The sequence below is a fragment of the Schistocerca nitens genome, chromosome 2, assembly GCF_023898315.1.
Source record: "Schistocerca nitens isolate TAMUIC-IGC-003100 chromosome 2, iqSchNite1.1, whole genome shotgun sequence".
Taxonomy (NCBI): Eukaryota; Metazoa; Arthropoda; class Insecta; order Orthoptera; family Acrididae; genus Schistocerca; species Schistocerca nitens.
The window spans coordinates 348,899,477-348,969,696 of NC_064615.1; the positions used below are offsets into that span (position 1 = coordinate 348,899,477).

General features: G+C 39.3%; 1 protein-coding gene across 1 annotated transcript; it reads left to right on the forward strand.

Moving 5' to 3' along the window:
• Nucleotides 1–19,700: 19,700 nt before the first annotated feature.
• Nucleotides 19,701–60,125, forward strand: LOC126236164 (F-actin-capping protein subunit beta). The gene is made up of 5 exons (XM_049945252.1): nucleotides 19,701–19,989; nucleotides 20,352–20,563; nucleotides 22,793–22,965; nucleotides 43,515–43,708; nucleotides 56,751–60,125. Exons 1-5 carry the CDS (start codon nucleotides 19,987–19,989, stop codon nucleotides 56,991–56,993), a joined length of 825 nt encoding a protein of 274 aa, XP_049801209.1. The 5' UTR covers nucleotides 19,701–19,986; the 3' UTR covers nucleotides 56,994–60,125.
• Nucleotides 60,126–70,220: the final 10,095 nt, after the last annotated feature.

The window sequence follows — 70,220 nt, forward strand, 5'->3', positions numbered from 1 at the left end:
TTTGTACTACTGTCGTAGGCGTGGGCTTCGTGTCTATCTTGGCCACAACATTGCGTTTGCTGTGCTGTTTGTAGTACTTTACCCACACTCCTATTTTTTTTATTTATTATTAAACCTACTCCTGCATTACCCCTATTTGATTTTGTATTTATAACCCTGTAATCACCTGACCAAAAGTCTTGTTCCTCCTGCCACTGAACTTCATTAATTCCCACTATATCTAACTTTAACCTATCCATTTCTCTTTTTAAATTTTCTAAGCTACCTGCCTGATTAAGGGATCTGACATTCCACACTCTGATCCATAGAACGCCAGTTTCTTTCTCCTGATAACGACGTCCTCTTGAGTAGTCCCCGCCCAGAGATCCGAATGGGGGACTATTTTACCTTTGGAATATATTACCCAAGAGGACGCTATCATCATTTAACCATACAGTAAAGCTGCATGCCCTCGGGAAAAATTACAGCTGTAGTGTCCCTTGCTTTTAGCCATTCACAGTACCAACACAGCAAGGCCCTTTTGGTTAGTGTTACAAGGCCATATCAGTCAATCATCCAGGCTGTTGCCCCTGCAACTACTGAAAAGGCGGCTGCGCCTCTTCAGAAACCACACATTTGTCTGGCCTCTCAACAGATACCCCTCCGTTGTGGTTGCTCCTACGGTACGGCTATCTATATCACTGAGGCATGCAAGCCTCTCCACCAATGGCCAGGTCTATGGTTCAGGGATACACCACAAATACTGTTCATTTTGAATGAGCAGCTGGTACCTCCTGCATAGCTGGGTGTTAATAATCCACCTAGACAGAGTTTGTGTTGTTTGTTACTCTGGTCAGTTTAGCCAGAGTTGCCATACATCCAGTCTGTTTAGAGACAGGCAAATGGTGCTTGCACGTAGCTTACACGACATCCATTGTGTGTGCTCATATAATGTCTGACGTGTCACACATACAAGGAGGCTACAGTTCATCACTTGGTAAAAGATGGATGGCAAAACAGAGTTCTCAGCAGGCACAATTTAAGTCTGTATTGGCTCTGAGCACTATGGGACTCAACATCTTAGGTCATAAGTCCCCTAGAACTTAGAACTACTTAAACCTAACTAACCTAAGGACATCACACACACCCATGCCCGAGGCAGGATTCGAACCTGCGACCGTAGCAGTCCCGCGGTTCCGGACTGCAGCGCCAGAACCACTAGACCACCGCGGCCGGCTAAGTCTGTATTCTTCAGATCATCTGCATGGGCTGAAGCATTGCTTTCACTGGAATGAACTTTCACTTATACATAGAAATTGTTCATAGGGCAACAATTTTGTTGTCATTGGGCTTTAAAACTGCAGCCTGGGTTCTAGTACCTAATGACATTACTGATAACTGTGCGATAAACAAATAACACTACAGGGAGAATAAGATGAAACTGATGCCATTGCTTATTTCCATACTAGTTATCAGTGCTTGCATTTATGCTCAAAACAGAGCCAAGTATTAATATCAAAGAATAGGTAAAAAATAAATAAAGTTAGAAGTCTTTCAGTGGAAAAATCTATCCTACAGATGAGATATCCTTTACACAAATGAATGGTGTCAAACCTCATAATAAAACATTCTATTATCATTAAGTCTCAGAACACAAACTGTAGAAATTTAAAGGGAAAATGCAATCGAATAAGACAGTATCATAGTAACATCATGTAACTTCGTTATTAAGTACATTATTTAACTATTTGCATTGTCTTTGGAACATTATGCTATCCTCTAAATACAGAAATATACTTCTGTCAATGAAACCTAAAAGACTAAAACTGCAGAGCAGAGACACATTGTAAGGACAGTTTTCTCTAATGAAAAATTTGATATACATATGAACACACAAAAAATCCTTTCATTTATTTCATACTCTTTGAATAATGTGAAATGTCTTGTAACACTAATATTTGTCAACCAGTACTCATACGAAATGTCTTCCAGCAAAAATTTAATTACACAGCCCAAATTATCTAACATATGCTCTTTTGTAATATGTCTTTGACTATCAATTGCACCCACAGTTTTTGTAGGCTATTTCAATATAGTCAAAAGTTAAGCAGGTAAACTCATTTACTATAATTAACATCTGTACAGATTCTTATATACAAGATTTTACTGGAAGATAACAATGGTTATTCCACACAACATATACCATATAAAACGCAGGAATCCTTATCATCTAAACATGTATTTCACTGAAAAATAGATCTTTATGAATTGTGAGGATGTAGCCCTCGGATTTTATGTGTTTTTGGATAGGCCAACAAATAGGTTCCGGAATATGAAACTCTGACGATTTCAGAAGGTTGTAAACACATAACTTGCCACTTTTTATTTTTATTTGAAAGGAGACATGAGCTATGTGACTTCCCAGAGATGTTTTTTTCCAACTCAAAGCTATTGAATGTTAGACAGCCTTTTATCATAGTATTTCTTTCTCAGATTAGCTTTATCCGTTAATGTGATAAGTGCCCGAATCAATTTCTCATCCCACGACATGTGTCCTGAAAACTAAGAAAGTGCATCAGTCACCTCACTCCTTCCCAATCTCCTAAACATTAACTTGTTGGTAGGTAAATTCATTGAAGTGTGGGGCAAATTACTTACCACCTCTTCAAATGGTGTCAGTAAATTAATCATGTTTATTTGTTTATGCAGACAATAAGTTCAGGTAAACCTAATGAACTCCCTGAAGGTCCTAACAATGGGTTACTTACTGGGTGTACCATGTGTTTAATATTTTGATTCTATAAGAAAGTTTGCCACCATCTGCTAGTGAAATTGGTGGTATATCAAATAATATGGAATTTTGTTTTACGAACCTTGGTATTTTATCTTCTTCAAGTCCCAGATGATAAGAGTGCTAATTAAACTTTTCATAGTGTACAGGTTAACAAGTTTGGAAAACAGACTGTATAGTGGTGCTATATACTTCCACCCCTATGAGCGCACTGTAATGAGCCTTGACATCAACTGACATATTCTGTAAATGTTCATTCAGCAAAATCTGGTGTAGTTTTATGTGCCAGCATCTGTTGGCTCTTTAGCTTTCTGACAAATAGTACAAGTTTTTAACAAGCGCTACACTTTCTTTGATCTTATGAACATATTTTTAAGCTCCAAAGTGGCCCCAAGAATGATGGGGATACCATATTAAATTATTTTCATAATTAGGTGAAATGCAAACACACTAATGATTTGACAATGGGTTACATCTGTAAAATAAAAGATTATTGTAAATCTTATAATGTTTCACTAGCTGGGGTGGAGGCTTGTGCGGTAACTGCTGTTTGTCATTGTTTCACATGGGGTCAGCACTCTGCAATGATTCCGTGCATTTGCACCTATCTAAGTCGTACTTCTTATGAGTGGTGTCTTTCATAATCAGAAACCCAAAAATCTATATGTTATTCTACCACATTTGATAAGCCTTCCAGTAGCTGTGGAAGTGAATCAGCCACTGCATTACTCTCTCCCTTGATATGAATGACCTAGTAGTCATACTGCTAAAGGAATAAAGACCATATGATTAACGAAACACTTAATAGCTTACAGCTTAGATGAAATCTTAACGCTTGGAGGTCCTAGTAGACTTTTGTATGTCTGCGAGAGAGGTAAAACTGAAACTTTTTTAAATCCCATGTAGCTGCCAACGGTCGTAAGGGAAAATTCCCACTTCTTCGCTACCTCCGAGATGCTGTGTCCCATCGCTTGTGTCTATCATAATGATAATTGGTATATTCGCTGTTTTTGTGTTCATATGTGATTGCTATCGAGTGCACTGATTTAGTTCTGAACACACCTTTTCCCTGATGTCTATTCCATCATTATGTCTTAGTGCATGCAACTGTGGGTTACAGTGAACATCCCCAATCCATTCTGCAGCCATCGTCATTGGTGAGACATGACCACTTTTAGTTTTACAAACATGGTACAGCTGGGAAGTGTGATACTGGATGCTGTTCTCAGCAGTTCATATTATTTTGTCTTATTAGCTCTCGGTTCTGAGTTTATCAGTGGTGGTTTGTATTTGCATGCCACCAGTTTCCTGGACCATTGTACATGTGGTTATCATGATTATGTGTCTACTGGTCACCAGGACCATTGTTCCAATGGTTATTATGGTTATTTTGCCATTGGTTGCCACATTATTAGTCTGGTAACTGGGACTGAATCTCCTATCTAGCCTCTTCCTTTTATTTCGTGCTACACCATTCATTTCTTTGTCCCCACGTGATTTGCTTGTCTGAGCGGCTTGTGTGGATAAAAAATTCACATGTGATTCATTCCTACCATTGGGACACATCAAGTACTATAGGTGGGCCAATGGGCCTGCAACACTAACATCTTTTGCTTTTGCCCCCTTATCTCTGAGGTCAACTGAATCAAGTACAGTCAGTTAATCGTCAAGGTCTCTCTACGGCACCTGGAATGGTTTTCGTGAATTTCTGTAGGCTACATGGCTTTAAGATTGGCAACGTGTCTCTGTGGGATATGGTGCCATCCCTATAACTGATTTTATGTAAGTTCTTCTCAATGTACTTGCGATGGCTTCCTTGCTGTACACTAAAAGGCCCCAGACAAAATACTTTCTTACAAAATCTTTCCTGTATCTGTGCAGAATTTTTCATTAAGTTTGACAATATTCAATGGTTTCCATCGCCCACAGAGCGGCTTCACCCTGGATAAAACCTTCCTTAAAACGGATTTCCTCATGTCCATCCAGGTATGTCGTTGTTTTCTTGTTTTATAAATGGTCTGATGATGTCTCAAAAGGGCAAAAAGCATTGTTGATAGTAAATAAATTAGCAGCCAAGACTGCTTTTATTCTGAAATAATTACAAAAGGCTTATGTACCACCCTGCTTAAATGGAACAGAAAAACGTTTGTTTAAAAGTCATATCCAGCAGCTGTTTATGAGCCAAGTAGGGACGATGTAACATACCAGAGCACCTCGCACCAGTCAAGCTGGCATTTTGAAAACCAGCATCACGCACTTCTTCATCGAGAAAGGGTCCTATCACGATTGATGTGGTAAATTCAGGCCATAACAAGACTTACTCATAATGCAATGGGGTTTCCAAGACAGTCCTAGGGTTTTCGGTAGCCAATATTCTACAGCTATGGGTGTCAACAGACCCTTTGATTGTGAAATGGACTTCGTCGGTGCAACGCATTAGACAACCATTCGTCATATTCCCCCAGTTTTTGAAGTGCCCATGGAGCAAATGCTCTCCATGTCACATATCGGTGCCTAACACTTAATGATGATGCTGCATTTTGTACGGATGCCGCTGGAGGACACACCTTGGTGCTCACAAAATAGTAGTGCATGGAATGCTGATGCGACATGTGGCTTCATGAGCACTGACTTCATCAAGTGGAGATGAATCCGCTAAAGTCTCCATTTCTTCCTGAACTGTCCGAGTAGCAGTAGCACCTGTATCTAGTCGCCCACTACTGGGCCAGTCGCGTAAACAACATATTGCTTTGAACTTTGTGATCATTTTCCCCACAGTGACTCCTGTCACAAGACCGTTAACTGTTCAGATACCATTCTTATGGCGACAGGAGCGTAAAGCTCCAGTTGCAGATTCTCCATTCTGATAGTAAAGCTTTACTAACAGTACCGTTTTTGATAACGTCAACATGCCGCGATTCCTGGCGCATCTGACTCTCTTTCTCACTACTCATCATTTTATACACGATTTTCAAGTGGGGTCACTCATTCATTGCTTCCAGCCTCATTTGTTGGCCAGTTTTTGCACTAGTTGTTGGTTTCGATAAAACCTCACGTCATTTCAGCCGTGTGTGTCAATTTTTACCTGTCTGCTTACGTTATCCCATGAAGAAGTGCATTTTCAAGTGTACTTTTGGGTCACCCTATAGGTATTTCATTCATGTATTACCTGAGGCTGTTAATATAGGTAAGCATTATTTATGTAGATAATTAGATTTTATTGGCATTGACTGATTACATGGGCAACATCACAAAATTAAAGCAAGTCATACTTGAATTTAAAACAGATTTAGTAGTAGAGCAGCAACACTGCTTGGAGTCCAGTGGATCAGTTCTCCAAAGAGCTTGATAGGCTGTAGTGCAGTATTGACTTGTGGCACATTGTGAGCAGCATAGCTGGGATCTGCTCATGCCTCACTGTCTCGGCCTTCTTATGCCATCCTAGAGACTACTTGTTGGTGCCTTGTGAGTCTATGTTTAGTTATGGCGTGTATCCCCAGCCTGGAACTACATTCTCAGTATAGGCCAGAGTCCCATTGGTGGTGCTATCTGGCAAAATTCGTAGTCTGCTATTGAATTCGTTGGCACATACAAAAAAGCTCTTTTACTACCAGTAGGAGGTGTTAAGTGAAAAATAGAAAAGTAACAAACCATGTGCCATACACGGGAGTTGTCTTACTCACATGCTGAAGCAAGTATTCGGATTCACACAAAACAGCAAATGACAACAGACGTGATGAGGAAGTTTGCATCATGTTAATAAGCCACTTTCTCTTTTTTAAATGAAATCGACATATTGTTCCAACAGATAATATTCTCCAGACTATTTTGTAACACGTTCTCCTCTTTCACAAACAGTAAAACGAAGTGTTACTGTGTTTTGTGTGTAGAGTCACTTGTCAAATGAAGCATATGAAGTATAATTGTAACAAATGAAGAAGCTTATTGACTATCACCTTTATTACCAATTTTACGTCATTTACCAGCCATGGCTAGAAAGTCAGCGTCTAGTTTACCGTAATATTTCCACAACAAAATGAATACAATATTGAAATTTCAACTACATTAATAAAACAGATCCTGGCGGACTGCCTATTGAATTCTATAAACGATTTTGGACCCTAATAGGGGAAACGTTCACCAGAATTGTCAATGAAGTCTTGCTCAAATAACAAGAACTTTCGCAGGGTTGCAGAGTTCAAACAATGCAAAATTGCTTTGAACCTGAGGAACAGAGGCTGCAGAAAGCAAATAACCTAACCCAATCTCACTTTTAAATTCGGATTATAAAATTACAGCTCGAGTAATTAATAAGCATTTTATACCATGCGCTGCTGACCTCATAGGCCAACAGCACACGTGTGCTTTTAGAAGGACAATTTTTAAAAAAAACTGTAGTTTCGTACTGCAATGGCACTGCGCTAATAAAGACAAAATGTGGACTACTTTTCATAGACTTCCATAAGGCATTTCATCAAATTAATCACAAGTACCCGATAGGGACAATGAGCCGAATGAACTTCCTTCCAAAAACCACTGACATCATCAAGAACATGGCAATGGGTGTTACCGCACAAATCTCCATTAATTGCCAACTGACAACTGACAAAATAAATCGAAATAAAAAGAGGTGTTACTCAAGGGAGCCCCTTATCGATGCTTCTGTTCCTTAGATCACTGAAACCTCTCCTGAGAAAGCTACAGTATAGACTGACAGGCATTACCGTTCAAGGAACAAAGACTGTGGTAGGTGCCTACGTGGACAATGTAGATGTAATCATCAGAGACCACGCAGATGTGTTAAGACTAGAGATGGCACTTGCAAAATATTGTTCCGCATCAGGTGCGAGGATAAATGAAAACAAAAGTAAATTTCTGAATATAAAGGGGCTTGCTATCTTCCGCATTGAGAGGGCAAACCATGTCAATGAACACAAGGCTGACAACTTCCCTTTTAAAAATGATAGAAGTAAATCGGCGGGAGGAGGCAAGGAAAATCAAGGAAGCTTTGATTGAAAACCGCCAACACAGCATAGGCCAATTCCAGAGAATACAGTTTATCAGTGTGTATATTTTATCCAAGGTCTGCTACATAGCACTGGTTCTCCCCATTCCATAGTTGGTGGCGAAGATGTTCATGTACACCTTAGCAAAGTTCTTATGCAAAGGGAAATTGTTTCGAGTGACAGTGAAGACAGGAGTGTTGGATCCAAGCACAAGGAGAATGGGTCTTACTGACATCAAGTCTAAGGCGATGGCGTTATGTGTCAAACGAACATTGAGCATAATGTGTAAGAATCCAGGATGCATTACAGCAAAACCATATGACATTTGCCAGGCCAGAAAGCGTAGAACTGCCGATCGATGTACAAAAAATAAGTTTTAAACTAAAACACAGTAGGGAGTTTTATCTTGAACGAAGCTACCTCAGCAAAAAGCCTTTAAAATCCTAAAACATTACAGCATTCTTCAGACAAGAAGAAAGTTACTACCCTCAGGCAAAAAATAATGCAGTGATTTGGTTAATGGGTAAATATACAAGTTACATTTTTAACAATATTGGGAGTGACGAACATATTGAATTCAAGATATACTTGGAAACTGAATTAGAAAAACACTTAAGTATCCGAACCACAATAAGAAATACGGCAACATGCTCCGAATTGTCTTCAACAGAATGAGTATATGTTAGGGACACATGGATTCCTCTTGGAGAGGGGATGGGTTGGGCCACGAAGCACTAACAGTGTCACAGAGGGTCCCCGCTACTTCTGTGGCACGTTCCCAACCATAACCTCCCCCACAAGTCACACACGAAAAATAAATCAGTAGTACAGCAGATACAAGAATATGACGGCAAAAATCTGGTGTCTGTTACAAAGGAAGATTTTAAACTCCATAAGGATGCAGTTAGGAGGCTGAAACTGACAAAAATAATAATTCAGTGAAGGAGTTTGCGATGTTGCTGTTCGGGACTGCTCTTCTGTCCACATAATTTACCCTGGAGGGGACTTTGGATCATATATCAAGAGGAACTCAGGCTGCAGAACTGCCACCAGTTGAAGGTGACAGTGAATATGCTAAGTGTGCGCTACTGTTAAAGACTGAACATCATTCCTCATTTTATGAATGCTGTAAATTATTACTGCAATTAACTGCCACCTTATTTATGTCATTTCATTATAAACTAGTCGCTTTTGATGCTGTTTTTGTGAAATAAAAAGAAGACTGCTTATTCAGAAAAAAATTGGTAGAGCGTTCGCTTTGCATGTGAAAGGCCCTGCCTTCGATCCCCAGCACCTCCAAAAAATTTTTACTTTACGAAATAATATGCGATTTATTGTATCACTGATTTCTTTCAATATCCATGTCTATTTACGCATTTTTGTAAATAATTTTGTATATTTCTAATGGTAATCGAAGCAGAGGAATATCCAAAAATAAAAAAATAAAAAAATGTCGGGCATGAAGCGGCCGAGCTGGGTCCATAACGCCTTCGTGCCATTTATTTATTTTTTTCGCAACTTTCTGAACTGTCCATCCAGTCACTGAAATGTTTATTCTCTTTCAGTAGTTTTGGCGGTTTTCGCACTACGCATTGATTGTACAATATAAATCATGTGGTAAGGAGGCATTACCGTCGCAAGTAAATGTGGTGAATAGTGAAAGCACGCGAGACACCCCATACACGTCTCACATAAATGAAAACAACAAATAAACGGATGTGAACTATGTTACAACAAAGAAAATCAGAATGAAAACTTCCAAAACGGAACACAACTTCAAAAACGTTATAAAAGTGTGTTTTGACAGAGCACGGAGAAACTGTATGAGTGTGAAACTGTTAATTACTTATAATTAAAAACAGAATATATGAACAGTTTATGGCCCACAGAACACAGGTAGAGAATTAGGTACATACAGTTTTCATAAAGGAACACACAAACAGGCTAGTGACAGGGATGAGCCGCATATCAGCATACAATCCAAAGTAGCGTCAGCCAGCAAGTTGGTGTCAGTAAATGAAAGTCACAACATTGTTTTAGCAATCGTGAGTAAAAGACAGTCAGAAAAGTGAGTTAGATGCTTCAGCTTCATAGACAGTAGATCTTTGTCTGCTATCGATGGATTCAGTTAATAGACGATTGGAACTTTTGTTGGAGTATCATCATGGAAACATCAGTTATGTCTCTTGGTATTTAAAGTAGACTTCACTTTAAAATCAAAGGAACTGTATTCAATGATGACCAGACAGCAAATTAAATTGACAGGAGGAGTAACCAAACAACAAGTAAAGTAAAAAACTGCTAAGAAAAATAGCAATTTACAAGTCAAAAGCCTAAAAAATTAGAAACACTATACGGCAAGATGACCAATTTAACAACTGAAGGTTTGAAGATATATTTTTTCCGTTACAATTATGTTACTAGTAAGTCAACTATTAAAAACTGAGTGCATAACTGCGTAAGTGGAAGGTATAGCAGCAGATGATGAAGTTTTGAAAGAGAGCTGAATGACGCCAAGAAATCTTGGGATGTTACCGTCGCAGCTTCACCACTGAAGTACTGCACAAGAATGTGTATCAGCATCTGAGAAAAATCTGCACACATTTTTTTTAACGATTCCATCTCGAAGAAGGCACATTAAGTGCGACAGAATTGCCAAACATGTCTCACAGTTCTTTTCTCTCAAAACAAAATAAACATTTATCACAGCAGTGCAACGTTAGACAGAAATGAGACAAGCACAAAACCCGACAGTAAAAAATAAAATGGTTTCAAATGGCAACACTAGTCACTGTTGGACGTAAATTACATAAATTTACAATCCGATCGAGAAAGCAAGCATTTTGTGCCAAGATTGTGGTGCCAATCAACACATGACATTTAGAATGGAATGGTTAATGAATTATATAAAAGTAAGTCAGTACATGAAAATGTTGACTGGCGATTCTACTGAATTAGAAGGAATTTGAGTGGGAGACGTTGATTTAGATGCCTCTGATAGAGAACAGTGGTATGACATAGTTCTGGAGAATATTTTATGTGTACATACCGAATATAAAGTTTATTTATTTTGTTACTCAAGTCTTAAATAAAGGCTATGTTCAGTCCTCAAATGTGGACATTTCAGTTATCAAGACCGCTGGCAGTCTGGAAACTGTAGGGATAGGCAGACATGAATGACAGCTATACAGAATGTCGTTTCACACAAGAGAGTCTAGAAGTGTATGGCAGCAACCTCAATTAAAATGTGGCATGAAAAGTTAGCACATCAAAATGTTACATAAGTCAGAGAGATACTAAAAAGAAATGCCCCTGATTACATTGATCACTGGACTTAATACGTATATGTTGATTGTATCTACAGAGTACATCACATATCTCATCTGACAAACGCGGAGAGTTCGGAAAATGCTCTGACCGTAATTCACGTTGAGCTGTGTGAAATGACTCTCATGTTGCCACGAGGATCAAGGTATTTTTCATTAATTAAAGACGACTTTTTCAATTTCTGAACTGTTTATTTTCTGAAAATGACAGATGAAGCTGATTCCAAATTGAAAAATTTCATGAAAATAGTAGAAAATCACTTTGAGAAAAAAGCAAAACGTTTATAAAGTCAGACAATGGGACTGAAATCAAGAAAGATCTCATTAAAAATCTTCTGCGTGAACTGCGGATTTTTCACATCAAGACGAACACATGCACACTTCAAGAAAACGGAAGACTTGGAAGAGAAATACGTGTAGTTGTAGAGCCAGCGTGATGAGCAATACATGCACGAAACCTGAATGAAAGTCTGTGGCTGAAGCGACAGTCTTTATACTACATCAAACCAGAACCGCATTGTGGCATGGATGAAAAATAGATATTACTAAGTTGAGAGTTTTGGATGTGACTGATACGTTCTGATTGTGGACAACAAACAACGAAAACTTGTAGTTTTGTAGAGCTTCAAAAACATGTCAACACTTTAACCTTCGGTTGAGTACCTCGTAAAAACCAAGACAGACATTATAAAACTAAATTACGAGGGAAGATCAGTAAAAAAACAACACATTCGGTTTCTGAAAGCAGGATGGTTTTATTTAGGATTCCAGAACAATATATTATTCCCCACTCTTTTGGCTGCAAAACCCCATTTTTACACATGATATCCGTTTAATTCAGTGGCCTTACGCCCCCTTACAGGGAAAGCCTGAATGTCTACATGGTACCACTCTACTCAACTGATCGACTTTGGAGCCAACGTCTTGCTGCATCAATAACCTCCCCATCACCAACGTACTGCTTCCTATGGAGTGCATCCTTCATTGGGCCAAGCAGCTGATAACCCGAACGTGCGAGATACAGGCTGTAGAATGGATGAGCGAGAGCAGTCTAACAAAGTTTTGTGAGTTCTTCTCTGGTGCCCAGATGTGTGTGAGGCCTTATGTTATCATGGAGAAGCAGAAGTTCGTTTGAATTTTTGGACGACGAACACGCTGAAGTAGTTTCTTTAATTTTATGAGGACCGGCATGCAGAAAGATCGGGCAGATTTTCTAGATATTGTTGCGATAATGACAGATGCCTCACGCAATGGCTCGCCATGTGTTTTATTATTACCAGGTCTCTATAGACATTATGCAAGCGCCTATGAATAACTGTGATCCTCTGGTTTCCTGCAAAAAAAAAAAAATTAAAAAAATAAACTCGGTGAGTACATCATATCTGTGATTTGACTTTGTATGGTATGGGGTACTAAAAATTCTGATTCTGGAAGCTCTTTGCTTGAAAGGCACTTGGTTATAGATACCGTTTTGAAGGCTGCTTATAGCGCCACCACTTATCAGAACTTCATGAAACTATGGGGGCTGAAGCAAGAATATTCCACCATGGCTCATAACAAATTCCGGATTTTTTCAACCAAAACTAGCCAAGAGAAAAACGTGTTGCATTACTTATTGAACGTTCCATGTAGTTGCAAGAGATTTTGAGCAAGAGGAAGAAATAGACTATTTAGAAACATTTAAGTCATGCAGCACATTACGAATCAGTTACACTGTTTCTCAGTCTTGCAGCCAAAAATAAAATGAAAATATCAACTTTTGACATAAAGACAGCATTTCTATAAAGCAGTTTGCAAGAGGAGATCTACATGAATCAACCTGACGGATTTAAAAATAGAGAGGATAAGCTGAAGAAGTGTTTATATGGCATTACACAAACTCCAGGGACCTGGAATGAGAAATTCTCAAATTACCTGATGGCATCAGGATTTGCTAACACTGATGTTGATCCCTGTATCGTAATAAAGCATCATTATAGCATTAGTGTTTATTGACTACGGTCTGATTATTGCAAGGAAAACAAACAGCACTGCTGAAGTTTTAAACAAGTGGAATCAGAAGTTTGAAATAATATATATATATATATATATATATATATATATATATATATATATATATATATATATTGAAAGAAAATGTCATATCTTGGGATGGAAATTAAAATAAGTTCACAGGATTTTTTTAAATCAATTTACATACACACAGAAATATTAAGAGAGTTTAAGTTCGATCAATTAAATCCAGTAGCTACTCCTAAGAAGTGTCGAATTGTGATAGAGGAAGAAAATCGTGTCAGTGATGAGCCACTGGAAAGAACTGAATAGTAAACCAGTGGTTAGTCACTGCAAAAATGGACAAACGCATTTTCCAGTATCTAAAAGGAACTAGGAAGGCTCAGCGCTCCTTGCCCATGCTCAACTAGTTGCTCCACCAGTAGAGTTCTTATCATCTGAGGAGGGCCTATTATCTGGTACACTCAAAAGCAGCGCCTTGTGACAATTTCAATAGATGAAGCAAAATACCGAGCTGCCGTGTCTCTGATCAATGATATATGCTGAGTATGACACCTTGTACAACGACTTCGAATTAGATTGTCAGTCAAGCTGCCATACATACACTGACAAATGCCTATGAAGGAAAAATAACAAGAAGTAAGAAACATACTGAGATTCCATGAAAGTTCATTCAATGACAGTTTGTCATGACTGTAAAACTGAAACATGTGAAAAGTTCAAGTTAACTGGCTGACATACTGACTAAACCTTAAATTTGTAAAGTATTTGAAGAATTAAGAAGAATACAATTAATTACGAGTGTTGAGAGTTAATTATTTTTCTTTGTCTTGTCATTATATAACTGACCATTAAAATTGCTACACCACGAAGATGATGTGCTACAGACGTGAAATTAAACCGATAGGAAGAAGATGCTGTGATATGCAAATGATTAGCTTTTCAGAGCATTCACATAAGGTTGGCGCCGGTGGCGACGCCTACAACGTGCTGACATGAGGAAAGTTTCCAGCGGAATTCTCATACACAAACAGCAGTTGACCGGCGTTGTCTGGTGAAACGTTGTTTGATGCCTCATGTAAGGAGGAGAAATGCGTACCATCACGTTTCCGACTTTGATGAAGGTCGGATTGTAGTCTATCGCGATTGTGGATTATCGTATCGCGACATTGCTGCTAGCGTTGGTCGAGATCCAATGACTGTTAGCAGAATATGGAATCAGTGGGTTCAGGAGGGTAATACGGAACGCCATGCTGGATCCCAACGGCCTCGTATCGATAGCAGTCGAGGTGAAAAGCAGCTTATCCGCATGGCTGTAATGGATCGTGCAGCCACGTCTCGATCCCTGAGTCAACAGAGGGGGACGTTTGCAAGACAACAACCATCTGCACGACTAGTTAGACGACGTTTGCAGCAGCATGGACTATCAGCTCGGAGACCATGGCTGCGGCTACCCTTCACGCTGCATCACAGACAGGAGTGCCTGCAATTGTGTACTTAACGACAAACCTGGGTGCAAGAATGGCAAAACGTAATTTTTTCGGATGAGTCCAGGTTCTGTTTACAGCATCATGATGGTCGCATCCGTGTCTGGCGACATCGCGGTGAACGCACATTGGAAGCGTGTATTAGTCATCGCCATACTGGAATATCACCCGGCGTGATGGTATGGGGTGCCATTGGTTACACATCTTGGTCACCTCTTTTTCTCATTCACAGCATTTTGAACAGTGGGCGTTACATTTCAGATGTGTTACGACCCGTGGCTCTACCCTTCATTCAATCCCTGTGAAACCCTACATTTCAGCAGGATAATGCGCGACCGCATGTTGCAGGTCCTGTACAGGCCTTTCTGGATACAGAAAATGTTCGACTGCTGCCCTGGCCAGCACATTCTCCAGATCTTTCACCAATTGAAAACGTCTGGCCAATGGTGGCCGAACAACTGGCTCGTCACAGTACGCCAGTCTCTACTCTTGATGATCTGTGGTATGTTGTTGAAGCTGCATGGGCAGCTGCATGGACAGCTGCACCTGTACACGCCATCCAAGCTCTGTTTGACTCAATGCCCATGCATATCAAGGCCGTTATTACGGCCAGAGGTAGTTGTTCTGGGTACTGATTTCTCAGGATCTATGCACCCAAATTGCATGAAAATGTAATCACATGTCAGTTCTAGTATAATATATTTGTCCAATGAATAACCATTTATCGTCTGCATTCTTCTTGGTGTAGCAATTTTAATGGCCAGTAGTATATATATACACTCCTGGAAATTGAAATAAGAACACTGTGAATTCATTGTCCCAGGAAGGGGAAACTTTATTGACACATTCCTGGGGTCAGATACATCACATGATCACACTGACAGAACCACAGGCACATAGACACAGGCAACAGAGCATGCACAATGTCGGCACTAGTACAGTGTATATCCACCTTTCGCAGCAATGCAGGCTGCTATTCTCCCATGGAGACGATCGTAGAGATGCTGGATGTAGTCCTGTGGAACGGCTTGCCATGCCATTTCCACCTGGCGCCTCAGTTGGACCAGCGTTCATGCTGGACGTGCAGACCGCGTGAGACGACGCTTCATCCAGTCCCAAAGATGCTCAATGGGGGACAGATCCGGAGATCTTGCTGGCCAGGGTAGTTGACTTACACCTTCTAGAGCACGTTGGGTGGCACGGGATACATGCGGACGTGCATTGTCCTGTTGGAACAGCAAGTTCCCTTGCCGGTCTAGGAATGGTAGAACGATGGGTTCGATGACGGTTTGGATGTACCGTGCACTATTCAGTGTCCCCTCGACGATCACCAGTGGTGTACGGCCAGTGTAGGAGATCGCTCCCCACACCATGATGCCGGGTGTTGGCCCTGTGTGCCTCGGTCGTATGCAGTCCTGATTGTGGCGCTCACCTGCACGGCGCCAAACACGCATACGACCATCATTGGCACCAAGGCAGAAGCGACTCTCATCGCTGAAGACGACACGTCTCCATTCGTCCCTCCATTCACGCCTGTCGCGACACCACTGGAGGCGGGCTGCACGATGTTGGGGCGTGAGCGGAAGACGGCCTAACGGTGTGCGGGACCGTAGCCCAGCTTCATGGAGACGGTTGCGAATGGTCCTCGCCGATACCCCAGGAGCAACAGTGTCCCTAATTTGCTGGGAAGTGGCGGTGCGGTCCCCTACGGCACTGCGTAGGATCCTACGGTCTTGGCGTGCATCCGTGCGTCGCTGCGGTCCGGTCCCAGGTCGACGGGCACGTGCACCTTCCGCCGACCACTGGCGACAACATCGATGTACTGTAGAGACCTCACGCCCCACGTGTTGAGCAATTCGGCGGTACGTCCACCCGGCCTCCCGCATGCCCACTATACGCCCTCGCTCAAAGTTCGTCAACTGCACATACGGTTCACGTCCACGCTGTCGCGGCATGCTACCAGTGTTAAAGACTGCGATGGAGCTCCGTATGCCACGGCAAACTGGCTGACACTGACGGCGGCGGTGCACAAATGCTGCGCAGCTAGCGCCATTCGACAGCCAACACCGCGGTTCCTGGTGTGTCCGCTGTGCCGTGCGTGTGATCATTGCTTGTACAGCCCTCTCGCAGTGTCCGGAGCAAGTATGGTGGGTCTGACACACCGGTGTCAGTGTGTTCTTTTTTCCATTTCCAGGAGTATATATATATATATATATATATATATATATATATATATATATATATATATATATATATATATATAAGATGAGTCACCTAACGTTACCGCTGGATATATTTCGTAAACCACATCAAATACTGACGAATCGATTCCACAGACCGAACGTGAGGAGAGGGGCTACTGTAATTGGTTAATACAAACCATAAAAAAATGCACGGAAATATGTTTTTTAACTCAAACCTACGTTTTTTTAAATGGAACCCCGTTAGTTTTGTTAGCACATCTGAACATATAAACAAATACGTAATCAGTGCCGTTTGTTGAATTGTAAAATGTTAATTACATCTGGAGATATTGTAACCTAAAGTTGATGCTTGAGTACCACTCCTCCGCTGTTCGATCGTGTGTATCGGAGAGCACCGAATTACGTAGGGATCCAAAGGGAACGGTGATGGACCTTAGGTACAGAAGAGAGTGGAACAACACATTACGTCCACATGCTAACACCTTTTTATTAGTCTTTTTCACTGATGCACATGTACATTACCATGAGGGGTGAGGTACACGTACACACGTGGTTTCCGTTTTCAATTACGGATTGGAATAGAGTGTGTCCCGACATGTCAGGCCAATAGATGTTCAATGTGGTGGCCATCATTTGCTGCACACAATTGCAATCTCTGGCGTAATGAATGTCGTACACGCCGCAGTACATCTGGTGTAATGTCGCCGCAGGCTGCCACAATACGTTGTTTCATATCCTCTGGTGTTGTAGGCACATCACGGTACACATTCTCCTTTAACGTACCCCACAGAAAGAAGTCCAGAGATGTAAGATCAGGAGAACGGGCTGGCCAATTTATGCGTCCTCCACGTCCTATGAAACGCCCGTCGAACGTGTACCTCACCCCTCATGGTAATGTACATGTGCGTCAGTGAAAAAGACCGATAAAAAGGTGTTAGCATGTGGAGGTAATGTGCTGTTCCACTCTCTTCTGTACCTTAGGTCCATCACCGTTCCCTTTGGATCCCTACGTAATTCGGTGCTCTCCGATACACACGATCGAACAGCGGAGGAGTGGTACTCAAGCGTCAACTTTAGGTTACAATATCTCCGGATGTAATTAACATTTTACAATTCAACAAACGGCACTGATTACTTATTTGTTTATATGTTCAGATGTGCTAACAAAACTAATGGGGTTCCATTTAAAAAAACGTAGGTTTGTGTTAAAAAACATACTTCCGTGCATTTTTTTATGGTTTGTATTAACCAATTACACTAGCCCCTCTCCTCACGTTCGGTCTGTGGAATCGATTCGTCAGTATTATGTGATTTACGAAATATATCCAGCGGTAATGTTAGGTGACTCACCCTGTTCATCTCTGTGTGTGTGTGTGTTCCATGTATTTTTTAAAATAATGCTGATGTAATTACTCTTTGTTCATTCAGCCGTTTCTTGTCAAAGTGTGGTGTGTGTGAATAAATTATATTAAAGTGTACTACTTTAAACATCACTAAATACTAGCTCGTCATTAAAACCATAATCTATTTAGATTATATCAAGTACTCCTATTGTCACTGACTTGCCCTTCCTAAAGCTATGCCACATATCATGAAAGAGGTTGTTTCCTTCAAAATAATTTAATAGCTGATCTTTTATTATGGACTCCATCACCTTAGCTAGCACCGGCATTATATATATGGGCCTGTAGCTTGGAACTTATGTGGATTGCATTTTTTTGTGAACTTGTACTGTATGTGTGCTTCTTTCAAGAAGTCTGGAAATAGCCCAGAATGGGAGCATTTATTTATTATTACTGTCTGTGCTTGACCAATTTCACAAACTACAGTTTTCAGTATAGAATAGGGCATGCCATCATTACTGTCTGTGCTTGACCAATTTTACAGACTGCAGTTTTCATTATAGAACAGGGCATGATGTAAGCGTCAGGACTCAGAGAGTGTTTGTAGCCATTCATTTTTTATTACGTCTTTTGGATACATTCTCTTCCACATTACCATGCTGCATTTATTTCCAAATTTCAAAGTGACTACAGGATCTGTTCTAAAGTCAGAATACTTCACTTACTGTGTTCAAAATGTGTGTGAAATCTTATGGGACTTAGCTGCTAAGGTTATCAGTCCCTAAGCTTACACATTACTAAACCTAAATTATCCTAAGGACAAACACACACACCCATGCCCGAGGGAGGAGTCGAACCTCCACCGGGACCAGCCGCACAGTCCCTGACTGCAGCGCCCAAGACCGCTCGGCTAACCCCGCGCGGCTCACTTACTGTGCTTTCCGCTATGTTTATGGAGTATTCATTATTGTATTTGATACATATTAGGACTTAGTCCCATATAATTTACACCCCTGTTGAACTCATGAGTTGGTGGGAGAGGACTTTGCCAGAAGTGAGAAAAAACAAATTACATTCCATGAAACTGACACTTTGCTTTCAGCACATTTCCTTCTACTCTCATGGTTCAGATGACATATAGCTCTCTCACCAGTACGTAAATAGTGCGTTGTCACTTAAACTGCAGACTGGCACTCCAGCACCATGACTCAACATAACAATGTACCGCTGATTTGCTTGTTCAAGTTTGATAGCTTCCAGCTTTAAAATCAGTTTTCATCTGTAGTCGTAAAAAGTACGAACAACTGTACGCATTTCTCTAAACACATTTACAGAGATGGTTATAAAGTATCCAGTTGTCATAATTTTTCTACACTCGTATTTCTGTTGTCTTTCCGCACCGCCATAAATATTCATAGTCACCTGTGAGAAGTATAGCACCGATCTAACTTTCTGAGTTCAGTCCTGCCTACTTTACTGTCGTTCTTCTTGTGAGATTATGTATCTAGATAAATCCTACGCCTTCTACATACGCAATCAGTTCCCAGAGACTGTGTTTGGTCGAGGTGTGGGGATCTCAGGCTGTATTATTAGGGCGAGAGTATCATTCGGGTGTAGTACATATATATTTTTGATAAGATGTGCAAAATGATGTGTAATTGAGAAGAAAGATTGTCAATAACGCGAAGAACACGGTTAGCCTTTGGATTAGCGGGTCCTTTCATTCACCGTGTTCTTCCGACGCATAGATAGCAACGAGTCACCATTTTTTTGGAGAACGGGTGTATGACACAGAATCTTGTTCGGGCAGATACATAAATAGACATTCATCTACAAAATGGTATGTTACTGATAAATGCGCAGTGAAGTTTTTGACATTAATTGCTTTGCGTACATGGAATAAACACATCTGAAAGGATGACTCATCTTCGTTTGAGGTTCACACCCTATTTCTGTCAAATGTTTGTTGATGTTTGTGAGATGTTTTGTACACAGTTCTTCAAATCTGTGTCATTAAAGAGGGTTACATATTATGTATGCTTGTTGAGTAACGTAAAGCTATTTATTGGATAATAAGCGGCGCATATTAGTGTTACTTCCGAGTATCTCCGTAGACAGTAAACGAATATTTGCACGTAAATAGCATTATGACGTAGAAAGAACAAATTTTAAACAGTGATTTCCAACTATTTTATTTTGTAGACGGACCAGCAGATGGATTGTGCTTTGGATCTCATGCGGCGTTTGCCGCCGCAGCAGATAGAGAAAAATCTAAGTGACCTAATAGATTTGGTACCAAGTCTATGTGAAGATTTACTTTCATCAGTAGATCAACCCCTGAAAATAGCAAGAGACAAGGAAATGGGGAAAGATTATCTTCTTTGTGACTACAATAGAGATGGTGATTCATACAGGTAACGTTTCATTGTGTCGTTGCTTGACTAAGTCAGTGTGGTTTTTTTCCCCGTTAGAGTTTTTACATTATGCAGATTTGAAATGCTTAAGTATAAGCATTAAATTATACTGATAGGTGTATTACTCTTCATTTTGTTGTTGGCGCTGGTTTTTAAACTCAGTGAATGCAGGTGTTGTTGGCATGTTTAACAGATAAAGTATGCACAAGTGGTAGAATGCAGCACTTCATTAACATAAGACCAGCAATTTTGCTCACTGAATATGTCAGCCAGAACATCACGTTCTGTGTAGTGGAATTAGTCATTTTGTGAGCAGTGTAAAACAGCATCAAATGTAGTTCATGTGTACCAAGGTGATTCAAAAGTCTGTCTGATATCAAAGTGAGTAAAGTAATTTATGCCTCCTCATCCAGTGGATTTTGATAGTTTGTGAATCAGAATACTTGGATATCTGTCTGGTATCTAACATGAAGTTTTAATAGCTATATTGAGATTTTAATTAGGCCTTTCTATGAAGAAAAGGGCATGTGCTATGGTGTGAATGTAGGCAACCAAAAGTGCATCTTTTAAAGGTTTACATATTAATCCCAAAACTGATCCAGGAAAAAACCTGGCTACTGCCTCAATAGTAATAGTTGACATACATGATTGCTGGAGGAAAGTAAATACCAGAGCTTGATACATAGTGTGCTTGTCACGTCACCGATGAGACATTTGTAATTGTAACTACACATACCACAGTAAGTGCTGCTTCCCCCGCCCCCCCCCACCCCTCCCATATGACACTGAACTTTTCAACAGAGGTTATGTGTAGAAATTTCATTCAGCAAAGAATGTAAAACTACCAAGTTTGAAGCTAAAACAGTAGGCAATTATTTATAGTGTCATAGTGATGGCTGAACATAAACATAGTCTTCATACAGGTTATTCATTTACCATAACCTATATTTTATTTAGAATTCATTCTTTTGGCTTCTCCAACTCTGAACCAAAACTGTTTTGCGAATACATAGAAAGAAGGATCCTTTATTGTATGATTATATGATAGCGGAGCAAACACTGGTAGCAGTTACTTCTGTAAAATATCTGGGTGTATGCGTGCGGAACGATTCGAAGTGGAATGATCATATAAAATTAATTGTTGGTAAGGCGGGTACCAGGTTGCGATTCATTGGGAGAGTGCTTAGAAAATGTAGTCCATCAACAAAGGGGGTGGCTTACAAAACACTTGTTCGACCTATACTTGAGTATTGCTCATCAGTGTGGGATCCGTACCAGATCGGGTTGACGGAGGAGATAGAGAAGATCCAAAGAAGAGCGGCGCGTTTCGTCACAGGGTTATTTGGTAACCGTGATAGCGTTACGGAGATGTTTAATAAACTCAAGTGGCAGACTCTGCAAGAGAGGCGCTCTGCATCGCGGTGTAGCTTGCTCGCCAGGTTTCAAGAGGGTGCGTTTCTGGATGAGGTATCGAATATATTGCTTCCCCCTACTTATACCTCCCGAGGAGATCACGAATGTAAAATTAGAGAGATTAGAGCGCGCATGGAGGCTTTCAGACAGTCGTTCTTCCCGCGAACCATACGCGACTGGAACAGGAAAGGGAGGTAATGACAGTGGCACGTAAAGTGCCCTCCGCCACACACCGTTGGGTGGCTTGCGGAGTATAAATGTAGATGTAGATGTAGACCTCAGTCATTGCTACGGATCAGTCAGATTTCAGAGGAGGGTTGGAAGATGTGACATTATCAGTAACGCACAAAATCATGTTTAAAAAGCAGTTATAAATTTGTGTACACCACTGTAACTAGTTTGGAATTTTGGTCTAAAGAAGTGGAGTTTTGTTTGAAATGAGAAGCTTTTATGTTGCAAGCATAACATTTTGTTTATTTCAGTAAACAGACCTTCTGAAATAGGCCTACTGTATTTTCTGTGTGATGTTGTGCTCTATTTGAAAGCAAGAACTGCCATTTCTTGAAAAGCGGTGGAGGGGGCTACTACATTGTAATAATTATGTTACCAGTGTGCCACATTTGTTTGAAACTAGAGTAAATGATACAAAAAAAGTCAACCAAGTATTAGTTCAGTTTTTATTTGCTCTATTGGTTTCACTTTTGTTGATTTAGTGGTAACTGCATTGAAATTATTTGTGTTAGATGATAAATTTTTCATTGGGTGTATTCTTGAATAATTCTAAAATGACAGAAAGTTCATCTGTTTTCAATACAGGTCTCCTTGGAGTAACACCTATGACCCACCTTTAGAAGATGGATCAATGCCATCAGAAAGACTCAGGAAACTTGAAATAGATGCAAATCATGCGTTTGACCAGTATAGAGAGATGTATTTTGAAGGTGGTGTATCTTCTGTTTATTTATGGGACCTGGAGCATGGATTTGCAGGTTAGTATTTTTTGTTCCAAGACAAAACTATGATGCTACAGTTTGAAATGATTTATTGTTATATTATCTGATAAGTGGTAAATTTTGCAGGTGGTACATTTAAACAGGGGCATTCATTGGAGTTTGAAGTCTAAAGTTGTAGGTTTATTATTGTAATATTATTGACCGAAATATATAAAGGCTTCTGTAAAAAAGATGCTCATAGTGATAAACAGATGGGACACTTTTTCTCATTGTGTTTCATGTAGTATCATATATTTGTTTGTCTCTGCCATATTTGATAAATGTAGAATTGTCCCAAGTGCACTGCTAGAGACTGTTATTCTCACTTTCTCTCCGAATGACCATTGGGAATTTCTTATCAGGAATGATTCTCTTGATGGGGTAAATAAGACCTGGGAAATTTGGGGAAAACCCAGGAATTTTTCATTGTTGTAGACTTCAATTAAATTTTTGTAATCTTAACAAAGAATTTTACTTCACCTCACTACTGCAACAATAAAACATAAATGAGAGAAAAACACCAAAATGGAACTTAAACTGAAAAGGAAATGCACCATTTACAACAAAACACAGTGCACAGGCAAGTGTACACCAACAACAAAATGAGCGAAAGATTATAGGATGAAAACTGTGCAGCACTTTGTTACAACAAACTGCTTTTGGTGAGTGTGATGTCACACCTGTTTACATTACTTCGTTTTATCAGTTGCCATTGTGCTCACTCACATGCGCAGAGCTGAAGTTTCTTCGAGCAGAACCTTCTCCTACTTCTGGCTACTTGAACTGAGGCTGTTAGCTGTATGCGCAGTAGCAGCCAGATGCTAGCCAGAAAAATTTTTCTGGTGCAACCTAGTTGCCAAATTCACACAGGTGCAGAACAGGCTGAGTTGTTAGGGTGGTCTTCATGTGAAGTGTGTTTGCGTTTTGTGATTTGCTGTTTTGTCTTAATTTACAGCTCTCGCGTCAGATGAAAACAAAACTGACTTGTGTCTGGGTGCTGTAAATTGAATGAAAATACATTCACATAATTATGGAAGACTAAAATATGTTATTAGTTTGTTTTCTGATTTTATTTCATTTCAACATCATTGGCAATCAAGCATTAATAATCTTGCAGAACAATGAAGTTATTTTTATTGGTTTACGAAAGAAATTTGGCTTTTATTAATCTTTTCCACAGAGGCAGGCAATCTATTTGAAACAGTGTTTCATTCCACACTGTTGGCCAGTTTCAACCATTCGCTGAATTTCAAGTGCACATTTTCATCTTCTGGCACATACGCCGTAATGCCATAATAAAGAACCAAGTAAAAGATGATAAAGTACTGGTATTCCAAGAAAATAGGCATCCCAAAAACCACACTGAAAAGCTTAATACCAGGTAGGGGGCCTATATTATTATGAATCAGGACATAGGAATCTGCACTTCAAGCCGAATTATCCATTTTAACATGGTTTACGAAATTTCGATTTGCTTGGAGTATTCTGATTTCCTGTTCATTTTATGACATAATGTAAGATCTGTTCTATATACTTACAAACATAGGTAAATGTTCACTTGAAGATGACTAAGCAGGCGAATTTGGTCATTAGTATTGAATGAAAAGTTTAGTTTCAAATATATTGACAGCTTGAACACAATTTTGCAAGTCTGCCTACCATGAAACACAATGCTTTTTTATCACAAGACATCGTTCAACACTTGCGTGGTACATCCTCTAGGCTTGACATTATTTCTTAATTTGTATTGTTTAAATCTTAAGTTTACAGAATATCATTGGTAAGCAGTACACCATATTTTACCATTGTAACCCCCCGAAAGGCAGTATATTTACTCTTCGAGTAGAATATAAGTCGCCCTCGCTCTGTAAACTTTCCCACCATAGTAACTGATGATATTCTTATCGGGTCTCCAGCTGGAACGTAACGTCATCTTGACACATTATTTCGGAAGTCCACCTGGCTGCCACCTTCAGGTGAGTAAACCATCGCACTAACTCGCCAGAACTGAAATCAAACAGCAGGGGCAGCTCCTTTATACACATCTTGTAGGTGCACTGCGCGTGCACGGACATAACTGCCCTCTATTGCAAAGCACAACAGAGCACTGGTGATGAAAACTTGTGGAAGCGATAAATCGAAATCAAACAATGTTGACACCTTTTGATGGCGAAAACAAAGACCAATGTTTTTTAATGCAAACAAAACAGGATTTTTGGCTGTCTGACAGTATTATAAACAGGGATAAGGGGATTCTTTGAGTAAGAATTGGATCCCTCTTTTTTTGACATTATAAAACAACAGTCTTTCTTTCGGTCATCAAAAGATGTCAACAGTGTTTTATATCAATATATCATTTCCACAGGTTTTCACCATAGGGGCACTGTCTTGCTTTGTGCTAGCAGGCAGCTACATTCACTCATGCGCGGTAGACGTACAGGTGGTGTATAAAGGAGCCCCACTGAGGTTGGGTTTCAGTTTCAGTGAATTAGGTGATTGGCTACTCACCTGAAGATGGTGGCCAGGTGGACTACCAAAATTTTGTGTCAAGATGACATATTTTCTGGCTGAAGACCCGATATTCATATCATTATAAACTGCCAATTATACAGGTTCTTGGCTTCACAGATAACCTTGTTAATTTTTTTATCTGTTTTGAAAAAGTGATGGAAAAACTTAGTCATTAATTCAGGCATATACAAACAACATTCTTTTATTTTTGCAAGAAATTTGTATTCCTTCTTACTAGCTTTTTGCAGTGCTGTGTGGGTGTAAACCCGATCGGAAATACTATAAATCAGTATTTATAACAAAATATAGGGTACTCTTGAGTTAGTCAAGTTGTGAGTTGAATATTATGCCAAGGGCTGCTTTCTTGTTTCGCATTCTTTATCTGGATAAGATGTGATTAAACAATTTCCCTAAGTACAATAACTCTGTATGTCCCCTCTGAACAACATATCATGGTGCTGCACATGGTCACATGATGCTCCAGTACACACAAAATTCCAAACAGAAATGCAACGAAAGGCGTAGAGGCTGAGGAAACGTGAAGTATGGGGCCTTTACATCATTATAGTTGCACATGGCGGTAATGCCTGTTCGCTGATGCTCCCTGGCAGCTGTTCAAATGAACCTATTTCTAGCAGGTCACAGGAAAATATTTTGAATGATGGTTTGAGAAACTTTACTTTCAGAGTAAATTTCTTTTTATGCAAGATGAATTATGTTACGTGTGTCAGTGTGCGATGAATTTCTTAACTTGCAGAGTATTCAACTTTCATTCAAAACTTACCGCTTAGAAAATTTTTGGACCCTAAGGCCATCCAGTTACATCATTATTTAAAATTTTACTGGCACATTTGTGTTTGATATACCTGTTTAAGAATCATGATAGAAGGTTGTATACATGGAAGAACCCTGGATATACTAAAAGGTATCAGATAGATTATATAATGGTAAGACAGAGATTTAGGAACCAGGTTTTAAATTGTAAGACATTTCCAGGGGCAGATGTGGACTCTGACCACAATCTATTGGTTATGACCTGTAGATTAAAACTGAAGAAACTGCAAAAAGGTGGGAATTTAAGGAGATGGGACCTGGATAAACTGAAAGAACCAGAGGTTGTAGACAGTTTCAGGGAGAGCATAAGGGAACAATTGACAGGAATGGGGGAAAGAAATACAGTAGAAGAAGAATGGGTAGCTTTGAGGGATGAAGTAGTGAAGGCAGCAGAGGATAAAGTAGGTAAAAATAAGAGGGCTAGCAGAAATCCTTGGATAACAGAAGAGATAATGAACTTAATTGATCAAAGGAGAAAATATAAAAATGCAGTAAATGAAGCAGGCAAAAAGGAATACAAACGTCTCAAAAATGAGATCGACAGGAAGTGCAAAATGGCTAAGCAGGGATGGCTAGAGGACAAATGTAAGGATGTAGAGGCTTGTCTCACTAGGGGTAAGATAGATACTGCCTACAGGAAAATTAAATAGACCTTTGGAGAGAAGAGAACCACTTGTATGAATATCAAGAGCTCAGATGGCAACCCAGTTCTAAGCAAAGAAGGGAAAGCAGAAAGGTGGAAGGAGTATATAGAGGGTCTATACAAGGGTGATGTACTTGATGACAATATTATGGAAATGGAAGAGGATGTGGATGAAGATGAAATGGGAGATACAATACTGCGTGAAGAGTTTGACAGAGCACTGAAAGACCTGAGCCGAAACAAGGCCCCCGTAGTAGACAACATTCCATTGGAACTACTGACAGTCTTGGGAGAGCCAGTCCTGACAAAACTCTACCATCTGGTGAGCAAGATGTATGAAACAGGCGAAATACCCTCAGACTTCAAGAAGAATATATTAATTCCAATCCCAAAGAAAGCAGGTGTTGACAGATGTGAGAATTACCGAACAATTAGTTTAATAAGCCACAGCTGCAAAATACTAAAACGAATTCTTTACAGACGAATGGAAAAGCTAGTAGAAGCCGACCTCGGAGAAGATCAGTTTGGATTCCGTAGAAATACTGGAACACGTGAGGCAATACTGACCTTACGACTTATCTTAGAAGAAAGATTAAGGAAAGGCAAACCTACGTTTCTAGCATTTGTAGACTTAGAGAAAGCTTTTGACAATGTTGACTGGAATACTCTTTCAAATTCTAAAGGTGGCAGGGGTAAAATACAGGGAGCGAAAGGCTATTTGCAATTTGTACAGAAACCAGATGTCAGTTATAAGAATCGAGGGACATGAAACGGAAGCAGTGGTTCGGAAGGGAGTAAGACAGGGTTGTAGCCTCTCCCCGATGTTATTCAATCTGTATATTGAGCAAGCAGTAAAGGAAACAAAAGAAAAATTCGGGGTAGGTATTAAAATCCATGGAGAAGAAATAAAAACTTTGAGGTTCGCCGATGACATTGTAATTCTGTCAGAGACAGCAAAGGACTTGGAAGAGCAGTTGAACGGAATGGATGGTGTCTTGAAGGGAGGATATAAGATGAACATCAACAAAAGCAAAAAGAGGATAATGGAATGTAGTCGAATTAAGTCGGGTGATGTTGAGGGCATTAGATTAGGAAATGAGACACTTAAAGTAATAAAGGAGTTTTGCTATTTGGGGAGCAAAATAACTGATGATGGTCGAAGTAGAGAGGATATAAAATGTAGACTGGCAATGGCAAGGAAAGCGTTTATGAAGAAGAGAAATTTGTTAATATCGAGTATAGATTTAAGTGTCAGGAAGTCATTTCTGAAAGTATTTGTATGGAGTGTAGCCATGTATGGAAGTGAAACATGGACGGTAAATAGTTTGGACAAGAAGAGAATAGAAGCTTTCGAAATGTGGTGCTACAGAAGAATGCTGAAGATTAGATGGGTAGATCACATAACTAATGAGGAGGTACTGAATAGGATTGGGGATTAGAGGAGTTTGTGGCACAACTTGACCAGAAGAAGGGATCGGTTGGTAGGGCATGTTCTGAGGCATCAAGGGATCGCCAATTTAGTATTGGAGGGCAGCGTGGAGGGTAAAAATCGTAGGGGGAGACCAAGAGATGAATACACTAAGCAGATTCAGAAGGATGTAGGTTGCAGTAGGTACTGGGAGATGAAGAAGCTTGCACAGGATAGAGTAGCATGGAGAGCTGCATCAAACCAGTCTCAGGACTGAAGACCACAACAACAACATACCTTATCAGGTAACACATGCAAAAAAAGACTAATATTAAATGTGAAAGCTTAATTTGTATATTTATTTAAATCGTTAACTTTTCCTGTTCATTTATTTCCGCTACTTAACTTGTGATGTTGCTATTGGCTAACGAAAGTGCATCTCAATACTGATGTCAGTGCTTTGGAAACTAATGTCCTGTGTTTGATGGAATTCCTATTTATACTTCCGTAATAAGAAGTACACAGTGTGCATGTTGCTGCTCATCAAAGAGCTTTCCATAACACATTTTTTGCTGTGTTTTGTTTCCTAAAGTGCCCAAAAGTTCTACGCCAGTGTATAAAACCTTACCTTTCAAAGGATTGATAAGTTTTACAGCTCCAAGGGAAAGTGTACTACCCATTAAAATGGAAAAAAGTGTATTTTTAACTGGGAAATCCAGGATATTCCCTCCCCCCACCCACGCCTTTGCGCTCTGGTTAACCAGTTCTTGGGTTCAAAAGAGGAGGATACCAGACAGAGCATTAATCATGGTGGCTAACTGAGAGGCCACTGTTCCAACACTCTGTAGTTTGACCCGTGGTGGGTCCTTAGATCTTCGCTGGCAGTTAATGTGACGTTCATCTCTGAAATTGCTGTGTGTATTTGAATATGTTGGCTTGGATTCCGTATTAAAATTTAGATCCCCAATAAAAGCCAGGGTTCAGTAAAGAAATATTGTAGTAAGATTAAAGTCGAGACAGCAAAAGAAGATCCTTGACTGCCCACAGCACTGTTGCCAGCTTTCAACTGTGAAATGCAGATTTCTGCATGCGAAAACAGTAGCCATTAAATAGCTGTAACAAGAATGAGGCGTTTCCATAGAGACTTCTACAAATTCGAATTACGTTATTGGTTGAGATAGTTGATGAAACTGTCGCGCACAGCCCACTGCAACTGTCAGGGATCAGCTTGCAAAGACTCAGCTATAGAGCCTACCACCTCCCAGCAAGGCAATGCATGGAAAAATATCAGTGTTCAAACCAACATTTGGATCGATTACAGGTTTCTAAATTGAAAACAGTCCCATACTTAAGCAGTGGGTGTCGGGAACAATGTGGGAATTCCATATTGCTGTAATAAAGGAAGGAAGATTATGGGTTAACTTCCATATCAAATTAAGTTTTGCAGGATGTTTACAAAAATAACTGATACTGAAATGGAATCCCATAGCTAATCTCAAAGGGCATACCTGACCCTTCTCTTACATTCCTAATGATAGTAATGTGATGGAACTAGAATATTATTTTGGAATGAAATGTTAAGGCTTAAAATCTTTTCCTTTGTGTTCCTAACCTCTGGTCGAAAGACTTGTTCAGCTAATGGTTTGCCCCAGGACCTCACAACTCTTTTTGTCAGTACGTGTGTGGTGAGCATGGGTGGGGGCCTTTGCGGTATCTTCCTTTCTTGTGCTGCCGCCTTATCTGAGTATATCTTTGCTCAGGCTTTTCACTGCTGTCAACCTAACTCATTCATAGGGCATCCGTTATGTTTGTCTGCACGATGTGGCATTATTTTGCACCAGCTGGTCATCTCCATCAAGCCAGGTGGCAATTGGCCATTGCTCTGGCTGAGTGGTACCTGTGAGGAGAGCCCTCAGTCAGTGTAGTCAGCATCACAGTGAATATTTGGCTCTGTAAAAAAGATCAAAGTCGCACATCGATGGATGTGGGGCATTGGCAATCTCCTTGGACTAACCGGAACTCTAAAAAGTATCGATTGTTATGACCCTAGTAAATGTCCCTCCTTGGCCATGCCTGGGGAGGAGAGCAAAACAAAGCAGCTTACTCCTTTCAGTTCGTGGATTGCACCTGAACAGATTGAGTGTTCTTTCCTTTACTAAGCCAGTCTTCTTTGTGAATAATGTAGAAAAGGTATTCGAAGAAATCTGTAAATTTCAAAATGGTTCCACATTAATTAAAACAGTGAACCCTTGCTAGTTCCAGATATTATCTCATGTAAAAAAAACTTGGTGGTTTACCTATTACCGAGATGTTACGAAACATGGTGCAGGGTGTTATTGTTTTTCAGCAGGATTACACAAACATTTGGAGAAATGTGGTTTCCATTTTGTATGTCGTGCACATAGAGACCCGCCAGACAACAAGGTTGCCGTTGGAAGATTTGTCCTTGTATTTGCTGGGGATTCACTTCTAGAGAAGACCAAAATCAGGGTTTACTGCTAGATGTCAAGCCATTTCTCCCATTCCCAATGTGATGCTTTTAATGCCAACACATGGATTGTATATATTACTGATTTTTAGAGACCTTGGCCAGTTGCTTCACAAAAATTCACCTACTACCGCATCTCCATCAATTGAGGAAATGAGTATTCTCTCCGATCCCTATAGTGTGCTACGCTAATTAAAGATTGCAGAATCCAAGTGATGAAGGTCTCTTATTGCCTCTCATATTTTGAAGGTTGGAAAAAAAATTGTTTGTATCCTGTCTCAGTGATACTGAACTTCACCGTTACTGTGGGCAGATCATTAGCAGTACCTAATGTATTTCCTCCCTCAAATTTGACCTTCAGTAATGCACAAATAAATTAGATTGTAAGAGCGATAGGCCCTCCCCTTTTGTATTGCTGCAGCTCCATCTGCGGGAACCTTGTTTCCCTGGTCCTGCCCAGAGAGGCAGCAATCTTTCACCACTCAATGAACCATTTACTATGTTGGGCTGTCCAAAGAACCAGCTGAAATTATATACTTTGGCCACCAGGTTATTCTCCTTTGTCAGATTACCCGAACAAGGTTCTAGGAGATGTCTCCGAAGTGATCACTTGCACCTCAGGAATAGCTGTTGCCCTGTCTACAGGTCACCTTCACTGATATGGACCCAGGCTCTGATTTACTTCACAATCAGATGTTCCAACATCTGAAAGTTTCTCGGACTCCATATACTCAAGGTCTTCAACCATATTTGGCTAGGATGTTTTCTCCTCACAGTAACAACACAGGATCGTCACCTCAGTCCTCAAATTGAATAAAATCTCCACCTCTATCAATAGTGCTGACTGAGTAGCCTCACCAACATGGTGTGCAAGCTACTTGAAAAGGTGGTAGTAGCCCAGTACTATACTGTGTTCTTGAATTGCAGAGCCCTCTGTCCTCTTGTCAGTACAGCTTCTGGGAAGGACTATCAACAGTCAGTCATCTGATTAGATTCAAAACAGCTCTCTGATAGTGTTTTTCTAAATGCCACCTCCTTGCCTTCTTTCTTGATCTACATAAGGCATATGACAGTGCTTAGTGCCTGACATTTTACTTATTGTCCATGACGGGTTTTCAAGGCTTCGTGCTGTTTTAGCAGTAACTCCAGCACTGTATGTCAGTGACATTTGCATTTGATGCAGTTTCCATTCTGTAGCCTTGGCTGAACACCAGTTCCAAGGCACTATCCAAAGGGTCTCTGCAGGGACCTATTTCCATGGTTTCTAATTTCTCCCCCTAATACCTGAATTATCATCATCATACCAGGATCCATCCTGACTCAGAATTCTACTTAAATACACAGCTATTGGACAGTCCTGATTTTTCATACCCATCTTTGATAAGTAACTTACAGGGCTGGCGCAAATTCAGCATGTAAGACTGGCTACTTGCGAAGGCTTAACACTCTCTGCTTGCTTGCCCACAACTATTCTAGTGGGGACCGCACTCCTTTTTTACTCATTTATTGGGCCCCAGTCTTGTCCCGATTGGCCTATGGTTGCTAGTGTTTATGGCTCATTAGCACCTTCAGCTTTGAAATTATTGGATCCATTTCACTGCCATGGAGTATGAGTGGCCACTATCATCTGCCAGACTAGTGCTGTAGATTGTCTTCTTCCCAAAGCAAAGGTCTGCCTTCTTCAATTTCGGTAGCACCGATCATGCTAACTTTACAGTTACCTCTCAAGAGATTCTTAATCATCAAAAATATCAAATTATGTCTTTGTGCAATGGGCTTCAGAACCCTGGTATTTGCCCTCAGGTGGGATTAAGAGTTGAAATGAGCTTTGTGGCCATTTGGCCCTCGTCAAACCTCCTCATAATATTCTCCGCATGTTTTTCCACATATCCCCACAGTGAATTATGACCAATCTATTTCAAGGACTTAGTCTGTCACCCCCATGACCTCCAAGCGTCTGTTCTTCTCAATTCTTCAGGAATATCAGAGTGTTACTGTCATGTACACGGACAGTTTTAAAACCTTGGTTAAGATGGGTTATTATTTTACTTCTCGCACCAGTTAGGAACATTTAGTGTTCTTTCAGTGAAGCTGTTAGCTATTAACAGAGCCTGTAACCTCCCCCTCACTTATCGACCTTAATGACAGTGAAAAATTAAACCGCGTGTACCTAATGGGAATTTTGGAAAAGCAATCGTCACCGAAGTTAATCTGTCGGTAAAGAGGGAGGAAAGGGTTACATCTAAATGAAAGGAAAAATGCAAATGAAACTGGTGGAAATTAATTTTGAAAAGGGGTAAAGTTAATAAAGAAAGTAAATGTGCGGCCGTTACGTCAACAATTAACTAGAGGTAATTAGATATTTGAGATTTGGGGAAAATCACGGTCGCCTGTCCTAAGGACAATTACTATAGTAACTGAAAAAGAAAGGTTATTACACATATAATTAGCAGTAGAAGCGTGGCAACTGAAGGTTGACACGGGTAGTGTGAAAACTGAAAGTTTGTCAGAAGTAATAAATTTCGCTACACTCTGACTTAATTTAGCAAAAGAATTAATAAATCCGGAAAATCGAAAGTTAATTTAGTGACTGAAGTTAATAGTGAGCTTTCTTTCTGAAGCACATCGAAATCCAGCAGAATACGGTTAGCCTTGGACTACCTCAACAATCATTTCAAAAGCAACTTGACTCGACGCAATTTAGAAACAAGAGATTTAACTTTGAACTTGAATTAAATGATTCTGAATAATTAACAATAGTAAAATTTAGTACGTACCAAGCTGAGCTGCAGTCACAGGTAAGCTAAAATATGCTAACAAAACTCGCACTCTTAATTTGTGCTTGTGTAATCTAACTATTGTAGCCAGCTATGCTTTAACTGCACTTGGAAACTAAAGTAATGAAATGCAATGATAGTACTTTAATGCTGGCGTCTGAATTTCAACGACACTCGGTTTCATTTCGGAAAAGGAAGGGACCCTGCTTGGTAATGCAATTGGGACAATGAGCAACAAAGGTTCATGCTGAGTTGCTGTAATTTTGCGAGGCAAATGGAACAATTTGAAAAGCTGAGGTCTGCCATACAGTTCTGAAACTTTACGTGCTTTTAGCCTTCCTTGTTAGTTGATTGAAGGTTTGAAGCCGTCGATCGAGGAGGTGGAGACAGTCACTCATTGTCGGCCATCGCTGTTGCAGAAGCTGGATGTTGGCGGGCCTTCTTCTCGACACGGTCACCAGGCGAAACGGGCTCTTGATGTGCGCCAGCTAATGCTTCCCGTCCGCGACACCATGTCAGAAACTATCATCGCGAGTCAAGCGCAATTACATGCTGCTAAACCCCGAAAGCGCGGCAACTCGCGGGAGCGTCACACCACACACCTGCTCCACTCGCTACTCCAGCCAGACCCCAACTGCCCTGCCCGCGCTCCACGCGGCAGAGTTAACACTACCAAAGACCCTACACACTTTGATTCTTCACACGACCTATCGATGTAATCGTTCGATAGCAGTTTTCCCTAGGCAAGACCCAGCGTAAAAATACAAATAATATTTACGAAACAAACCAATTATACATCGACATATATAGTAAAACAATTACAATATATAAAGGCACAGAAATGTCATATATTCATGTAACAAATTAAGGAAAAAACTTACAGTACAACAGATGGAAATAGGAGGATATGCATTTCCGGCGTTACAAGCCTTGTATTTAATGAAACATATCTCTCTTGACTGCATTTTAATTTCCAGTGATTCAGTGAGCTGTCTCCAGGCTGTCAATCCATGTTGCTGTTCTCACCCTGTGGTATCTGCTATTCCTGACCACCTCTCTGAATGTAATCGTATTGCATGTTCAGTTGTCTTTTTCTGGGTGCCAAGTCTTGTAGGTATCCCAGGGAACGAACTGGCAGACTGTTTGGTTAGAGGGGTGACTGGTTGCCCAACATTCACTTTGAGAACTGTAAATATGGATTTGCAGCTGCAAATAAGATCCCTAACTCCACACCTACCTACCCACCCTGGACTATCGGGGGGGGGGGGGGGGGGGGGCGCATCAGCTCTGACGCCACTTTCAGTTACAGCCCAGAAGTGTTTAGTCAGGTTCAGCATCTGGGGAGATAGGGGACCAGCACATCGATTGGAAATTGACACCTTGTTCCTTGAACTACTCCATCACACTCCTGGTCTTGTGATATGGCATGTTATCTTGTTGAAAACTGTCACCACTGTTGGGAAACATGATCGCTACAAAGGGGTGTAAGTGTTCTGCATCCAGTGTATGATACCTCTTGGCCCCATCGTAGTGCCTTGCACAAGCTCCACTGGACCGAAGGATGCCCACGTAAAGATTCCCCAGGCATATTCGAGCTGCTGGCAGCTTGTCTCCGTCCCAAGTACACGTGTTAAGGAGCCATTCCCATGGAAGACGACGGATTCATGCCCTCCCATTGCTGTGATGAAGAAGGTACTGGGATTCATCAGACCACACAACACCCTGCCACTGCACCAGTGTACAGTGCTGATGATGTCCTTCCACTGCACCAGTGTACAGTGTTGATGATGTCCTGCCACTGTACCAGTGTACAGTGCCGATGGTCACATACCCATTTCAGTTGTAGTTGCCAGTGTCATAGTGTTAACATCAGCATGGACATGGGTCGTTGGGTAGAGGCCTGTGTTAGGAGTGTTCGGTGAACTGCATGTTAAGATTCACTTACACCCTGCCCATAATTAAAGTCTGATATTAGTTGCATCACAGTTCACTGCCTGTCTTTTTTTAGCCAATCTGCACAGCCTACAGTGTCAGACATCTGTAATGAGGGGTGGCCGCCCAACCTGATCCTGTCTGGACATGGTTGCACTTTGGTTCCTGTATGTGTAGAAGACACTCGCCACAGGACTCATCAAACACCCAACAAATTGTGCTGTTTCCGAAAAGCTTGTGCTGAGCCTCCGGGCATCACAATATGCCCTCAGTCAAACTTAGATAGATCACGTGCCCTCCCCATTCTACGCGCAGACAGCATACTCGCTGATACTATATACACCATGCATGTGTCTGACTAGCAGTCATTTCTCACCAGCTGATGCTGCTATCGCCTGGATGGTTTTGTATTGATTGTGGGATGGTGGTCATAACATTCGGGCTGATAAGTGTAAATAGCACAGCTGAAGTCAATTAAGATTCGCAGCTCCTGATTCAAATTCTCTAATAATTGAAATTTAGTTACAATGAGTTAAATCGGTGTGCAGCCAAAACCCATTTAATTTACAATAAGATCGCTGTAACTATTATCCTTTGGGATCTGTGAAAATGGTTCGAATAAATTGGCATTTTTGCCAATGAACCAACTGTCTCATATAATTTTTGTGCACGGAAAGCCTCCAGTATTGTTCAAAAGAATGTAATAAAAGTGATGATATAACCCTAATACTGTGTAGCTTGTGAGCAAACTTTCTTTAGCCTGATGTCAGTCATCAGACTCTCTAACATCACAGAATGCATTGCCAGACAAACATTACACTGTCAAAGATTGGTATGTTCCTTGTGGATTGCTTGTTGAAATAATTTAAATACCTCTTCAGTAAACGTAACACCTGTTTTGAACCAGGTTAAGGTGTGTTACTGTAGTCATCAGTCCAAAGACAGGTTTGATCCTGCTCTCCATGCTTCACTATCCTGTGCAAGCCTCTCCATCTTTGCATATATACAACAACCTACTTTCATTTGAATTTGCATGCTGTAATCAAACCTTGGTCTGCCTCTACAATTTTACCACAGCTCCATGTCCTTCCCTTACCAAATTGATGATTCATTGATGGTGAATAATGTGATATTGTGAGCAGTAGTTCCTACCCTTCACCAATACCTCATTTCAATTTTTATGTAAAATATTGAAAAGAGGCTGCAAATAATTATCAAAATTTTCTAAAGTACTAGTTTTCATATTTCAGACTGACTTTTCTCTCCAACAATTCCTATGAATGTTCATTCTTCCTACCCTTTATCATTCATGCCTTCCTTCAACTGTACCATAGCAGTTGCATTACACTGTCTGAAATCTCTTATCTCCTTTCACCAGGCCATCTTGATAGCTACTCTAATCTTAGTAATTATACTTAATTATATGTTTAATGTCCTTTGTATTGTTATCTGGAATGCCTTTCTGCCTCACATTTTATGGGTTTGTTTTATACCAGTGTGTCTTAAAAATATGGTTGGGTTTCTGATCTTTATGGTTAAGTGCAGAAATGTATTGCTTTTGCTCCAAATTATTAAAATTGATTTCTGTTCTGTTGTAGAAATACACTATCTTGCATTTATTCACATTTTAAGGTGGGTTTCTGTAGTAAACCTTGTGTATACGTTAAACTTGTTCTAGCTTCCCTAAAAATTACAACATGATGGTACTGTAGTTTCCTGTTGGGCACTGTCTCGTCGTCAGTCAGTGTATGCTACTTTTTTAGTAAGTTACGTTGTTCATATGTGCTAAAAATACGTATGAGACAAGTAGTTTTTTATCCAGCAGAAGATATCCAATGGCAGCTGCAACTACAGCTGCTACCTGACAGTTAATCTACTAGATGAAGAACTTTTGTGAACTTATTGATACATTGTGGTATTATGCTGAATCCATCCATATTGCTCCTAGAAGTTTTTTAATGTTGTCTACCCATCTTTTATTACACTACCGCATCGATCTACTCTTATACCTTGAAATGCAGAAAGCGGTTATGTGCTCCATCTATTGTCCCCTTTAAAAGGCTCTGAGAGGCAAACGATTCACCTTTGATACGATGTCCAGCTGTATGTGCGGAACTGGTTAACATTGCAGTCCCGGGAATTTTATCAGACAGCCACTCATGGCTTTGTGTCGTCATGGGTCAAGTGTGTCAAAAGCCAGGTTCAATACTTCTAACACACAGGTACTGGTTTCTGTAGCCGGACTGACTTTTACTCTTTTTTCCTCGTAAGATACTCATAATTTTTTCTATCGGCATATCACATCACTTTGGCATGACAGTTGGTGCACGGTTCATGGGAACAAATTCAGAGAAGTCAAACCTCTCCAAACAGTCTGTCAACTTCCTCCCAGCCATCTCCTCGCCATGAGGAAGTAATGTTAGCTTGGTTGGGAATAGGGCGCTGCTGGTTTAGTCACCGCCACTTGTTGAGTGGTGGTCCTGCACCCAGCAGTCCTTTCTGTAGTCAGACATTTCCTGATCCTCTGCCCCTATTTTAGCTGTATTTACTCGAATCTAAGCCGCACCTGAGAAATGACTCGAAATCAAAGAAAAAAAATTTTCCCAAATCTAAGCCACACCTGAAATTTGAGACTCGAAATTCAAGGGGAGAGAAAAGTTTTAGACCGCACCTCCAAATCGGAACGAAGTTAGTCCATTGCAACATCAGACACAATTTAGGTCGAATGGATGACGATACAGCTACAGTAGTTTGGTTCCAGTCGTAAGATTAACAGTTAAGCTTTACCAAGTAGCCATCGCTATGTGTCAGGCACTCCGTCCGTATTTATACGGGTACCCTTCCTTTTTCACGTGCTTCGTCTGGCTTGAATCAATTGCTTTTTTTGCTTTGATCTGGTAAATGCCTTTCTCTTTGTTATAGGTGTTTACGACACTCTAAGCTGAAAATGCACTATTGTACTGTGTCTTGTGTTGTTTGTCACGTTCTGATAATGAGTGTTTACGACCTGTCGCCGCTCGCGGCATGGCTTGCTTTTGTGCGCGCTACCGCCGCTTACAATTTTAAAAAAAAGAGAGGAATCATCTCATTAGCGAAACAATGGCAAGAGACTGCTATTTGTTGTTACTTACACTGCCGCTTTCTTTAATAATGATCAACAATAACCAAATAATAGACTGCGTATGATAGAAGATATTCTGAACGAAAGTTTAGCGAAAATTTTTCTCTGTTTGAAAATCTTTGCAGACAATTAGTCATCTTAGATTTAAAAATCTAATCAATTGCCGTGCTTCATTTCTGACTGTATCACTATTCGGCATAAGAATAATATGAATATAAACATGACATGATATGTATATTCTTCCGCGTTTGCTGTTGTCTCACTCTAGTTTCGTAGTTTATTAGGCAGACATGATTTCAATGAGATAGCAGCAAACACAAAAGAATACATGGCAAAATGTTTATATTCATTATTATTATGGTGAAGAGAATACTGCATGTGATTCACAATTTACAAAAGTTCCTATTAGCAACCATCTCTTCACACAGGTAGGAAAAAATTCAGAACGCAGATTTGGCCATTTTGACAGACATCCCAAACAGTCTTGCCAGTCGGATTTTCGTAGTGCATCGAAATGCTGCTACATTCGAAGATGAACAATACGGAATTTGGATTTACTTCGTTGGATAATGTATGAAAATGCAGTGGTCGAAAGTCAGGGCGGAGAAAAAAGCTCGTCTTCCACCTTTTTTTTTTTTTTTTTTTTTTTTTTAATTTATTTACTGACGCAAAGGTTTTGGTGACTTTGTGCCTGCGAAGCGCTACATATATTCGACGACAGAAGTTAGTTGTGGCGGCACCTATCAACATTTTTCAGAACTTCCGCTTTGGACTCGATTCTAAGCCACAGGCGGTTTTTTGGATTACAAAAACCGGAAAAAAAGTGCGGCTTAGATTCGAGTAAATACGGTAATGTTCTGAACGAGAGTTTAGCGAAAATTTTTCTCCATTTGAAAATCTTTGCAGACGCCTCTTTAGTACATTACATTCTGCACAGAAATTAATCATCTTAGATTTAAAAATCTAGTTAGTTGCCTTGCTTCATTTCTGACTGTATCACTATTCAGCATAAGAATAATACGAATAAAAAAAATGATATGATATGTATATTCTTCCGCGTTTGCTGTTGTCTCACTCCAGTTTCGTAGTTTATTAGGCAGGCAGGATTTAAATGAGATAGCAGCAAACACACAAGAATACATGGCAAAATGTTTACTTTACTCTACTTTTCCTTTTAATTTATTTACTGACGCAGAGGTTTTGGCGCCAGTATTTATCTTTGTGACTGCAAGCATGCCTGTGTAGCGCTACACGTATTCGACGGCAGAAGTTAGTTGTGGCAGCACCTACCAACATTTTACAGAACTTCTGCTTACTTTGCACTCGATTCTAAGCCGCAGGCGGTTTTTTGGATTAAAAAAAAAAAAAAAAACAGAAAAAAAGTGCGGTTTAGATTCGGGTAAATACGGTATCAGGGTCAGGCTGCCGCCCACTTTTCCAAACATTTTAGTGGATGATGTGCAAGCTGTGGCTCATGTTTGAAGTTTTTAAAAAAGCAGTAATATGACAAATGAGATTTGATTTCTACCTGGTGACTCCGGTGTCCTTCGACGTCTTTTAGATACTCTTCTGTAACATATTGACGTTTTAGATTTGTTTTTTCTTCCTATCTGTATTGGACTTGGAAACGGTTTTTTACCTTCGCGGTCCCAGCATTCTATGGTTCTATAATGGGCGCTTATGACCTTAGACATTTTGCGCCCTACCACCCCCCCCCCACCCCACCCCACCCCCACCCCGCCAAAAAAAAAAAAGAAACTGGTTTCTGTAATTATGCCTCTGGCTTGTTTCTTTTTGAATGGCCCTTATAATAAGCATAATGTATTAGAACACTTTTTGGGAATTCCTGGAATCAATATGTTCGATCTTTCTGAATATGATACTATGTCATATTATTGCACAAACAGTAAAAGGAATAGGAATGACTGCATACAGAAAAATAGGACTTTATTTTCAGTTGGCATAACTTGTAACATATTGTGGTGAACAGATCTTTAAATGTTGCAGCACAAATGTGTGTCTGGAAACACATAAGCCAGTGCTGTTGACAGCTTGGAGGCTGCCAGCAGGATGAATCTGAAGTAATGAGAGTGGTTTATAAATTTGGGAGTTAATTGGAGACATTCTATTTGTGGTGGCTTCCATATCAACCACCTGCTATACTCTTAATATTCTACAGAATATGTGAGTTAAGTGTATGTTGGCCTCCTATTCTATACAAAGTACGTATAAAGGTTACATGAAATTAATGTATTTATATCTCGTTAAGAGAGCCTGCCACAATTTGCACCAAATCTGTTGTAGCAAACTAAGGCCGGTATTACCCTATAATATTTCTTTTTCAATGTTGATACGTCAAATGTTCAAGAAATTTGATAGTGTAATATGAAACTTCATCTCACCTTTTGTCAAAGAAATATGATCAAATCTAGGGCATTGCCATAAATTTGATCACAAGTCGTTTGTCTTCTGTTCACTGCTGTGTGAAATGTAATCACTTGAAGTGCTGACATCACTACAGCTATTTGACGTCTCTAGTGTGATAGTAAACATGGCTGCAAAGTTTAGTCGGTGTGTTCCTTCAACTCATTATAATAACCTTGCTTCGACAGAGATGGGGGAGTGAGCAAGGGGTACAACACACACTATTAATCGTGTGCCAGTAGCTTATGCTGCAGGTGACTTCAAATCCACAATCGCAGCTACAGCCATCAACATTTACATCAGGAAACACAAAGGCAACTTTTCAGCAAGTCAGAATAGATGACACACATTAAAATTAAAAAAATAATTCTTAGCTCTCCATTCTAGTTTGTCTAGTTCTGAACTTTGGATGCCACAAGTTAAAAAGTGCTTCATCTCTTTCGTAATTTTCATTAATCTTGTATTAGTTCAAAATTCTGTTAATTACATTATTCAAAAGTAAAAATAGTTCTTAATACCCATAAAGTTCTGTAAACATTTATTTATCTTCAGATATTCCTCCTTCAGTGCTTTATAAATAACTTCACACGTTTCTGGAATTATTTTGGTTAATGTGTGCTGTATAGTAAATAAGATTAGCTTTCTCCTGTAGCAAGAAATCAGTGTTATGGTAAACCTGTCTTCTATACATATAGCGTTACTCAAGTGTTTCTGGACATACAGCATTACTCAAGTGAGTATTCTGCTTTGTAATATTAGGAGTCACTTTACTGGGCAAATAGTGAAATACACTCTCTTCCATTCATGAGTAATTTGTACAAGACTTGATGTCTTCCACTTGCAGCTCTCTTAATAAATTTTGATGAATGTTTTTATTATCTCAACATAAGATCGATGGCTTCAGGCAAATATGTTTCCTTTTTTCCACCACTTCCCTTCCAAATGCACACACAATGCAATTGTGATACATGCAACTGCAGCACATAATTACCAGTTATTGTTGTCTGCCATCTTGAACTTTTTAGTGCCACGTGAGAGATCTGCGTCAAAGAAATTTGACAAATATTTGAGCATATTTATTTGTCCAAGAAACGTGGTAGTGTAATACTGGCCTAACTAAGACCACGTATGAAAGCTAAGCTCATATGTGTTCAATGAGCAGTTTTTATAGTGCATTTAGTTCTTGATTTCTCCAGTTGTCTACTCTTCGGCTGGTGGAAAAGGCAGTTTCCTAAAATTAGTGTTATTTGACCAAGCAATGAGGAAAAGCACTTCCATTCCTCTGAAGATGGCATGGAAGATGTATGGAGTAGAACTGTCACAAAAGTAGCTGTCAATATTTGTTGTGTTATGGTAAAAAGAATATTGTGGATGAAAGAATTGCATTCTTAAACAGTAGTAAGAAAAGGTTTGCAGGTTCTATCAATCACCCACTATCCTTTGATAATTGTGATTGTAATGTAAGCCAGTGTGAAATTTCTGGCAACACAGATTGTCATTAATTAAGAAAGATGGATGCCTTTCGTAAATAAGTGTATTCTGCAAAAATTAAAGCACAGATTCCTGACTTGCTTTCACGTAAGTTTAGATTCTCTGTCCACAGGTTCATATAATGTAACTTTCTTTTACAATATTGCAATTACATAACAATTACTTCTCATATTACAGTCATAAATATAGACCTATGTCTTACAGAGCTAGTTATGAAGTAAGTTGTACGATCATTGCTTTCTCTATGTACACACTTTCTAAGAATATTGTATAGTTATTGCAAGGAGTGCGTCATGCTTGCAGGTGCTTTGCTGTACTGTTCCCATCTGTGGTAAAGCACTGTAGAGTTTTGAAAGCTTATATTTTGTTTAGGGGTAAAATGAGTGTATACGGTACAAGACATCACTTATAGAGAAAACTCACAGTTGGTAATATCAAGCCTTAAATTATTTCCCCAGATTAAAGCTACAAATGAAGATTGGATTTCATGCTACAATAATAGTCACCGCAGTATCTCGGACCGAAAAATCGTTAATGATTTACTTGTAAAAGCAATAGCAAATGTTTTACATGACCTTCATGGTCAAATACTAACATTAAAATGTAGCGTGGTTATCTTAAGATGATAAAAACATTATACAACATAATCCCAATAAATGACTCAGTCAGGAGTTAGAGAAAAAGCGTTTGCAACGAGGTTTATGTAAACCTCTACAGTATTACACACTTTGTGGTCACCTAAAGTAAAAGATGTAGGGACAAGAAATAGCTTGTCAGGGACACAGAGCTATAATTCAAGGACCTGGATGCAGTTGAGAGCAAAAATCCATATATAAATTTATAGCTGTATTCATTTTTGAAAGTTAGTGTTTTTAAAATGGCAATAATATATCATTGCCTTCGTTTTTATTTTCTAGGTGTTATTCTTATTAAAAAGGCTGGTGATGGATCCAAGAAAATAAAGGGCTGTTGGGATTCAATTCATGTGGTTGAAGTTCAAGAGAAGACAAGAAATGCACATTACAAACTTACATCCACTGCAATGCTGTGGCTCCAGACAAATAAGACTGGTTCAGGAACCATGAACTTAGGAGGAAGTCTCACAAGACAGGTATGTGATTGTGGTGTAAAACCTGTATTAATTACTGCTGTTAAAAACATGAAGTTGTATGGAATTTATTAGCCCCATTTGCAATATCATTAGTTGAAGCAATGTTGTCTTTACCAAATTAAAAACCTAAGGATTTTTATGCTTCAAACTCACTCAAAACATTTTTTTGTTATGATCTTATTATGTTGCATTTTCAAATAACCAGCATCCTCATTCTCTTTTTCCTCACCTTCACTTGTCTTTGCTACTGTTAATTGTTAGTACTGATAGTTTAAGATTACAGCAGCTCTGTTAACTGATTTCTTTGTTTCTTTAAACTTTCTGTGTTATTGTTGTCTTTATTCCTTCACCTGTAACGGACAAGGGCTTCTTGTACTAGAACTAGGTTCTCCCATATGTTTTCACCCTCTCTAGGACATTAGTCAAGACCGCGAATGCATGCAGTGCTGGGTGACATTTTTCAGACTATGTAAATATTAAATAGTTTTGCACTGCTGCTGTTACAGTTTAATAATTTTCTGGTCATAAAGAGTTCACCTGTCCTTCAAAAGAACCTTGGTTCCAACAAGACCCATTCGGAGACCCAAGCTTGCTCATTGGTGAGAATTGCCCGCCTTCATTGTTAACAGAAACTGGTTGCAAATAAGAGAATGATCATTTAGCTTTCCCATTGAACAAAAAGGGAGGTGAGGGGTAGGGGAAAGGATAGTTGACTGGAGGGAGGAAGAAGCATCGAGGTAACTGAATGGTAATGTATCACTAGGGATTGAAATATTTTCTAACCCCGCCACACAAGCATGCATCAACCACCTTATCTGTGGAGGAGGAGAATTGATGTTGATAACAGGATCTAGCTGTGATTGTAGGGCATGAGCTTTGTATGCAGTGCATTACACAAAAATGCACACTAACCATATAAAATACACTTTATCTAACCGAAGTATCATCTATTCACACTCCATTTCAGTGTAAGTGGTAAGTAGTGATGTAGACAAGGCTGCAGATATTAGAAGTTTTAAAAAATGCTGTGGCTTAAACATCAGCATTTTGAATAACCTAAGGTGTGTGTGTCATCCACATTGCATTGAATGGTGCACTGGAGAATAATAAATGCAAAACCTACATTGCAGTGTTAATATAAAGTAGAGTAATTGAAAGCTCCTGTTTGTGAACTGTACGGGTACTAAAAATGTCTCTGAAATTGGCTGACCTTGAAAGCATTTGCATAGTAGGTGACAGCTTTTTGGTTGGACCTAATATATCAATGCTGCTTGCCATTGTTTTTTCTTCTTTGCTCCTTTTCCAGTTGTAAGGACACTTTTGGAAAAAACAACATTAATCAAAAAAGGATTTGACTGTATATGCTTTCCTCTCACATTCTTCATAAATAAAGGCCTTGGGGAAAGCTCTGTCCAGACATCAGTTTCATTTATGATATACATGAGGAAAGCACACAAACAGTGTGATCAAATTGGAATTGGATAAATGTTAAATCATTTTTGGTTACTGATAACGGAGTCATTCTTAGAGAATGAAATATTGAAATTGAAGATGTGATCAGCATGCTTGCAGAAGAATGTGGTATCCATAGAGTAATTCTTATAATCTAAAATTTATCAACACACACACACACACACACACACATACATTATGGTTTTGATGTTGAAAGTACCACCACCACTATGCATTTTAGGGAATTTAAATTCTCACAAGACCTAACGGGGCAATTTCTGCTTTCTCTTGTCGATTTACTGGAATGTTTATAGTGACGGTGATCATTTTCCAATCACTCTTTCTTTGCCACACCAATGCCCATCAGAAACTCTATTTATTGGGACGTAAAGAATACTGATTGACATAGCTTCACTATTTCTTTAAATCCCAAACCTGTCTCCCAAGGAGGAAGTGAAGTAGTCTGTACATATACCATTACTATGATACTACTAATGGCAGAATCAGCAATCTATCTTCCTTGTAGGCCACCTGTTGAATGTTGAAACAGTGAAATAGATCCAGATATAGAGACGCACAGAAGAGCACTCAGGCAACATAAATGACATCTGTCAAGGTGTGCACACATCTTCAAAAGGCTCAAAGTGCAGACCTGCTATATAATAATAAAAAAAAAAAAACACGAAGAGTGTTGGGATAGATTTGTAACCACTATTGAAACCCATACTTCCTTGTCACAAGTATGCGACAAACTGCACTGCCTTCACAGGCTCCAGTCATTATCTGGCATCCTACATATCCATCAGAATGGTGTCATTCAATCTGACACTTCCATTGTTGCTGAACAAGTAGCAACACTCTTCACCAAAGCCACATCCGTAAAAGATGATCAGATATTGTTTACCTATTCTCGGATTATCAACCTTCAGAAGCATACAGTGACTGGGACCACCTCAGTTCTCTATGCACTGTGCCACAATAAAGGCCCAGATCCAGATAGCCAGATGCATAGTCAGATGCTACATTATTTACCCCTAGAATACAAAGAATATATTCTTTCACACATAGTGGCCTCTGATAGGAAGGTGAGTTTTAAGCCACCAAAGAATCCTCACAAGTTGGACAGCTGTCACCCTATCTATCTGCTAAATGTTAATGTTATAAGCAAGTCTTTAGAACAAATGGTGAACACCCAACCTATTTGGATTCTTGAGACTGAAGGACTTCTATTCAAATTTGTGTGAATCCAGGGAGGGATGGTCTATCAGCATACCTGATTCACTAGAAAGCCATTATTATAATAATGGCATTTACATGCTGCTATCATTTTTGTCAGGTTTCTTTTTTTTTCCCCTGCTAAAAGCTTATGACTCCACATTACTGCAACATATTCTAGTTACTGTGCATGAGTGGAGCTAGAGAGGTACACCTCCCAAAATTTTTTATCTGCATTTTTTATTGAGTCATTCTTTCCATGTTCAGTTAGGCATTCTGTCTTCACTGCACACAGGCTCTGGCCTGGGTAACCATTTTCCTAATAGTAACTAAAGAATTTACAGAGGCCGTGGACCCTACAGTCTAAACATATGTGTGATGTACTTCTGCTATCACTGAACACCCACCCACATGCAAATTGTTATTGCTTAAAGAGCTACTTCAAGTAGAAGAAACTTTACACTTTTTAGGGCAAGTGACTGATATTAATCTAACATAGCTGCCTCATGTATTCCAGGTAAATCAGAAGTGCAAGGCAAAACACAGTGCTCTACCCTTCTACCCTGCCTCAGCAACACTTCCTTGGATGCTCGTCACACCACTCTTGTAGCAACTTCACAATTCTTTCATACTATGCTGCTTAGACTTCGTAAGCTTCACCTGTGGATTCATAATGCCATGTGTGCTATGCCTTCAGATAAGTTCACTGTTAGATCACACTCTTAATCGGTATCTTCCAGACAAGCCCTGTAGATATCAACCTACTGGGGATATTGTCAATTTTGGTACTATTTTGGTGTTATTTTTTGCTGATTTTGGTGCTGTTTTGTTTTAGCCAATTTTGGTGCTGTATTCCGTTACATCATAGCCAGGTAATGGGAAATAAACTGCCATTTTAAGATTACACACAAACCTCAACCTTGAGGAAATAAAAAGTCAAAATGAAATTTTAGTGTTAAATAACTACCAGTTATAAATATTGGTTGTCCTCAGATTTGTAACACTTTCCATGTGGGAAAATGACAAGTTCTGCGACATTTTGCGTTAGTTTTCATGTTATCATTTTCACGAAATTTTCCTGCACCTAATTGTATGCGACTTTTCTCAACCTTCTCTCAGCACACCCGCTTGGAGAATCAGTCACCCACAGCATCACCTAAATACATCCTTCAGACCAAAAGATTAATCAGACCCATCTATTCTGTGGCGAGTGTTTTGTTAGCCAGTGTGAGGTGGCAATGAGCAACATTCCCCACCACCGGAATGTAGTGTCTTCATTGGAGAACTAGCGACTATTGTGCAATCTGTTACATACATCTGCACCTCTTCTTAAGAGTTTTTTCTAATTTGGAGTGATGCACTGCCATCTCCAACACCCACTTGTATTGTCCATTCAAGACCATCTTACTAAATGCCAAAACACTAAAAGGCCAATCCTGTTTTTCTGGACCCCTAGCCATGTTAGAATTCCAGAAAAAGAACTCATAGATCCTCTGGCCATGCAGGCTACCAAAGAGAATGTCTTGAGATTTAAAATACTGGGACCTGACTTAGCTGATCCTATCCCAACAACTTCCAGTGACATGGAATAGGAAGTGATATGCTGTAGTTAGCACCGACAAGCTGCCTACCATAAAGGATTTTGTAACTGCATGGATGTCTCTGCAGAATGTCCTGCCAGGAATCTACAATTCTTTACTAACCTCACTGGCTGCAAGAAGTTACCCATGATTAAAACAATGGAAAATCCGGGATGGAATATTGACAACCACTGTGCTGTGTTCTACATGGACATGACACCTAATAAGCTGTCTGTCTGCCTGCATGAATGACCACTGAAAAACTGTGGCCAAGAAACAGCTGGACTGATCAAACTACCCAGTGCATCATTCTTCATTTCAATGACAGCTTCACAGCCTATACCATCATCATTCATCCTTCCTACCAACACCATCTGCATGGGTGAGAACACTCCCTGAAATATATCTTATGGTCCCATAACCCTCTTGGCCTCAACCATCATTGCCTTCAGGGGCCGTGGCGCTGTTTGGCGGGTTCGTGCTAGGCTACAACAGGGCCCCAGCCTTTGCAGCACCTTTTCCCTTCCGTGCTGCATGTGTATCCTCTTGCTATTCTTTTTCCCCTCCCTTGGGGTACATGTCTGGGACGTTATTGGAAATATGTTCTGCACATTCAGACACAGATATTAGAACAGTCTCTCCACTGTTTTTATTCCTTTCTTTCTTTTTTTGTTTCCCTTCCTCTGCTTCAGTGTTTGAGGTTCATCAATTTCTTCTTTGTCTCTGTGGACTCCTGAAGGCCAGTCCACACATCTGACGCGTAACAGGTGACTGGGTAATGCATAATTCCCAACCCCAGTTTGAAAGGTAGGGTTCGCAACTACCCCCTGCTAAAGGCTAGGTGCAGGGAGGAGTGATTGCCTGAGCTGCTATCTTCCTAAATTGATGATTGATCTCTCTGTCAGGTGTTACGGAGGTGTGACTTGAGGTCTGAACAATCACCTAAGGCGGGTGCACTCCCTTCTGAGAGGGGGCCCCCAGTTGGAATGGGCGCACCATCGGAGACACTGGCAATTGTGTGGGACTTCCTTGCAATGAGCCAAACATAATCTTCTCAGTCTACATCTATTAAACATAAATGGAATAACGCTAACGATTCAAAGACCCTCCCAGATATACCACAGTTCCTCGTGGTTTCACGTACTGAAGATGATCAGTCCTTTGCTGTGGTAAATCCATTTATTATTCGGAAAGTTGATGCAATTGCTGGCCCTGTGAAATCCTGCTCTCATTTACATTCTCAAGCACAACTGCTTGCAGCTTCGCTCCTCCATGGCTATCCTGTTCGTGTCGGGGCCCATCAAAAACCAAATTCTTCCCGTTGTGTTACTTACTCTAGGCTGCTCATGATCTGACTGAGGCAGAAATCCGAATGTACACCTCCAATCAGTGTCATTACAGTCCATTGGCTCACTTCTCATAGAGTGTTGATTCTGTCAAAGATCAAAGCAGGTTACGAAATTATCACAGTTGACCGACCGTACATTCTGAACCCAATGCGCTGCAACCCCTGTCATCATTACAACCACACTTGAATGTCCTATCAACACCCAACCAAATGTGTAATCTGTGGTAGGGATGCTCACAACAGCGATTGTCCACCTCTTTCTCCCTGCTGCATCAATTGCATCGGCGAGCATGCCACCTCCTCTAGAGATTGTCCCAGGTATCTCGATGAGTAGGCTGTCCAGGAGGTCCAGGTGAACGAAAAAATTCCTTACCCGGTCGCTTATTAGTTGTTGGCTAGTGGGAAACCCTGCATTCTACCATTTGGCACGTACAGTGCCGTTGTTCCTACATCTCGTTCCACGAAGGATATAGCCATGCAGAAATGCAGCCTCAAATTCACACTGTGGTTGTGAAATCGCCCAGTGTCATGGTAGCATCCCCGTCTCCTCCTCCAGCTGTGCAACAAGCCACCAAACTTTTGCCTCACAGGGTGAAATCAACTGCCACACAACCGGCAGGCCAAAAAGGAGAGAAGGAATACTCCCACGAGGACTTCCTACATTGCTCCAGCCAGCAGACATCAGAGTCTTCCTCTGACAGCTAGAAAGGCTCCAAGAAGCCAAACAAAGGCAAACGGTCTTCTCCTTCGACGACTCTGAGATCCTCTTCGACAGTGTCGCCATGCGATACCATTGCTCGGCCGACTTCCATGTCACCACTGCACAGCACCAACTGTTTTTCTGCCATGGACTCCACACACCAACTGAAAGAGAATGCTGACGCCTCTGTAGACCTCAAGGAGCAGGATCCTCCAGCCTCTGTGCCCTGTAGCGTGAGTCTTCGAAGGATGGAACTTGGCAGCCATCGAGATGACATCCCTTCATTTTTTCCCTCCTCTCCTTTCTTCATTATGAATCTCCTTAAATGGAACATTTGCAGTCTTCGGTCCAACAAAGAGGACTTACAGCTGCTCTTAGAATCACAGTGCCCTCTTTTACACTAGCCCGGGTGGGAGCCTGTGTGCTGAAGCAGCCGAACTACCGCTGTCATACCATCGTGACTTTCTCGTCAGCAGATACGCATGCCATTTGTCTGCCATGCCTGGCCACCTGTTGTACGCCTCCTTCTTTGATGACTGTGAGTTTCACGACCTCCACATGGAACTTCCTATAGTACCTTTGTGTGCAGTGATGGCTTTCAGACTGACTGTGGTGTCGGGTGTGCTTTCATCATTGGCACTGACGATTTTTGGTATCGGTTTACGGAACACTGGTCAGTATTTACAGCAGAACTCTTCGCTGTCTCAGGCCACGCAGTACATCCAGGGACAAAGGTTTTTCAATTGTGTCATCTGCTCTGACTCTATCAGTAGCCTCTGGAGCCTCAGTGTGCTGTAAACTGTCCATCCCTTAGTGCAAAGGGTACAGGAAAGCTGTCACTCGCTAATTCTGCATGGATCCACTGTGATGTTTACGTGGGTTCCTGGTTACATCAGTCTGATGGGAAACAAGGCAGCTGTCATGGGTACAGTCCTCGTGCTTCAGCCCGCTAGTTCTTCCACTACCTCCGATTATATCTGTATCTCCGCCTGTCAGCAGGCAGTGTCACTTTGGCATCACCACTGATCCTCCCTTTATGGGAACAAGCTCCAGGAATTAAGCCTCTCCCATCAGCTTGGATGACTACCTCTTCGTCCTCTTGCTGTGACATCATGTTAACTAGGTAGCATATCAGGCAATGGTTTTTTATCCATCACCATTTGTTATGTGGTACTCCCCCACCACTATGTGCTCATTGCCCTCGACCTCTGACTGTCGCCATTACCTGACAGAATGCCCTTTTTTAACCACTTTCGTTCTCATTTATGTTTGCCATCTGAGTTATCGGCCATTTTAGCGAATGACTCGCAGGCTGTCGGCCACATTTTACTTCTTATCCATCATATTAATATGGCGAAGGACATTTAATCTTCAGTTTAGGACCTCTGTTACTCTGTGGCATATTTTATGGACCTTTCTCAAAGTACCTGATTTTAGCTGTCTTTCCTTTTGTCGCTTGCTTTTAAAAATAGGGTATGCAGTTCTGACATGGGAACATATGACCTTAGTTGTTTTTGTGCCCTAAAACAAAAGAAATTAGTCAGCCTTCATTAGTCACTGTCCTTCACCTGCCTGTAGCCTTCCCGTTCCTAGTCCAGCCCAAAACAGTCTTCGTGTCCACAAACACACTCAGTCTTTTTACTTCACTCCTTTTCTATTCCCTCTACCCTCTGTTTAACCTCCCAATTACACTTAGCTGCCCTACCCTCTACCCACTCCCCTGCCCTGTTAGCCCTCCCCCTTCCTACCCCGGCCTCCTCCTTACCCCACCACCTGGATTGCTTCTCCCACCATGCACTGTAGCTCGCAGTCTGGCCCGGCAGCCATAGACTCTGGGGTTGTGCCAGTCTGCACCTCAGCATCTCCTCTATATGGTGAGTAGCAATTCACCCATTAATACGTTGTTAACAAAGTACTCCAGTGCACTGTAGCTGTGTTTTTCAGTGGCCACACTAATTGTTGTTCTGCCTTCACTGTGAAAAGGCAAATGCTGAACTCTGCCACCGCATCACCTTCCATTTTAGCTGATGTCGTCAAAGCAGCAAACTTAGTTTTGCACTTTACCCTGTAATACAATTTGAACAGTTGCATCTGAAGGTCAGATATTATGGTCTTGCTGGCTCTGGTTAGGGGTGGCTGGTGGTTCCCTGCTGCAATCTCTGCCCCAGAGGGCCTCTGGACATCTTGGACTAAGAGGTTGGCCAGACCCCATCTTTTAATTTGTTTATCCTTATACATCCCTCATCATTGTAATCTAAGGATGGTACCTTATTTACTCCTGTCATTTCATTGGCCTGACTGTCTCAACAGCAGCCTACTGGATGGATGCAGATGTGTTTCTCGCTACTGATGTGCTCTGAAGGGCCTTCATCTGATTTTGGCCAGCATAAATCCCCTCCCCCAATCAAAATTTGGCTTTTATTTATAGCTGATATTATCCTTACATTCTTCGTCTTGTATCCCAGACGTACTAATGGTTTTTTGGCTGTCAGTCTTGTCCCACTGAGAAAAATTTTGTTGGACAACACTCCCAGGATGGAGGGACTGATGTAGTAGTAGTTTGTTTTCTCAAACCCATCAGTCTAATCCAGGCAACTTAGAGTGATAATACTTATATAAGACAAGTAATTCGATTTGAGCATGTGTCCGAAGGTTACTATCAGTGGAAAACAAAAATAGAAGATTGCAAGTATAATTGGCTATAGTAGGGCAGTAAGGTTTTGTTTTATGGAACCTTTAACACCAGGAAAACAACTTAAACAACCAATAGAAAGTCCAGGGTGGAATAATAACAGTGTAGGAAGAATAGATTACTACTTGCCTCATGGAAGAGGCATTGAGTTGCAGACAGCCCCAGTGAAAATAAATGCTAGAAATATTCAACTTCCAGACAAAGTCCTTTGTCAGAAGTACAATAGCTGTTAGATATTGATTTACACTTTATTTTTTCCCTACCATTCATCGTGCATCATTGGACTCGTCATTACAGTTGCAAATATGTACAAGGGTGGTTTGAAAAGTTCTCTGAAAGGAATAGGAAAAAAAGTACTTATATCACTGAAACTTTTTTGTATTTTTTAATGTAGTCTCCTTTTAGATTAATGCACTTGCTCCAACAATGATCTAGTGCCTTGACACCATCTTGAAAACGAGTTTCGTCCAGGTTTGCAAAATAGTTGTGAACTTTAGCTATCAGTTCTTTGTTTGAAGCGAATCTTCATCCACCAAGAAAAATTTTCAGTTTTGGGAAGAGATGGAAGTCTGACGGAGCCATATCAGGTGAATAAGGCTGGGTGTGACAAGAAGTCATACCTTAGTTCGTGTAAGTTTGCCATGGTGACAGAACGTATGCAGGGTCGCATCAAGAGTCGTGGCACCCATCTTGCAGATTATCCCTTCATTTCTAATTCTTCAGTTAAAATGTGATATAACCTTTCAGGTGACATCTGGCAAGCTTGAGCAATTTCATGCACCGTCAATCGGCAATCCTCCATGACCATTTTGTGCACTTTTGCAATGATTTCTGGAGTAGTGGTACATCTTAAACGTCCGCTGCGTGGATCATCATCTAAGCTCTTCCGATCAAATTTAAAGTCATTTGTCTACTTGGCAACAGTGGAATATGAAGGAGCAGAGTCACTCCAGTGTGTTCTGGAAATCGGCATGAATATCCTTTGCTTTCGTACCTTTCTTTATGAAGTACTTAATCACTGCTCGAATCTTGATTTCCCCCCTCCCCCCTCCCCCCTCTTCACAAATCACTACACAGGAACAGAGCCACATCACTGCCACAGCTCTCTTCCAAGAGCACTGACGTGGCATGTGTTCATAGGAAACTGTCCAATGAATATCACGTTAACAACTTGTTGCACTAGCACTGACCTCTCGTGGTGATTCCGAGTACTTCTCAAACTGCCCTCGTAATACTTTCGTCCAACCATAAGTGACAGAATCAATATAAGTGCAATTGCTGCACAACGCAGCCCATTTTCCCAACTGCTGTCATTACATGAGCAGATGACATGGATTTAGATCATAAAGCATGGTGCTGGAAGATGTGTTTCTGTGGAAGGAGGGTGTAAACACTGCAGATATTCACAGTCGACTGTTGGAAGTGTGTAGAGTGTGCGCACTGTCAAAAAATATGGTCTTGCAACACAACACGTGTCTCCATACAAGTCAGAAAGACATGGCAAACATTGTGGAAATGCAGTTCCAGGTACTGCTATACCCACCATATTCTCTTGCCTTAGCCACTTCTGATGACCGTCCATTCTGGACAATGAAGAAATCTGTCCTTTTCATATTGTTATACTGTTGTTAGAAAAATAAGTTAAAAGGACAAATTCAGACAATTTATGGGGAGTTGTTATATTTGAATTGGAAGTGTGGAACAACAAATAAAAAATTAAAAATAAGAGTGAAAGCAATAAAAAGCTATAAGTAAAGATGACATAGTGTTAAATTGTGTGATAAAACCAGTTGTGGTGAAATTAGGAGTCACATGGGATAGTCACCAGAAGGTAGCCATAAGTTGCTTAGAAGTGGGAGCTCATAAGATGGTGAAAAAATGACAAAGAAATTAATTTCAAGAACAGTAGTAAGATAATGTCATATATGCTGCAACAAATGTGCCTGTGTAATGATAGCATGAACATCAATGTAACATTTACTAGATGATTGTATCAGTTCTCTTTCTGGATCATGAACATGAAAAGTCCTAATGTTCACTTCAATGAATTAACCCACACTCATTCATTTTTTATTGACATAAATATTACAGAAATTTCGTTATGCCAGAACGCAAACTTTTTTGAACCTTCAACAAATAATTTTGGATAAAAATGTTTAAATTTAAACTTGCTAAAGATGCATGTTTGGGCTATTCAAACCTTTGATAATACTAACATACGAGATCTTAAATGCCTGCAATTCAACAACTAGTTTTAGCGTAAAAACCATATGTGTAAACCTTGTGTATTACAAGTACAAAGACTCCATGTAATAAGCCAGTTGCTGGTGTACAAACGAAAGGGGGCTATTTTGTACATCCAGTCTCTATAGCAGCTATGTAAGTTGTATGGGTTTTGATACATTCAGCCTTTGTTTATTTAGGTCACTCTCTCCAGTTCGCAAGTAAATTGTTCACACAACCAGTTTCGATTCAGTTACAGATTGTTGTCAAATGTTAAAATGGTTATATCGAGGATAGCATGTGGCCACATAATAAAATGTATAAAATTAGGTTAGGTGTTTCATTGTCAGCTGGAGTAAAAACTGTCTGTAGTTTGGGTAACTTTTTGTATGAAAAACACCATCTGTGTGTAGAGGCAGATCTAGGAATTATCTTTTTTTAGTCATATATCAGTTTGAGATGTGACTGAGAACAATTTTTTTCTTAAACAGTTACGCTAAGTCGATCAGAGTGGAAAGTAGACAGTCATCATCCCAAAGCTAACAACATTATGCTTCCCAGGCACATTAACTGCCTATACTACTGCTGGGGCAGGTGGATTGTTGCATGCTCCCAGATATTTCTGTATTGCTATTATTTCTTCACACCACTCTTTTGATATAGTGAGTTGGAGTCATCGTAACATATTGCATTTGTAGTTATGAGAAGATTCATTAGTGGGCACTCTTTTGTATTTGATGCACTCTAAAGTTTGTTGTTGTTGGTTTTTTTTTTTTTTTTTTTTTTTTTTTTTTTTTTTATATATATATATATTCACATCGCGTTTGTCATTTTCTGCTACCGTGAAACATTCTTTTGTAGTCAGGGGAAGACATTTTCAGTTTGCCCTTGTAAATAATTTATCTATTCATATTGAATTTTAATTTAGTTTCATGATGTTCCAGACACTATATTCTTGGGTTTATGATGTGTGACCATTGGTGAGGGCAGGTGGATTACATCACATTACCACATATGAGTAATAAAAGACATGTGACAAATCTTTAAATTCTGTGGACTGATTAAAGTTCACAGTAACATAAGTTTAAGACTCATTTGTGTTTTATGATTTGACTTAATGATCATTTAACGTAAGGCACTAGTTATGTTACACATTTAGAATGTGAAGTTGTCGGTCTAATTGTCTTGTCACTAATGTCGTATCATAAATATACTTTTATGATTAATGTATTATGACTGTTGGAAAAATTGTGACAGAGCTGAACTTTAAACCAGATTTCCTGCGCTCTGTGGTGTTGCCTTAACTTATGGTCAACTTATCACAACTCCACACTTGACTTAAACCTTCATTGTCACTCATGGTTTCCACATATGATTTCTGAATTGTACTAAAAGAGCTTCCTTTTACAGATTATATGGAAATAGCTGCACTGGGGAAACAGGGTCTGTAGAGTACCATGGCTAAAGAATGTTAAGAAGTTTTAGGTGGAAAAATCATTGACACTGAAGGTTCAAGATAGGCCTTGAGGCATACTCAGATATCCTGAAGGTTAAATTGACTGCTCATAGAAAGTTGAAAATCTTGGTTAAAGACCAGCTCTGACACAAATTTGTAAATGTTATAACATAATCATTACACCAAAGATCCAGCACATGAATAGTTTGCAATGACATCATTCATGTCGTTCCGTCTTAGAGTCCATCCCCAGCTGATTCATTAATTGGTATTTCTGTGCATTTAATTCACTTCACCATTTTATACTTTTGAATATATTTAATATGATCACCAGGTCATTCTGTGTACCAGATGAATTTATTTATGTGATTTTCAGGTGGAACAAGATGCAAATGTTAGTGAAGCTTCTCCCCACATCGCCAATATTGGTCGAATGGTGGAGGACATGGAGAATAAGATACGTAATACTTTAAATGAAATTTACTTCAGTAAGACAAAGGACATTGTTAATGGTTTACGTAGTATGCAACCACTGGCAGAACAGAGACAGCAAGCCATGCTGAAGCAAGATCTGGCAGCTGCCATCCAGAGGAGACACGCAAAAACAGAAACAAACTGAGACATCAAGTGACTGTTGTGCAAACTGCTATGTGTTGACAGCATCCGTCACACTGATGGACATATAAGTGTTTCTACAAATAGCTTCTCCATGTCCAAAACTGACATTATTGAGCTGAGAATGTCAGAAGGCAACGGGGTGTAAATCTGAAGCCTGAGTGTGTCTTCCGCTGTCATAATCATTGCAGGCAGTTGACTGTGTAATGAGTTTCACAGTTGTTCATGTTAATTGTTTTAGAAATAATGTTGTTGAATTAATTATTTTAATCTTTAAAGTTGCTGGAGAGGTTTGATAGCTGCAGAAAGTGGAACCTTTAATGTACAGATTTGTTTGCTTAGGAAAAATACTGTGTCTCAAAATGTTATGTCAGAAATGTGCATGGAGAAGTACCGAGTTTAAACACAAGTGCATCATTTCAAGCGCCTCTGCATCACTAAATAACATAGTATGCAATTTCTTAAATCTCAGCTGTCAGATGCTAAAGGTTTCTGCATTTATGATTTGACCAACTTGGAGCTCTCTCAACTTTATCATTGAACTTCATCCTGTGAAACTGTGCTCACCTAATTCAAGTTATGAAGCATTTTCAAAAGTTTCCTTTATTCGGAGAAAATGGATTACATGTGGGCGAGCAATTTACAATACTGCTGCCATAGATTGTGGATTTACTATGTTATATAAAAGTGTTGGGAAATGTAAAGTGTGTTAGAACTGTAGAGTGGCCATGTTAAAATAAAACTGCTCAATGTATTAGAATTTGTATTAGCTTGGAGCTTTCTTGGTGCATCAGCTGACCATTCTACAGTTCAAAAGATTGTGGTACAATTTGTAGAAAATGAAGATCAGTTAGTTGTTTATGATTGAGGGCAAGAGAATATTCCCATTTTGTTGTTCTGGTGGTATGACACGGAGTGAAACTAATACTTAAAGAGGAATGTGGCATAAATAAATTTTGTAAATACTTGGGTCACAGGATTATGATCAGTGAGATGTATAATAAATCTTTGGTGCTTTTTATATTGAAACCAGTGAACTGAAAAGTGTGTGTATGAAAAACAGTGGTGATAATCCTAAGGTTGGACTCCATTAAGTATCTCTGGGACAATACAAAAAGATACAATTAATTATTTTACATAAGTTCATGTAACCATATTTTTTATGTTTTATATTGCCACTGTCCATTGTGATCTAAGGCATCTTGCAAGTATGCATTTCAGTGTTTCATAGGAGCTTTAATTTTTTGTATATGTGTTTAATTTTCAATCAAATTGTCAAACAAAGAAGAGAGGAAGCATTCTGCTGTTAAACTTTTTCTCTGTATTAGTTAACATCTCCAAATTGTGATATTCAAAATTTCGTATGCTACATTTGCTATATAAATTCTGCAACCCACAGAAGAGCTCTAACTCAGAAATTAATTTAATTAATCAACATTTCTGAACAGAAAAGAAGCGAGTGCCCAGAAGCTGTACTGTCTGATCAGTCATGCAAAGGATATTGTAAAAAATTGGCAACAGAGTGACAGAAAAGTTAATGTTGGGTGTAACCCAAATTGACAAAAAAAAATTATTTTCTTTAGAGCAGATATGTTTTCACTTCTGAATTCAATGTGTAAACTCTTATTATTTAATTTTAAACACAATATATCTTGTTTTTTATATAAAAGATCTTTATATTCATCTACCTGCAGTGGTTTCTACTAAAACGATTGCTGTATCAAAATTAAGGGGCCTATTAGCTGCAGTAGTTTGCAGACTACTTAATATGGTGCCACTTAGTTCTTTGTATAAGAAAGAGTTTTGCACAAGTAACCGTTACTCTTTTGGAAAATTATATTAATGAATAGATTCCTGTTAATCTTACTGCACCTTAAGAAGTGTGTAAACTACTCTGAATACTTCAGGCTTTTAATGCTATAAAAATTACCAAAGTGCCTACTGCATATTTTCAGCACAAATTTGAATTAGGACGACATGTAAATAAGAAGAGAGAACACATCACTGGATTGTGGATTTTATTTTGCGAATGTGTCGTTGTGTATCTGTGGCATATGTGAAGGGGGAAGGGGGGGGGGGAGAGAGAGAGAGAGAGATTGATTTTATAAATGTTGCAATACTAGGTTGTGGTTTTAGGCCTCATTTGTGTTGTGCTGCTTGTATGGATACCCTCTTAGTACTTAGAAGTACATTGTATAGAGTAACATTTTGCATCTTATTCAGTTGTTCCATTTTGGTATGGAAGTATCTTTACATAGTAGGGCAATTTGAGATTTAAATTTTTGTTTGGGTGTAGATGCTGTGTGGTATGTGGAATGTACGTTTGTTTCCAGATTTGCACTTCATATGTATATTTTTCAGCTGTTTAACACCTCTGTAATCTGTACAAATTCTTTCCCATGACTATTATGAATAGTACTAAGACAAATCATAACAGTAAATTAAACTATTTTGCAAAATATTTTTTTCTATTTTAGGGCACTATCCATTTTGTACATAGAGATTTTACAGTGCAGAAACAAGATACGGAGAATCACTGTTGAGCAAATGAGTCACAGTTCTTATTGTAATGTGTTCCATAACGGTGGTGGGTATGTTATTAATAAACATACCCAACACAACTGTATATTTACAAATATTTGTTGGTTATAACATTACAGTTTTCATTATCAGTGTAGATAATGTAAAGTCGTAGAAAGATGGCAGGTCATACCTAAATGTGTATCTAGAAATGGGAATTTACAGGAAGAAAGCATTATGTTGATTGTGATATGTCTATTTTTTGTTACTATGACTGAAAGCCGGTCTGCAATAAAACTCGCTCAGTAGTCTCATAATAATGAGGACATTTGTGGTACATTTTTTTTACTGAGATTCAGGTAAGAGCTGTCATATGAGGCTTACGACACAGTACTGCTTTATAACATTCTAAAATCCACTGTATCATGTTGTATTTATTATTATTCTTATGATGATTGTGGATGGGTACTAACATAGTATTTTAAAGTCTGCATATGATTTTTGCTAGATTCCTGTGACACGTGCACCAGTATTGCTGCTTAAGATGTAAGGTGTAGTTCACATGCATGGTTGCATTCCCAAGGCTTTTTATATTATTATTATTGTTGTTGTTGTTATTATTACTACTACTGTAGTAGAATCAGTCAGTAGTCAGTATTGTCCAGGTTAAAGGTGACTTGTTTCACGATGATGATGATGATTAGTGTTTTAGGGCGCACAACAGCGAGGTTATCAGCGCCCGCTCCCAAAAGTTCAATTCAGAGCCGAATACTTGTTTCACTTTCCACTTGTTGCCCTCTTTTTAGTAGAGGCAACTGTGTGTACTACACCTTGTAGTTTTTCAGCAATTGAGAAAATTGACTTCTCACAGCATAAGGAACAGATTCATGCCAACGATTTCTAATAAGTGTCATTGATCACAGGATATGAAAAATGCATGTGATAATTGTTTACAGTTTTTATGGCCTTGATAATATGCCATTAAAAACTTTGTAGGTTTCAGTTTTCATAACCCCCATCTAACAAATTATTAACATCACTTTCAGTCTTTGAATAAAGAAGCCTTTGTTTTACAAAAGAATTTGCTGTTGATGAAGCATACAGCATTTAGGGGGACGGGATAAATTTAGAGTATATTGCTTTTAACTCCATTGGTCGACAGTTAATATTGCAGTTCATCTAGAGAGAATGTTGCTTCCATTTGAGTCAATACTATCATATTTTGTGTATCATCCACTTTTCAGTTTCCAATCTGTTCACAGCAACAGAACAGAATATTTTTTTTTTTTTCTCCCATCATGTTTGTCATTGGAATGAATAAAGGAAGGTTTAAATTTAAACATGCTATTGATCTACAGGGCATCAAAGACTAATTCTTGGGATTACATGCAAGTGCTGCGTAGGAGATAGGGGTGAAGAAATATAAGAAAAAAATTTACATCAGTAATGTCGGAAAAAGTCTCCTGAAAACTTTGACTGGTTGGTTTTTGTTTTATTTTGTACATTTGATAGATGTAAGACTTTAACATTTTCCAAATAATTTGTAAATATGAATGTCATTACATGCTTAATATCGAATAGTAAATTAGAAATTTATAAGCTTTTTTTTTTTGAAACCAGATATTTGTAAAATCAAAATGTCTTGTATCACAAAGTTAAGAAAACTTTTCTGCCTTTTATTAGAAAGGTGACATCCTCTTGAGTTCTTGTTTCATTATTATTATTATTATTATTATTATTATTATTATTATTATTGGTTAACAGTCATTCGTTTGTTCCAAGAATAAGAACCGTCTCAAAAATGTGGAAAGCAAAGTAACTGGCCGTATGAGACTTTCATGAGTATTGCATAGACTGTAAAGTTCAAGTAATTGTGACTGTATATGAAAGTTCTAGCATGTTAACTTGATCCTCTTTGACAAATATCTGTAGAAAAACTTCAAAAGCACTGCATAAGGCGTAGCTTCTTTATTTTTAGATATTTTCATTTTGCAGTGAATGAAGCTTTCTGTAGTTTTCACTTAAAATTAATGGCAAGTCTTATTACTACATAATTATGAGCTGCTTATTGTGATTTGTATTGTTTGAATGTAAGGAAGTGAGCACTTTTTGCTTCTCTGCATGCCCATATTCTGTTTTAATTCATATCCAAACACGTATAGTATATACTGTTTTAATAGCATGTGGAACCAACATCCTTGGTTATTTGTTGTATAAATTCTAATTTCTGTTGTCCAAACAATTTGTGCAATGTATGACTCCCTCTAGTATTACTCTTCTCTTACATTATCATTTTCTTCCTTTTAATTAGTTCTTTCCATGTTTGTTCTGTTGCTAGTTGTGCTGAAAACCTGCTTCACTGAAATTTCTGCCTCTTTCTGTAATACCACATTTCAAGCACTTAAATTCTCTTCTTTACTGGGTTTTCCTCAGTCCATGATGCACTTGAATACACTACTGTTCTAGGGACATTCATTCTCAGAAATGTGTCTCTGATTAGTGCCTATATTTCTCTTTAGGAAGTATGTTCTCTATTCATATGTTTTCATTTTATGTCATCCTTGCTTCACCCGTTATTCTCATCAGTACTTTAATCTTATCAATACTTTAATCCCATTCAACAGGACATCTAAGTCATCGCTTTCACACAACATCAATGTCATTAGCAAATAAATATAATAGAGGGAAACATTCCACGTGGGAAAATATATGTAAAAACAAAGATGATGTGACTTACCAAACGAAAGCGCTGGCAGATCGATACAAACACAAACATACACACAAAATTCTAGCTTTCGCAACCAACGGTTGCCTCGTCAGGAAAGAGGGAAGGAGAGGGAAAGACGAAAGGATGCGGGTTTTAAGGGAGAGGGTAAGGAGTCATTCCAATCCCGGGAGCGGAAAGACTTACCTTAGGGGGAAATAGGACGGGTATACTCTCTCTCTCTCTCTCTCTCTCTCTCTCTCTCTCTCTCTCTCTCTTATCGGGCTTCAAACTAAACGGCCCTAATTTGTTACTACAAGCAATACGAACCCTCTCAAGCACTCCTTGGTCCTCAAAGATTTTTTTATTTGCCCTATCATCCAATGTTAATCTCTCAACCCTAACGTTAATCCTATACACATACGTAACAACTTTATTAATTATAACTCCAGCATATTTGTTAGCGAAAAATTTAAATTCGTCAGTAATATTGTATTCATTAAGTTTAGTAAAATTCTGTGCGTTCTCATCGAACTTCTCCAATGCTCCCATCTTCCCATATTCAAACCGCACTGAATCAGCCTGTGTGTATTCCGTCCTCCACCTACACATTCTACCGAAATATGGTCTAGTCAGCAATCTCCGTCGGCGTATCCATCGCCTCGGACGCGCACGACGATTCCACATCCGGGTCCTCATCCGACGATAATTCGATAACCTCCTCCTGGGCCTCATTGTCCGACGGCTCCGACGCCATCTCCTCCTTAATATTCAAACAATGAAGAATATGGCAGTCAGCGTGTACAACAAGCAGACGAGATATCATAGCCTCGTCTCCTATATTAAAATCATTAGATACGAATATAACGAGCCCTCGATGTTTTATAGTCATTCCAGGCTTGTTCTTTACATTTACTGTCACTGGACGTCCTTCAACGATTCTTTTCAAAATAGACGCAAAAGGACGCCAACGAAGGACACACACACACACACACACACACACACACACACACACACACACACACACACACACACACACACATATATATACAGACACAAGCAGACATATTCAATAGTCTTTGAATATGTCTGCTTGTGTCTGTATATGTTTGGATGGATATGTGTGTGTGTGCGCGAGTGTATACCCGTCCTATTTCCCCCTAAGGTAAGTCTTTCCGCTCTTGGGATTGGAATGATTCCTTACCCTCTCCCTTGAAACCCACATCCTTTCGTCTTTCCCTCCCCTTCCCTCTTTCCTGACGAGGCAACCGTTGGTTGTGAAAGCTAGAATTTTGTGTGTATGTTTGTGTTTGTTTGTTTGTTTGTCTATTGACCTGCCAGCGCTTTCCTTTGGTAAGTCACATCATCTTTGTTTTTACATATATCATTAGCAAATAATATTGATATAATTTCACACTTCTGTACCTTTGTTAACTCTCTCATTGATGTCTTCGTTTCCTTAAGTTAAACTGGCCATCATCTAACAAACCACCAATTTTCTTTTCCTTTATTTTTGTGAATAAGTCCATTAAGACTTTGCATAAAGTACTTAGAGGTGGACATTTGCATTCACATATTTTTTTCATTATCTCGTATAGACCATGCTATTCTAGTGATCTTCATTGATTTTTCCTCTCGGTCAGCTAGCCACTTGAGAGTTTTGGACTTGAAGATTTTGCAAACTTTAACTTCAGGAGTATTCCTGCCAGTTCCACATCAGTTTTGATCTCGCCAACCCATCTCCATCATGTCAGTTTTTGCTTCGCTCCTGTTGCCACAATATTTGACTACTTGTTTTGTAAAGCTGACTGGGTTCACTTTTTTAATATACCCATAGATTCTTAAGTTGGGTTTTTTAATGTTAATGTTGTTTTTGTTCATTTATTGTCTGATTTCCTTATTGTTTCTTAGTTGGTATTGTTTGCCTGCAAGTTTTGGGCTGAGAATGTTTCTTAAGATTTTGAATTACTTTTTCTGGTATTTTTAGTGCCAGTTTTTCTGTCCAAAATTGGTGTTTCTGATCCAGAAAGGCTTTGTGGTTTGGTTATTGTATGGTACTGTCTTAATTTTGTGTATTTTGATGTACATTTCTTGTTGCAGGTATTTTGGATAAGATGGGTAAGCAGTTTCTGGCTTTTGAAATCTAACTTTGTGTGCTTTAGTGTCAATTCCATTTTCATGAAATATTTGCCAGATCTCATCTCTATGAACTTTGGTGTTTCTTTACGGCAGGTCACATACTCAGTCTTTTAAAAAGATACCTGGAAACACTTTTTGTGCAGTTTCTTTCAAAAGTCCAGTCTGATTTTGGACTGATGAAATGTTGTGAGTTAACATTGTTAAATTGTCTGTCTGCGATTAGCTTTAGGTTAAAGATTTGCTCTGGACATTTCATGATTTTAGTGACTTCTTTTATGATGTTTGAGCTGGCTGATGCGAAGATTTGTGCTATGATTCCATCTTTCTCAATGCTTTATTGTTTTTTAGTCTTTTGATCTGTTTGGCAGTTTCTTCTTCATTTTATGGTAATGAATTTACTATTATTATATGTGGGCCCTCACTGTTTGTAGGACTGTGATGTGAATGGTATTCTTCTAGTAGCTCAGTGGGATGTCGAGAGTCTTATAGATTCTAATCTTGAATAATTTTTCAGTTCCATTTTCATCATGCTGTCTTTCCGATCTTCCTTTGTTTATTTCACATATATAGTTTTACTAAACTTGATAACATCTCAAGTTGTACCAAACTTAATCTCTCTAAAAGTACACTGTACAATGCTAAACACTGGTACAGGTATTAAGTCTTCTGTTTTCTGTCAATGTAGTCCATAAACCGTACTTGTCCTGCCTTTCTTATGCCTTCAAATTTATAAATGTTACTTATCAATCATATCATCAAACAGAATACCTTTCATGCAGACATCAGATACCCATACAAAAAGTCATCTATTTACACACACACACACACACACACACACACACACTGAGAAGGAAGTGCTTTGGTCTAAATTTGTAAATACTGTATTCATTCTTTGTATAAACTGTAAAGTAAAAAAGTAAATTTGATATTTGGAAATGTCAACAAGTTCAGCTGTAATACAGGGAAAATAAGTGTAAGAGAAAATTGAAGTGACAGTTCCAAGCTTCTGCGATGTGTCTGAGATTTTCCTTTCTGAAATCTGTGGTAGCAGCATAACATGTGGAAGTAAAGTTTATTGCTATCTTTTTTTCTGTTTTTTTACCTATTCTTTAGTGATGTTGTATGTTAAAAGACGCTGGTGATATTGTGTTTTAAAAATGCATGTTTGACTGCTACACAACATTTCCATTTCAGTGAGGGAGTTAGGCTGTGTAATAATGTGAAATTCAATCAAAGAAAATTGCTTCGTATTGTTGTTCAACAAGAGTTACAATTTGAAGTAAATGTTCTGTTACTTTCTTAAAACATTTTTAGTTCATGTTAGTTTTCCATTTTGAAGATGAGCCTCTAGTTGCTTCACAAACATTCCATTCATAAAGCTCTGCATTAAATATGTGGCTGCCATAAAAGCATTTTCCAGCCTGATAAACTGCCAATTGTTTGCTAACATGTAACTGCCACTTTTCACTGTGTTGAGTCTACTTCATTTTACAGGTTTTTTATTTGCAAGAACTCTCTCTCTCTCTCTGTCTGTCTGTCTGTCTGTCTGTGTGTGTGTGTGTGTGTGTGTGTGTGTGTGTGTGTGTGTGTGTGTCACAATCATAGCCTATTATATTGTTAAGAATTTGAAATTGTTGTGAAATATGCAGTAGTTACCAAAAATTGAATAGAGAGACAGGGATGCATAAACGGTACAAGTAATGCTACGCGTTACCTTTGTAACGTGTTGAACTATATGCAAAGTTGTTTCCTCAATAAAAATTGGCTAAATTGTTGGGAAGGTGCATTATTCCCAAAATGCTGTAATGATGCTAGTGAGGTAATTAACAAGATTACAGATTGTTAGTTATTATAGCAGTGAAATCAACTTTGTATTCTAATTAAAACCATTTTCTAAGTAAACTGTTTTGTACTCCCTGTGTGTGTAAGCACAACATTTATTTGAAATATTATTGTAATGTGCAGGTGTTTTTTATCTTCTGCAGTGCCTGCAGGTGCTTGCCAATAGAACAGCAGTTCCATGGAAATAACAGTATTTTGTTACTACATGCAGATAATTTTATTGCCTAAATTTATGTTGCATTCGTATTAATAATTTACATCTGTTGTGCAGTGCACTCTGATGTCAGAGAATGAGAGTATCATATCTGTTACTGTGAATCCTTTGAAACTATGGTTGGAGGGTACATCAGATACCTTCATAGATATGGGTTGAGAAAATAAAATTATTTTCAGTGAATGTAATTTTTTCTTGATATCATAGCCCTTTTCTTTGTGTTTAATCAATATGTCACCAACATTAACAGAACTGTGACTAGGAAGAAAAATGCTTCTCTTTAACAGTTAGATCTAGTGCACAGTACTGTATTGAGTATGGCAGACATTATTTTCTTGGCTCTCTTTTATTTAGCCAAAAACATGAATCAGTATATTGTTCTGTTTGAAAGTGATATGTGTGGTCGATGCACAATCACTTTGCACTGGTGGTTGGAAGTATTTAATTTTCTGGTCAGATCTGTAGCTCAATTGATATTTCACTAAACAAAAAGTAAACATATTAGTAACTTCATGCAGAAAATATTTTCAAGGTCTCTCTGTACGAATCCATTACTTTCTGTCCACAGCCAAAACTGTGATATTGGATCTTTGGTGAAAGTAGTAAGTTTTTCGTGTAAACAGGTTTGCATGATAGACTTCTAAGAGGACTGCAGATTGGTGTCAGAACTGTTAACAATAGACAAATGTTAAGGTAATTAATATTTTCCTGTATGTGCTATGATTTGAAATTTCTTGTCTATTGAGTGAGCCATAGGGTTTGCACAAGATCATTAGCAATGATAAGTCTTTTGGTGGACTGAGAATTATCATTGGTTTTGACAAACTTTGAAAGTAAACGGTGCTCATCCTGAAGCAAGGTAAATCTTCAAAACTCTCATCCATGTTACTACAGTAAAAATTCAGTTAGTTTAGTTGCCAAAATCATAATATCAAAAACAGGTAATTGCCCTTGCAGGAAATATGAGGGTAATCCCAAAAGTAATGTCTCCTATTTTTTTTATAAGTACACAGACCTGTTTATTTCTACAATGGCTTACATCAGATTACAGCTTAAACATTCAGCTATTTTTTTGACATTATCACCATTTCTGTCGATGCGTTTTTGTATACACTGTGGCAGTTCTTGTATGCCCATGTCATACCAGCTCGCCGCCATGCTGTTCAGAAAGTTATGAACGTCTTCTTTCACCTTGTCGTTGGATCTGAATCACTGGGACCAAGTACTGTGAGACTCTGAAAAAACTCAAACGGGCAATTCAGAACCAGAGAAGAGGAATGTTGAGCAACGGTGTACACATTCTCCATGACTATGCTCGCCCACACATCGCTTGGCAAACCGTTGCTCTCCTGCAACAGTTTCAGTGGAACATAATCACCCACCCACCAGCCCAGTGACTGTTCCCTAGGTGAAAAGAACATTTAGAAGGAAAGCGATTCAGCTCCGATGATTAGGTGAAAGAAGAGGTTCATAACTTTTTGAACAGCATGGCGGTGAGCTGGTATGACATCGGCATATAAAAACTGCCACAGTGTCTACAAAAATGCATTCGCAGAAACGGTGATAATGTTGAAAAATAACTGAATGTTCAAGCTGTAAACTGATGTAAACCATTGTAGAAATAAACAGGTTTATGTACTTCTAAAAAAATAGGAGACCTTACTTTTGGGATTATGCTCGAAGTTTCACCTTTTCTAAATTATGTATTCAAAGACATCCCTAGATTCAAAAGATAGAGTAATTGATCAGCAATTTTGTAGTACATTATTTTAAATAGCCTCAACAAAATGCCACAGCGTATTTCTGAATGTGTGGGTTCTGTACTTAGAGAAGAATAATTGCTTATAAACACTGAGTCCGCATAAAGATTGATTGGCCAGGAGATAACATTGTGTTGACAAGGCATATATACAGAACACTCAAGGAAGAGCTTTGAAGTTAGGGAACTAAGTGTTTCTTCTTAAAAATGAGGGCAAGCAAAGAATTTAAATATTGTAGAAATGGCGAATGGGCACTCACTCAATTTAAGTCCTAGTAATATTTTAAAAAATTAACTTCAAATTTTTTTCAAAAAATTGATCTTTATTGTCATAGTAAGCATCAAATGTTACATCAAATTGACAAAAAGTAAACAATCGGTTATTTGAAAGAGGTAGGGGGACATCAATCAGCATGATTGCCTGTGTTGTAGCTTTGTTCTTACAAAGATATGAACAGTGGTATGACTCTTTTAAATGGCATCCTGTATTTTCTATTTGGTAATCCATTTCCTCTTCTAAAGGCCTATTCAAAAATGTATCACAGTGTACCATTCACTGAAACACAACATTATTAATTACGAAACACAACATTGATGTTGACACTCCCAGTGCTTAGTGCAGGTACTTGGAGTAATGGAACACACCCACGTGCTGATGTTGACAGAGGACAAATGTAAACATAAGTAGAATGCACACCAGTCATTCCATCAACCATCGTTGGTGGAAGAGTTGTGTGAGTAGAATGTACACCAAAAGAGAAGGTAGAAATGCTACTCGTCTATGGGGAATGTAAGTTAGCAGAACAGTAATTGCAATACTGTTTCCTTATGTACGGGTACATTTAGTACAGTAGTTTAGTCCTTCCAAATACTGTTGTGTAGAGTTGGCATACAAACTGCATGGACATAACGTTTCTTTTATTACTGTTGTTGTTGTTGTTGAAGGTAGGCGAAATGCTATGCAGGCAGTGGAACTGTACAGAGAGACATATCCTGACAAGAACCCACCTTACTGACAGATTTTTTTCTTGTCTTGTTGCGACACTTCAGGAAACGGGAAGTTTCAAACTGCGACAATGCAGTCATCGTAGCAATTGCACAGACGAAGCTGCCAAAGTTACTGTGGATGAAGTAATGGGCCTAAATGACAGTATTCCTGTTATTTCATACCTTAAGATTCCCCACATGTAAATACACAGTCCAGTCACATTAATATGACCAATGTGCAATAACCACACTCAGATGGCAGGTGCCAGCATTAGCAGTGGAGGGTATAGAAAGTGTCGGGGGTCACGGAAAATAGGGCATTCGTTGTCATGACTGGGAAATGGAGCGATTGATACAGCATCTGAAAGGGCATGATCATTGGCTTTTGGGGCAAAGATGGAAGCTTTTTTGAAATGGCTAAGTTTGTGAACCGTTTGTGTGCTGCTGTGCTTGAAGTTTACCGTGCATGATACAAGAGTCCATATCTATCAAACTCTTCTGATGCAGTAAAAGTTGACAAATCATCAGTTACACATTAGTTATTAGTAACATTGCTGAAGGAGCAACTCAACTTGTATTTAATCTTCACGCTTTATACTAAGACTCATTGCATTTTACAGTAGTCTCTTAAGATGGACACACAAAGAAGCCTTAAAGCATTTGATATACTTGTTCATCAAACATACAGATCATCAGTATTCCTCGGAGCTGTATATGACATAGACCTCTCTTAGCTGCACTTGGGGGTGTCAGGCATCTGAAAGCAAACACCCTGCAACAAATGATGGAAGTGTTATGGTCTGGAGAATGTTTTCATGGCAGTCCCTGGGTGATTTCTTCGGTCTGGAAGGTACAGTGGATAACACAAGTACACATCTATTCTGAGGGACCATGTACATCCCTACACATAGTTTGTGCACATGGCATCTACTAGCAGGACAATGCAAAGTGTTGCACAGGTCACACCATATATGTATGGTTCAAAGATCAGCGAGATGAGTTTACCTCTCCCCCCTCACCACCAAACTACTCTACCCAGAATCTGTGGGATAACCAACCGAGGAAT

What these genes read in the sequence shown, in the direction of transcription:
- LOC126236164 (XM_049945252.1), top strand. An exon ending in AGAGATGGTGATTCATACAG is followed by an intron (nt 20,564 to 22,792) that starts GTAACGTTTCAT and finishes TTTTCAATACAG; the next exon opens with GTCTCCTTGGAGTAACACCT. An exon ending in CCTGGAGCATGGATTTGCAG is followed by an intron (nt 22,966 to 43,514) that starts GTTAGTATTTTT and finishes TTTATTTTCTAG; the next exon opens with GTGTTATTCTTATTAAAAAG.